At 43.4% G+C, this 72,089-nt stretch overlaps 1 protein-coding gene across 1 annotated transcript; it reads left to right on the top strand.

The window, feature by feature from the left end:
* The first annotated feature begins 40,256 nt into the window (after positions 1–40,256).
* On the top strand, positions 40,257–71,501 carry LOC102452509 (nutritionally-regulated adipose and cardiac enriched protein homolog). The gene is made up of 6 exons (XM_075926462.1): positions 40,257–40,570; positions 42,755–42,892; positions 53,024–53,124; positions 54,508–54,669; positions 58,318–58,441; positions 68,451–71,501. Exons 4-6 carry the CDS (start codon positions 54,652–54,654, stop codon positions 68,651–68,653), a joined length of 345 nt encoding a protein of 114 aa, XP_075782577.1. The 5' UTR covers positions 40,257–40,570; positions 42,755–42,892; positions 53,024–53,124; positions 54,508–54,651; the 3' UTR covers positions 68,654–71,501.
* The last annotated feature ends 588 nt before the right edge of the window (positions 71,502–72,089 follow it).

Raw genomic sequence — 72,089 nt, 5'->3', positions numbered from 1 at the left:
GGATGAAAATAAGAGGCAATTCTGACATTTCTACATTTCTTTTTTGCCCCAAAGTGACAAAAATTCAAAACACCAAATTTTTGCAAAATAAAAGATCAATAATATTTTCCCCTGAGTTTCACTAGGGCTGATTGAAAAATTTCAGTGGAATTGGACAACTATTTCTCCATGTCTGTGTCTAGACTGACAAGTTTTTCCAGAAAATCAGCCGCTTTTCTGGAAAAACTTGCCAGCTGTCTACACTGGCTGCTTGAATTTCCAGAAAAGCACTGACTTCCTACTGTAAGAAATCAGTGCTTCTTGCAGAAATACTATGCTGCTCCCGTTCAGCCAAAAGTCCTTTTGCGCAAAACTTTTGTGCAAAAGGGCCAGTGTAGACAACTCAGATTTGTTTTCTGCAAAAAAGCCCCGATCACGAGAATGGCGATCGGGGCTTTTTTATGGAAAAGCATGTCTAGATTGGCCACGGACGCTTTTCCGCAAAAAGTGCTTTTGCAGAAAAGCATCCTGCCAATCTAGACGCTCTTTTCCGAAAATGCTTTTAACGGAAAACTTTTCCGTTACAAGTATTTTCGGAAAATCATGCCAGTGTAGACGTAGCCCATATCTTTTCTACAAAACATAACCCATTTTTTCAGCCAGCTACAGGTTGAAGGGAACAAAATTTCAAAATTTTCCTATGAAGAAAGGACAAAATTGTAATGAATGTTTTCACAAAATGTTTTTTCTTCCAAACAGCTCTAATGTCCCTAAAGCAGTGGTTTTCAAACTATGGGTCATGACCCAGTACTGAAACATGTTATGTCAGGCACTGGGTCTCATAGCTGCAGGGTGATCAGGTGACCAGTGGGGGTGCTAAGGCAGGCTCCCCTCTTCTTCCTAAATGATAAGAGCTAGGACAATTAAATTCGTTATACAGCTTCCTCTTACCATGACTCAAAGCAAAATAAGGGGTTGGTTGTGCACAGCATATGTCTTTATATTCCAGCCTATCTCCTGCTCCCTCTTTTTGCCTTTATGAACCTGCGTTTCTATGCGCATTGATGTCTTATTTTTTCTCTCTTTTTGTATCACTTTCTGTCTGCCTCAGAGGAAATCATAATAGCTACAATATTTGTTCTTTTAAGGTGCTCTCCGTGATGCCAAGAAAGCGTATATTAATATGAAAAAAGGATTGCCATCGGCATGCTACCCTTGTGTAACCACTGGCCAACCAAAGTGCATATGTATTTCTATTTATGTGCCCTTGATAAATGCATCCAGTTTAGAATGGCTGAGATGAATGAGACAATAATTTTAAGGCAAGGCATCGGACATGTACAGTGTTTTGATTTACAATGCTATGTTAATAAATACTAGTGGCATGTTTTGTTTTTTGAGTTGCTGTATGAATCCCTCAGTAGCTCTTGGGCTCTTGCCTATGAAAGGTTGTGAATTCAGCCACTTTTGCTGAGTTACTAGATATAGGTATTACTGAGCTGGAAGGAAACTGCAGGAAAGTGCACTTCACCGTTCTGTGCTACAGATGTTACTTCTGTCATGTGATACAGGGATCTCTGACATTTCCCCTACCATTGTTAGCACACATATATCCAGAAAGTCACAAATACCTTCCTCTATTATTTCCAAGCATGTTAGTATAAAGCATCTCAGTAGCGCAACATTTCCATAGATTTTACACCTTTTTTATAGCATCTCACATACTTCTATATGCCTACAGAAGATCTCCCTGAGCTGGAGTGACCCTCCCATGCCAGCTGCACTGGTTCTAAGGCCAATTTCCAGGTCTACACTAGACCTGGAAAGTCGGCTTAAGGTACACAACTCCAGCTACAAAGAATAGATAGCTGGAGTTGGCTTACTTAAGCCGAGCTTAGCGCTGTCCCATTGCAGGAGGCTGACGGGAGCACATGCTCCTGTCCGATTCCGTTACTCTTCATGACTGCCAGGGGTACAGCTGCTGGCCAGAGCCATCCTCTGCATTCAATTTACAGGTCTATAATAGACCCACTAAATTGAATGCCAGAACGTCGATCTCCAGTGCGGCAAGTGAAGACATGCCCCAAGGATATCTGTCAATTACTTTCTAGGTGTGTAGTGTTATAAATATCCCAAGTGTTCTCATAAAGAAGAAGCCTGGTCTAAGTCAGTAAAAGGCTTTAGGAAGAGATCAATATGGTAAGATGCTCTCTTCCCCTGGGTAACAAACAGTACAGCACAGAGACAACATTCAGGTGTTTTTTCTTATGTCAATACTCAAGATTTGCTATGTTCCTTTGTCTACAAAGCTCACCCTGTCCCCTCTCTGTGCTTTCTGTTTACACACACCCACTACCTAATTAACACGCCACCATGCCACACACACAGTGAATTTATTCTGTGCTTTATTTCTTAATCCTCTGATCTGTTTTCATTATAGAATATCAAATATGAAGAGAGGGGAGTTGAACATGGATTAGTTTAATTATACCTCTTCCCACCAGGGCCGGCTTAAGACATAGATCTAGACCTATGCCTAATGCCCCCGATTGCAGAGTCCCATAGTGAGATCAGAAGCTCAGATTTCACTCCAAATAAATTTGTTTCTAGCCCCCATGCATGCATATAAAAGCTAGAAAATGTAAGTTGAATATAACTGATGCCTGCCTGAGTCTGCAGAGAACCTGAAACAATGGCTCCCAGAAGGCCACAATAACTGCCCCATTCATTTTAACTCTGAAACTTGATGACCTCCCAAAGAGGGAGCAGGGACACGAGGCAGATGATAGAACTATGATGGGCCAAGTGTAAATTCTGCCAACAGCTTGGAAGGCCTTATGCCACCTTGTTTCCCACTCCCTGGACCTAAACAGGCCTTCTTACTTCCCCTAATGTCTCACAAAATTCATCACAGGATCTCCATGGTTGCAGCTATTTCTGCTGGTCCAGCACCTCTCTTCAAAGCTCATATGCTTCAGGGCTTGCAGGTTATTCATATTCCCATCAACTTCACAGGACCTCTGACCAGGGAAAACCCCTGAATGAGCAAGATTTGACTTGAAGCTGCCAGTAACGCTTCCTTTATTATCCTTCCTCTCCCACCTCCTTATCTCTGGTCTCTCCCCTAAGAATAGAAGTCACTGAGTTGATTCCTAAGCATGACCTTCTCTGATTCCTTAACTTGTGTCTGGGCACACTTCAAGAAGCCGTTCACTGAGGGTCAGATGGTAAGAGAATTCCTTCAGGAAATGCTCCCTGATCATAGAATTTTTTTTTTCATTGAACTAGAGTGAGTGCTGAAGTGACCTACCTGATACCTGATAAAAGTAAAGAAGCTTAACAGGAGCAATAATTCTGCAAAGCACAGAAGTCACCATATAGCACACCAGTGCAGGAAAGGAGGTACAAAAGAGACAGAAAATACCTGCTTGTCTGTAGATCTCTGAGCATCTCCGCTGGGAGAAGGATATGTCTTTGCTGAACATCAATTCTCCAGCATGGTTCACTCTCTCTTTTCAACAAGCAACTGGACTTTTGGTTTCACCCACACAATATTGCCAACTCTCATGGTTTTGTCCTGAATCTTATACTCACTGTTCCACTGAAATCAATGGTGAAATTAATTGATTTCAGTGGGGCTAGGATTTCCCTCCTTAATGTTTTTCTTAAAGCTCTGGATCTTGGCTTCATGAAACTACATTAGAATGTCAGGTTTCATTTTAAATTTTAAAAAAATAAGTTTCTAGCCCTGAGAGGTGCGGAGAAAAGATGTAAAACATGACACAAGTGAACCCTAAAGATGCACAGAACAGAAGGCAAAGAAAAGGAATCTAAAAATATTTTAAAATAAATTTATGGTTTTCAGGTAGTCTCCCGCTTTTTGAAGAAGGGAGGGATGTCTGACTCATGATTTCTGAGTGCTTGGGATTGACAAGACTGTAATTCAGTGCATATTTCTGTATTCATTTACCATGAATTTGCCTGCAAATTGCATAGATAATGGACATGCCAGCACCATGTAAGGTTCTAAATTGCTGGTTGTGACCACATTTGCTTGATTTGGGCAGATAGACATGGTAATTGCTCTTATAAATCTCTTGCCAACTTTTTGTGTTAATAGAGGTAGGATCTTGGTCAACATACATATAAATATATATATAATCACACACACACACACACACACACACACACACACACACACACACACACACCTACAAGGAGAGGCTGAGGGATTTGGGTTTATTTAGTCTGCAGAAGAGAAGAGTGAGGGGGGATTTGATAGGAGCCTTCAACTTCCTGAAGGGAGGTTCCAAAGAGGATGGAGAAAGGCTGTTCAAAGTAGTGATAGATGGCAGAACAAGGAGCAATGGTCTCAAGTTACAGACCTGTCTAGGTTGGATATTAGGAAAAATTATTTCTCTAGGAGGGTGGGGAAGCATGGAATGGGTTACCTAGGGAGGTGGTAGAATCTCCATCTCTAGAGGTTTTTAAGTCTCAGCTTGACAAAGCCCTGGCTGGGATGATTTAGTTGGGATTGGTCCTGCTTTGTGCAGAGGGCTGGACTCGATGACCTCCTGAGGTCTCTTCCAGACCTAGGATTCTATGATTCTGAACTGTCATAGTTCCACTCAAGTGGGGTGCTTTTCTGAGTGCCAGTTTTCTACCAGGTCAGTGGTTCTCTGCTCAAAGACTGAGACTGGACCTCCGTCTCATGCCCAACAATAAAACCCTGGGCATGGACGGGCTGACTGTGGAGTTCTACCGCATGTTCTGGGACGTCCTTGGCCCAGACCTCATTACCATCTGGGCCAAGTCCTTGGAGAGTGGGGTCCTCCCTCTGCTGTGCAGGTGAGTGGTGCTCACCTTGCTACCAAAGAATGGGGACCTCCGCGACCTTCGGAACTGGCGTCCCGTCTCGCTCCTCAGCACGGACTACAAGGTTGTAGCAAAAGCCATCTCACTGGGACTGTGGTCCGTGCTGGCGGACGTGATCCATCCCGACCAGACCTACACCGTCCCAGGCCATAGCATCTGTGATAATCTATATTTGGTCCGGGATCTCTTGGAGCTCGGGTGTAGGGACGGCTTGTCATTTGCCCTCCTGTCCCTGGACAAGGAGAAAGCGTTTGACAGGATGGGCCACGGGTATCTCATGGGCACTCTGCAGGCTTTCAGCTTCGGGCCCCGTTTTGTGGGTTTTCTCCGGGTGCTGTATGCCCTCGCAGTATGTTTGGTCAGGCTCAACTGGGCCCTGACCGAGCCTGTCAGCTTCGGGCGGGGGGTACGTCAGGGGTGTCCGCTGTCGAGCCAGCTTTACGCTCTGGCAATTGAGCCCTTCCTCTGTCTCCTCGGTAGGAGGTTGACGGTTGGTGCTCAGAGAGCCAGAGCTGCGGCTGGTCCTGTCGGTGTACACCAATGACATGCTCCTCGTGGTCCAGGACCCGGGCAACCTGGCGCGGGTGGAGGCCTGCCAAGCTATCTACTCGGCGGCCTCCTCTGCCCGGGTCAACTGGGTCAAGAGCACTAGCCTGATGGTCAGGGACAGGTGGCGGGCCCTCCCACCCGTGCTTCAGGCCATAAAGTGGAGTGCAGGTCCGCTGCTCTATCAGGGCGTCTATTTATCTGCCATGCATCCTTCTCCACCGGAGAACTGGCAGGGTTTGGAGGCCAGGGTGTGTGAGTGGCTACAGCGATGGAAAAGGAGTGCTCCAGTGTCTCTCCCTCCGCGGGAGGACGCTGGTGCTAAATCAGCTGGTCCTGTCCATGCTCTGGCACCAGCTCAACACCCTGAGCCCGGTCCCAAAGGTCCTGGCACAGCTTTGGAGTTTTTTGTCCAGGACTGCACTGGGTCTCTGCAGGGGTTTTGTCTCTCCCCCTGGAGGAGGAGGGCCAGCACCTGTCTGCATGCACCTCCAGGCCCTGCAGAGACTCCTCTTTAGTGCAGGTAGTCCAGCATGGAACACTTGGGGGTGTGCCTTCCTCCGCCGCCTCCAAAGGCTCTGATATGACCGGCAGCTCTTTTTTATCCACCCAAGGGGCCTTCCGCGAGACCTCTCAGAGCTGCCAGAATTCTACCAGGAACTCCTCCAGACCTGGAAGCTGTTTTTGGCAACCAGGTCTGTTGTGGCCGCCGAGGGAGTAGACCTCCTCGCGGAGCCCCTGCTCCACAATCCAGTCTTGTGTGTGCAGGTGGTGGAGTCTCCCTCCGTGTGCCAGAGGTTGATCCTGCAGAAACAATCAAGGTCGGAGACCTCCTGTACTACAACAGGGGGGACTGGGTAGATCCCCGAGCACTCACTCAGCACATGGGGCTCTCCACCCCCCAAACTCCCCTGCGCCTACTCCAGGAGGTGAAGGCGGCTTAGCCTTAGCCTGCTCTCGAGTTCCTGCAGAGGGCCCTGCGAGAGGGTACGCCCCGCCTCTCCCTTCCTGCAAACCCTCCGTCTCTTGATATCGAGCCCCTGTTCTGCGGTCGTCCCCCCCCGGCCTCCTCATCCATGGATCCCTAGCCGACTGCAGGATTTGCAGCCAGTATGTTTTCGAACCACACCAAGAAAACACCTGTACACACTCACGCTCCACACCCTGCATTTCCCCACCCTCGGTATCGGGGTGGGACACAAGTGGCGGGACTATCTAAGACCCGTAGAGGGTAGGGAACCCTGATGGGCCAGTGTTTATTCCATCCTAGTTCCATGACCCATCGGGGATATTAGTTGGCGGCTCCTGCATGGAGCCGTAAGCACAGGCGTGCACTTGGCGTGGTTCACCCCTATCCCGGATACCTGCCCCTTCTGCAGCATGAGGGAGAACCTGGCACATGCATATTTGGAATGCGCCAGGTTGCAGCCCCTATTCCAGCTTCTCCAGAACCTCTTATTGAGGTTCTGGCTGCACTTTTCCCCTCACCTTTTCATTTATGCACACCCCATCAGTGGTCCCACAAAGTCGCAAGACCTCCTCATCAACCTCCTCCAGGCACTAGCGAAAGCTGCCATCTACAACACCAGGAGGAGGATGCTGGACAAGGGGGTTCTCTGCGACTGTGGGGCCTACTTCCGTTCATCCCTAGTGTCACGTATCCGGGCAGAGTTCCTTTGGGTGGCATCCACGGGCTCCATCAACAGCTTTGAGGAGCAGTGGGCAGTGTCCAGGGTTCTCTGCTCGGTGTCCCCATTCGGTTCCCTTGTTTTGACCCTGTGACCCGCACCTCATGACCGCGTTTGTACATTATTTGTCCCAAGAACTCAGTTGAGCCCCAGCTCCAGTTGTCCCTCCCGTAAGGCTGGAGGAGGGGTCCTGCTCTGCGCCGAGCTTGATCAGAGCTTGGGTCCTGGCTCTAAATCTTACATTTTGAAGGGAGTATGGACAAAAGCCCTTCTAATCTAAAAATGAAGCATTGTCCTCCTGGAATAAAGAGAATGAACTAAGTGCAGCATCTCTCTTCATTCTTCGTCTCTGTGGCTCAAAGAGCAGCTGCTGTCACCTGAAGGCAGCTTGCACTCTCAGCTTGCCCTTTAGTTTGCATGCACTTGTTCAGCCTTTGAGCTTTAATCTTTTGCTATTGATTTCCATCCTGGTAGCTGAAATATTGTTCTGTTCCCTGAGAAAGGCAATCGCCCAGACCACACTCTCACAAATAATACGTAGTTTGGAAAACAATGATTGAATTCCTATATTACTCTCGGAAGCAAAAACACTCTGCGCTGGCAACGAGATAATCCTTTACACAGATAAGATCACAGGAATGCATCAAAATGGCTTTTTTTTAATTCATACCCCCCACCTGAGTACTGCTGAGATTAAAATGTATTATCCTCTGCTAGGGGAGCTAATCAAGGCAACAAGCTCTGTGACTGGGAACTCAAACGATAATTCACATTCTGGAAATTGTAGATCCACCCTCAGATAAATCTCAGCAATAGTGCAGAGGAACTAGCGAAGCTTTACATGTATATTTAAGCTGCTTTCATGAGTATACAAATCTGCAGATAAATTGCCATAACATAGTTGATTGGCATATGTTTTATGACCCAGAGACGAGCTGTGTGAACATTACAATTTTTCCCCCACAAGGAATGTCACAGGAAAATTTTCACCAATTCATATTTTAGAACTCTTTTTAGATTTAGATTTTTTAAACATAAAAAAATGGGTGCAAAAGCAAGGACATTAATACCTGGGTGCCTAAACTTAGGCTCTTAAATCCACATATAGGCACCTAAATACACATGACCTGATTTTCAGTGTTGCTGAGCACCTACAGCTTAGTACTTCAGTGACCTGATCCCATACCCCAGCAAGAAAGGAGATACCTGCAGGTACTTGTGCTTGTGCCATAACACCCACGTGGATGAAGAGAGGGGGTGAAATCATAGCCCACTGAAGACAGTGGGAGTTTTGGCATTGATCTTAATGGGGTCTCGGTTCCACCACTTGTTTTAATGTGTGGTCATTATTGCAGCTGATCTGTGGAAGGCTGCACACAGACGCAGAACTGAAGATTAGCAAATCTTCAGTCTCTCAGATGTATTTGGAGCAGGGCTAGGCAGTAATTACTGATGGAGAGGCCATTCCAAGATTTTGGCAAGTGGTCAAGGGCTGCACTTTTCTATGGAGGGAGCATGGAGTCTGGGACGGAAGTTGGATACAGAAGGGAGCTTGGGGTAAGGGACTGGGGTGCAGGAGGAGGTAGGGGTCTGAGAGGGAATTTGGGTGAAGGTGGAGATTCACAGCACGCAAAGCTTCACCCTTTCGCCGGCGCAGAAAGGCAGAGGGAGCAGTCAGCTGCTCTGAGTCCTAGATCTGCTCCCTGACTGTGGGTCCCAGTGGGCCAGATTGAAAGGATTGATGGGTCGTATCCAGCCCCTGGGTTGTATCTTGACCACACCTCTGGTATAGAGTCAGGCTCTTTGACAGCAAACACAGAGATCTCATGTAAAGACAGTATAAAAGACACCAGGGCTGCAAGGCTACCGCATCTGGCAACCATCAACATAGAAAGGAATCAGGACTTGTTAAAGGACTTTGTCTTTGCCATCTTGTAATTGATCTCATGTGTTAGGAAGATGGTCCTGGTTTTAACCGAACAGAAGCAGATGGTGCTGTTGACATTGTAAAGGGCCCAGTATGCACCTCCCCTCCCCGATGAAAAATTGAGAGAAGGTAGGCAGAATCATAACTTCCCCTAAATCCCACCCCACTCCACCCTCTTGCTGCTAGGGAAAACACAGACATGCCACAAGTGTCCAGAACAGTCATGTAGGTGGGCCTTAAATGACTAGCAAGGAGTGTATGAATCCTTCTGTCCTCCTACTCCTCTGTAACTTATGCAAAACATCAAGAAGAACTAGATTGATATTCACAGTTTCTGATGCCATCTACCTATCCTATTTCCGGCCTTGCGGAATTCCTCTTCCCTTCTGGGTACCAGACCAAGACTCCCCTGTGGTTACTTGCTCTTCTGCATTTTTATTACAGATGTTTCTCATTCTTGATCAGATTTGTTACTTTTCCATGCCATTTACTGATTTTTCCATAACAATTACACAGTAGGAATGGCACTAAAAACTTTTTACAGGAGTATTATATCTTTTGTAACAGCAGTTCTCTTTTAGTAGCAACTCACTCATAGGGAAAAAGGACATTGACTGTGAAGTATTGTCACCCTACTTAAAAATCATAGGGTACTAAAAAACATAATTTTTAAAACAATTTTGTAACAGAAATATTTTTAATAAAAGCACTAAATACATCACATCAAAAGAAATATCAGGGATGACACAGGAAACAATACAACTTTTTCTCTCCCAAACTGTTTTTGTCTTATTTTTTATGCATCAAAAAAGTATTTCATTGTAACGGATTAATAATTTTATCATAAACAGAAGTTTTAAAAGATCAGTTTCATATGCCATGTGATTATTTCATGTCTTTTGCTACATTAGGAAGAAAGGGAATGCACCAATACAGGAAGAGCTGAGTGGATCAAGAGCTGGATGGGAACCAAACGCTAACTCAATTTTGGCATTGCATTCCCTCTGCTGTGCATAGGGCAAGACAAAGTCTGTGATTGTGAGCTAGGAAAAGAGCAAATGTGGGGCAAATCAGCCCAAAACCAGGCTTCCTGCCCCCTGGGGGTACATCTAGACTGCAAGCTTCTTTCAAAAGAGAGCATCCACACCTCGAAACTGGATTGAAAAAATGATCTGCTTTTTCAAAAGAGAGCATCCAGACTGCATGGACACGCTCTCGAAAGAAAGCCCTGATTGCTATTCACAGAATGTGCTTTTTTCGATTGCCTCTTCTTTTGAAAAATGTCCCTGTTCTGCATCCACACACATTTTTTCAAAAGAGCTCTTTCAAAAAAGGCGTTCTTCCTTGTAATTTGAGCTATACCAATGTCGAAAACCCCCCTGCGTTCTTTCGATGTAATTTCTAAAGAACGCGATTGCGGTGCGGACGCAGGTGACCTTTTTTTCGTAAAAAGGGCAGGTTTTTTTCGAAAAAACAATGTAGTATAGACGTAGGAGGAATATGTTCCACGGAAATCTCAGTGGTGCAGCAGGGAGGGTTTGGAGAAGGAAGGGGGATGTGGAGGAGCTAGCAATGCTGTATACATTTTTCCCCAGCCCCTGAGCCCACATGATTTATCATTGAAACGTACTGTTGAAAAGTCTGCGTAAGGTTTGTGCAAATCAGTGTCACGAGGTCTTCTCCTGGCAGTTGTTCTCAAAGCAGATATTGTCAAGGCAGCTCCTGCTGACAAAGATCTTGCCATTGGTCTCCCTGCACAAACCTCTTACCTCCAGCCAAACCACAGCGAGCCACAAAGATCAAAGCATATTCATTATGTAGGAGGCCGAAATCCTATCCATTTCCTTGTGTGGCCTCTCCTGTTCACTGGCCCAGCATGAGGCCGTTCAAGATAGAAGAATCCTGTCTTGTGATTTTTTACACAACTTTGGGAGACTGGATCTGAGGCTCATTTGTGTGCTCTGCAATTGTGAAGCAGTGTGTGTGCCCCGCAGACCAGACCCACTCAGATCAACCCCCAGGAAGAAGCTTTATTCTGTAAAGAACATAGAACAGGATTACAGTCCCGCAGCCTCCTCTCTGCTATGTGCTCCCAGCTCAGTCAGCGAGGCCCTGCGGGGTTAAAGGGGAGGAAGGGAGTATGTCTTGGCAGGAACCAGGGAGTTCTCCCAACATGCCACAGTTTGCAGTTCCCGGGGCTGCTGTTGAAGCACACTGGGTCTTGGGCCACACCTTGAAATGCAATTCCTGCCCTGCTATAGAGAACTCTTAGCTGAAATTCACAGACCTGGCATCCCACCAGCAGGCAGGACCACTCATGGGGGAGGAGGGGGCCAAAAGAGACAACTGCCCAGGTGCCTGGCAATTCTAACGGGCCTGGGGCTTCTGGCCACTGCCACTGCTACTGCAACAGACCTGCACACCGGACTCGGGGTGGCTCTTAGGGCTGAGGGAGGTACAGCGTGGTACACTCTGGGTGGCACTGAAGGCTGGCTGCTCCTAGCCCCACCCCTTCTGCCTGAGGCCCCGCCCCCTCTGGGAGCGCAGAGCCCACTTTGCTCAGGCACTCAGCATGTCTGTCCATTCCCCTGCCTGCAAGGAGACAAGCAGCATAAGGGTCAGGGCAGGGTAACTGGAAATGGAATTTGGTGGAGTTGGGGGAGAGTAGGGCTGGCTGGGCAGGGGGACTGGAAATCAGAGGGCTAGAGGTAGGAACAGAGATGATAGGGAAGGGAGACATGTCTCATGAGGAGCCAGTCTTTAATTACATGATCCCCCACTATTTTTGCCACAGGGCGCTTGCTTCATTCAGTGCACAGGATGGTCCTGCTTTGGGGAGGAATAGGACTGTGTACTAAAGGGAGATTTTGTCTCTAGACACACACACACATACACACACACACCTTGTCTACTGCAGGAGGTGGAAGGCATATAGTCACTAAGGCCATGTCTTCACTCTGGGAAAGACTGACGCTGCTGCAATCAATCTTCTGGAGGTCAATTTAGTGGCTCTAGTAAAGACCCACTAATTCAAACACAGACAGTGCTCCTGTCAGTAGGTGGTATTCCCACACCCATGTGGAGTAAGGGAAGTTGACGGGAATGTTTGCTCCCATCGGCATCCCTCTGTCTGGGCGGCGGGGAAACTCGAATCAAGGTACATTGACTCCAGCTATGTAATTAATATAGCTGAAGTTGTTTTCTTGATTCAGTATTCCCCTTTAGTGTATACCTGACCTAAGGGAACTACAGGAAGAGAAGGGATTGTCTCTTTCAATGTACAGGCAGAACTGGATTCTTGACTCACACACACACCACCTTAATTATTTTTTCTCAATTCTTTATGCAGCATTTTGGTCCTTTAAAAGGCAGAAAAGCCTAAAATGCTACTGAAATTTGTAATAGAAATGAAAATGGAAAGCTCCTGGTATATCAGTTCCATTCTGGCATCAATGGCAAATGGAAATAGAATGTGACATGGAAAAATCCTACATAAAAGAGCATTTTAATGCAGCCTATTGCAAACCAGAGTTCCACAAACTATGGTCTTACTTGTAAACTGTTCCATCAACAGGTGATAATATGATACAATTAACATGCTTCAGTTTGGTTACATCAACTATTTTTTTTATCAAGGCATAAAACTCATAAGATTTTAAGCTGGGAATTTACTAAATTTGTGACAACATAGTGTAGCATTATTTGCCTGGTGTCAAAACAAGTTTGCTGCATGATCATTATTAATCTGATCATTCTGTGTAACAACATAGCTTTCCCCCAGTATTAGGAAATACATTAATGCCCTGGCTACACTTAACCACTGCTTGTGTTGTAGAGCCTGATTCAAAGTCCACTGTAGCCAGTGTGAAATCTCACCCTGATGTCAATGGGTATTGCATAGGGTCCATAGTGAGGATGGAAGAGAGTGAAGAGCGCGGTTCTCTTTGAAACTGAGGTTCACCTCCCCAAAGGTATAAACACCTAACAGTATTTGGTCCTGCCTTGGGGGCAGGGGACTGGACTCGATGACCTCTCGAGGTCCCTTCCAATCCTAGTTTTCTATGATTCCTACTGATTTCAATGGAGTTATGCACCTACATGCCTTTGAGACCTGGGCCTGTGTGAACAATTTATCTACTATATATTTGAAAGAGTCTATATATCTATCCATTTGTCTGTCTGTTTGTTCAAGAACTCCTCCTAACCGGTCAGTGCTAGGACCACCTAATTCGTTATACAGCTTCCTCTTATCAAAACTTAAAGCAAGGTAAGGATTTGGTTGTGTCAGGAAAATGGGATGTGTCTAGAATGGGATTGCGTCTCAGAAAACCATACAGAAAAGAGAGAGAATCACCAGGCAGATGAAAGGGGCTGGCTGGGGGTGCACCCTTCCCCATCCAGGACTACCCCTGCCTCAAGCCTCCAATCCCCAGGTACCCTTTAGGAGCACCAGAAGGGGGGGCTGAGGCGCATACATACACACCCAATTTGTACGGGGACATTGCTGGCTGTTTCCCTTTGTTAGGGAGTGAGGGGAAAGTGCAGTTTGCTGCATTCCTCACGCTGGCTGCGGAGCCCAGAGGACAGATGGACCTGGATCTGGCCTAGCCCAGGGACATGCACCTCTGTTCCCAGCTCTACCTGCTGGAGCTGCAGCAGCCATGGAGAGGTACGTCTCACCAGGCCCAAGCTGCTGCAGTGAGAGAGGGCAGGGGTTGTCCTCTCTCCCCAGGGCAGCCTGCCTACTGAACCCCTCATCCCCAGCCCCACCCCAGAGCAATGATTTCAATGGAGCATGAGCATGTTTAATTTTATTTTCCAAAAAAAAAAAAATTACATTAAGGAGCCAAGCAACGCCAGGTAAATCTTCTAGTTAATAAATATAGGGCAGCAGCACAGTCAAGCAGACACAGTCCACAAACATTTTTTAGTCAAAAACCTATTCATACAGAAACATGTTGACCAGCCCTAGTTAATAAACACTGCTTCTTACGAAAATTCTACCAAACTAACCTAGAGTTGTAGGAAAAAGAGAAGATTAAATTTCTTAAAATGCTTCTAATTTGTCAGCTCAGTGCCTTTTATAAAAGACATGAAAATATCACCAATTTATACTGAGAAAGGGGTGTCACTGTGAGGATTTCTTTTAACACAAGATGTCAGGGTTCTGTACTAGCTGTGTTCTAGATTTAAGAGTTTACAAAGAAGAAACCATAAGCCACAGAGTTAGAAAACTGACTCCAGAGCCAGCCCAAAGCTTTGGGGCCACACAAAGCTTTGCCCCCAAAAAAACCCTTGAAGTTCATCACCTGCAGGATTCCCTGGACAGCCTCTTCTAACAAAGAACAGGCTCTAGATCAGGGTGGGGAACCTAATGACTGGGGATTGGGTTTGGCCCCCAGCTTGCTTGGATCCAGCCCCTAAGGCTCAGGGCTCTCCCCTCCTCCACTAATGCTCCAGCTCTATACCTCCCCCACAGTGCCTGCCATGGGGCTGGAGCATCAGTGCTAGCTTCCCACTGTGGGAGGAGCCCCAAGCCCTCAGGCCAGAATCAGGCAAGCCAGAGCCAGACCCAATCCTCTTCCCTGCCGGCTGGTGCAATAAAGTGCTGCCTGGAGGCTTTTCCCCACAAAATATATTAGTCTGCCCCCCCCCCCCCCCACAGGCTCTTCTGTGTGAGGGGAATGTGGGGAGTGTCTTTCTGCATCTCAGTCTGGGGCTAAGCCGTGAGGCAACCCAAAAAAGGTTCCCCCCCCCCCCCCCCCCGCCACGCTAAATGGAAATACATCCGGGGTCAGAGGGAAGGTGCTATGAGATAATGCCTTTGGAGAATGTGGGCGCAAAGGCCAGAGGAAGTAAACAGGGACTTCCCACCACCCACAACAGCTGTGTCGGGTGATAATGGGTATTCTGAAGGATGACACTATGCTTGTGGCTTTCAGGCATAAAATGCCAGTTTCACTTTCCTGTAATGCAATCTTCATATAATAGCAAAACCATGCAATTTCCACAGAGTGTGTGCTCTCTGGGCCTCATTCAGCACCGAGAGCAGTGAATGGATGTCCTTCCATAAACTGGGGTGGGCACCGGGTCATATTGTAAGCACCCAATCCTGCATGGCGCTGGGTGCCTCCAACTCTTGTGAATGTCAGTAGGAGCTGAGGACGCTGAGTACATTCCAAGACATAGGCCAAGCATGCAGTTGTTTTCTGGCTCTTTCATGTCTTCATGAGCCCAGAACCCACAGACATTATTTTTATTTATAGCTAGAGCTAGAAATACATTTCAGTTTGAGTTGCTGATTTAGGGAGTTTATTTTGCAGAGCGAAGACATTTTCATTTGTGTAACTACCATAAAGAGGGGGAGCGTGAGAGAGAAATGAAAATGCCATTGTTTCTATCCTGCTGATTTTTCAGTAAGAACATTTCTTTGACAGGTAAATGGCCATCTTCTGTGCATTGCAATGCATGTGTTTGTCCTCTCCTTTTACCTATACAACAGAAAACTAAAGACCCTTTTAGGGATTAAATGCAATGCCAGATCATACCATGTCTAAATATAAATATGTAAGCAGATGGTTATTTCTTAAGGAACATGATGTATGTTTTCAGGACATTACTGAAATACCCCCAGCAAAAACTATAATGATATAAAAATATAGGTGGTGGGTTTACAAGCCAATAGTCAATCACCATAGCCTTGAACAGCAGGTTAAAGTAAAACATGGCAGTAAATCTAGTCCTGGCTCTTTAACTGCTAGAACCAGAGGCATGGATCTAATGCCAAGAAATAAGACATTAATTTCCAAAGTTTATTCACGGATGTAGATAGATCTGAGAATAAGGTTGGGAATCTCTCTATATCAATTGCATCAGCAATACAGAAAGGTACTGAGCATGCTGGCTCTGATCCAGAATAGCATTTAAACACATGCTTAACTTTACATGCCTTTATTCCCTGCCTGAATGGGACACTAGGTCCTTCCAACATGCGTATGGTCAAGAATGGCCAGAGTCTTAGCTCATGCCCAAAGGCATAAGCCTGAACCTGTGCACCATATCATGGGGGAAGCACAGTGTGCCAAAAAGAGACTTGGCTCAATATAGTTCCTTGCAGAGTAACCATCCCAAGCAGTGGTCCCTGTGAGCTGGGAGCTTGTGCGGTGGCTTAGGAAAGATTCAAATGCCACCCAGCTGATTAGCAGAGTGCCCACAGCTAGGTGTCTTGTTTCTATTGGTGATGCACATTCACACATGACTCAGTGCACATAGAAAAAATTATTCTACATTTGAAGGAGAAAAATCCGCACATGGATTAAGAAAGATTAGAGGGAACGTTGATCCCAAGTGTTTTTAAGACAGCACACCACCACCTGCCCCTTGCATGGGGCACAGCCAATAGTTAGCACTTACTTCTCCAAGGGACTTCACAGGAAGAACAATGCCACAGAGCCACTTCTAGGGCTATGTCTACACAAGAGACCTTACAGTGGCAATGCTCTTCCAATGCAGCTGCACCACTGTAAGATCTCTTGTTCAGCTGCTCTGTGCCGAAGGGAGAGAGCCCTCCTGCTGACATAATTAAATCACCTCCATCAAGAAGCTCTCCCTCTGATACAGCAGCATCTGCACTACCACTTAAGCCAGCAAAACTTAACACTTCTTGGGGTGAGGTGCTTTTTCACACCCCCGCATGACAGAAGTTTCGCCAACATAAATGGTAGTTTACACAGGGCCTTAGTCACCTTCATTTTGGGGTGAAATCCTCTTGTAGTAGACACCCATGTGAACGCTCACTTCAGTACCCAGGGTTAAGAATTATAAAGGCATTACATGGGTCCTCTGCTCAGATGCCCACTCAGGACAGTACTTAGACAAAAAATGTTAGCTTGAAAAACCAATCCTGAAAATAAACACTAAAGCAGTGGTTCCCATCCTGTGGTCTGTGGACCCCTGGTGGTCCTTGATGGTAATGCAGGGGGTCCATGGAAAGTTTTAATTGTAAGTCTTGGGCCACCACTGTGGTCCTGATCTTTACTTTTCTTTTCCCTCCTCCCCCGCCCCTTACTTTTCTTTACTTTTCCTTTCCTCTCTTTTCTTTTCCTTTCCCTGATTTTCTTTTTCTTTCCTTATTTTTCTTTTCTTTTTTTTCTCCCCCAGTGAGGGGGGGGGGGCTGTGAAATTTTAATAGATTGAAAAGGGGTCCGTATGCTCGAAAAGGTTGGGAACCACTGCACTAAGAGCCAGACCTCTGGATCCCAAACTTGCTCCATTGAGGGCAGATTGTTCTGCCACTTACCTTTCTACCCAGGCAAAAATCACCTTCAGATGGTGTGACGGGGCAACCCCGCCCCGCACTCCAGCCCCAGTAAACCACCTGGCTCAGGGGGCAGAGAGGGCCGTGCCCATGCCACCCCACTGGGTATGCTCCCAGAAGGCCCCAGGTATAAAGGACTGCGGTCCTGTTCAGTTGGGGCGCAAAGCTGACGGAGCAGGAGCTAGGGCCCAACCTCCAGAGCTGCCGACCCATCAGCCAGAGAGGGGGTATCCAGGCCCACCGCCGCAAGGCCCAAACCGGGCTTGGCCCCAACGTCGGAGCCGCCAGCCAGCCGCACGGGACCCAGGCGCCAGACCTGCCACTGGGACCCCAGATGCTGAGTCTGAAGGTGCTACTACAGACATCTGGCTAACGCCAACAGGTGGGACCGCTGCCGACCAGGGGAAGGGGGTAGGAAGTGACCCAGGGCAGGGAGCTGGAAAGGCCCCGAAGGGCTCGGCGCGTTGTAGGAAGGGATCCCCGCCGAGCCAGTGGTGGGAGTCTCCCACCACTGATAGGGCCCTGGGTCGGGGCCCGGTGGAGAGGGAGGGCCCAGGCCCCCCTACCCCTCCTTCACCGACCCCCGGCGAGAAAGAATTCGCCTAAAGGACTAAGCCTCAGGGCCTGCATACTTTCAGACTAGGCCAGTGGGCCGTAATCCCCCGAATACAGGGGCAGCGTACTGGGAAACTAGACAAGAGAAGTCTGAACTATGCCCCGGATGTGGGCAGCCTGGCCCGAGGGAGGGGCGGCCCCCCGACAGATGGTTTTTAAAAAGTGCCCTCATGAAGTGATTAGAGTTGTCATAACTACACACATTTTGCTAAGAAGGAAGGAAATGCTTGAGCAGCCACTTATGCAGCCATAGATGTCAGAGTTAAACTGTAGTATACAGAAAATGGTGTGTTAAAAGAGAACAGAGTGACATTGTCAGACACAATTAGCTTTAAATTATGCCAAAGCAAGACACATGCTTAGAGGTGCATTGCTTTTGTTATTACTATTTATTTCATTGAGGCATCTAACTCCCCCCAACTAAGACTGGAGCCCCATCATAGTGGGCACTATACAAATACTTAAAATCCAACACTCCTCGCTCCAAGATTTTACATTTAAAAGAAAGATAAAGGGTGGGAGAAAGGAAAGATTATTAATCCCATGTTAACAATGTAGGCACAGGCAAATTAACTGATATGCCCAAGATCACACAGGAAATCAGTAGCAGAGTTGGGAACTGACCCCTTGTTTCCCAAGTCCCAGTTCAAAGACATACATACAAGATCAACTTCCTCTCCATACACAATATTTCATCTGCTTAACAGAGCATGTTATTTTTCCTTGTCTCCATATAGGAAACAGAAAAAATAATTCAACACTAAGGATGGTGTGTTGTGCCCATTAGCAATAAGAAATAATTGCAATGATAAGGCAAAGTGTTTAATAAATTACAGAACCAGCAGTGTAAATGAGTGCAGTTCTGTGGAAGTCAATTGCATGACATCTGTTTACACCAGCTGAGGATCTGGTGTGTATTGTGGTGATAAAGAAGAGTCACATTGATTGCCTTTTATCATCTGGTTTAATATAGGAACTAGACTGTGCTAAAATATTGGATTAAAAATGTAATGGTATCAATTATCCAATCCATTCCCAAGTTTTATAGGAACTAGACCCACTAGCAATCAATCCTTTCCAGCTATCTGCTCTCTAGCCATTAGGTTCACTCCTTTCAGTATATTCAGCTGTTAAGTAGTGTTCCCTCTAATTTTTCCCATGCATGTGCAGAATAAACTTTGTTAGGTGCACCAATATGGAGGATATGTGTGACACATCTCCTCCATATTGGTGCACCCAGCAACATTCATGTGACAAGATGGGGATGAAGTGTTTGGAGTGTGGGAGGGGGCTCAGGAATGGGGCAGAGGGTTGGAGTGAGGGGGGGGGATGAGAGCTGTGGCTGGGGTGCAGGCTTTTGGGGGTGGGGATGAGGGTTTTGGGGTGCAGGCTGCCAGGGGTCTATGGCAGGGAAAGAAGACTCCTCCAGCTCACTCTCCCTGCAACAGCACCTAGGTTGGGGTGTCTCTTTCAGGACTAGAGCTGGGGAAAGGGTGCCTCTTTCCTGGAGGGTGCCTCTCTGGTGCTGGAGGGCTGGGGCTGGGTGGGGCCAGTGGGGGAAGAGGCATTTCTCCCAATTGCGGCAGGGCTGGGGCTGGAGAACAAGCATCTTCCCCATGGTATTCCTGAGCACCTGTGCTGCACTTAACGGGCTGTGCTGCGCAGGCACACAACTGCACCTCTTACAGGGAACTGAGCTGCTAAATGAGATACATCAATCTTTGATCTCTTAGAACATAAGAACAGCTCTACTCGGTCCAGGGAGCCAACAGGTTTACTGGGCTCCTGGGCCAGATGGGGAGGGCCAGCTCCAGAAAGGGGAAGGGCCTGGGCTGGAAGGGATGGGGCTGGGACAGCAAGCCCCCAGAACCCACTGCCTCCCTTGCTGGCCCTCATCTCTGGCTGTAGCATGCGGGGCTCTGCAGCATGCTGTGTGGTGCTCCCATAAAAATTCTAAAAAGCCCAGGGCTTTGGCCACCACCACTGCCGTGGTATTGGCAGGGGGGAGCCTGGGCCCTTTAGAACTGGCAAGCCCCAAGACAGTTGTTCCTTTTGTGTGTCCCGTCCCCCCCCCATTGGCAGACCTGATGGGGTCAGACCAAAGGTTCATGTAGCCCAGTTTCCTGTCTTTTGACAATGGCCCCCATGCCAGCTGCGCCAGTGGGAATGAACGGGCAGGTAATCTTCAAGTGAACACCCCTCCCTCTTAATGTTTTGCCGTGTTTTCTCTACCTTAACATTTTTTTAGTTCTTGCATTGCAGGTGAACAGCATTAAGGTTTTCTGGATTCCTCAGGCCTTGATTTCTATAAAGAAGTCTAAAATGTTTAAATTCAGGTTTTTCCAACCAAGAGTCTTTGTTCATTTGTTCGTGTTGGCATTGCCCCTGATACAGGGAAGTGTCCCTATTCAGGACAGCACTCAAGCACATACTCAAAGTTATATGTTTGTGTAAGCACTGTCCTGGACAGAGACAGACTTTAACATGTACATTCCTAAATTCGATCTTAGTGATGGGGAAAAGTTAATGTTCTGGTAACTTTGGAGGCTCTGTTCATTCCCAGAGCAACTATAGAAAAGGTACTCGCATTGCAAGCGTCCCCAAGTTATGTCACTGATGGATCTCCCTCTTGTCCTGAGAACAAGCTTGCACAAATGTAGTCAGTGGGAGGAGAGTCAGGCCATTAGAAGGACCCCATATTCATATTACCCTGAATTAACTTTATAATTTCATAGATATTTTCCTAACCCCCCATAGCTTAATGTATTATTCACTAAGGGTATGTCTACACTACCCTCCTATTTCGAAATAGGAGGGTAATGTAGTTATACCGCAATTGCAAATGAAGCCCGGGATTTGAATTTCCCAGGCTTCATTTGCATAAGCCGGGCGCCGCCATTTCTAAATCCCGGCTGGTTCGAACCCCGTGCCGCGCGGCTACACGCGGCACGAACTAGGTAGTTCGAACTAGGCTTCCTAGTTCGAACTACCGTTACTCCTTGTGGTTCATGGTACATCACAGACAAGTGATTATCTAATAGCTTTAGTGCTGAATCTGACCTACATATTTTTTGGTCTGATTATCTGCTTTCATGTGGCCATTTTGCTCTGCAGTGCTGGTGGATTCTGGGGAAAAAGCTGGCTTAGCCTTCCACGGGAGCATTCCTCAATGGAGAATGTGTGGCTAGGGAAAAAGAGGCATGACCAGACTTCTTTGTGTTCTGGCTGTTCCCAGCTATGATATCATCCCCACGAGACTGCTAGCAGCTACAGCTAGAGCACGTTAGAGTGATGTTCGGCTTGCTCTAAATGTTCTGGGGACCAGCCTGCTACCCCGTCTGCCTCTGATTAAGGGAGACACAAAGGCATGTTTTTGTACCTATACTTCTGAGCTATACCCTAGTAAAAGATTGAGGCCTTCATGTATAATTAGCATTAGCAAGTTACTGCTTGTGCTTTAGTATAATTAGCATTAGCAAGTTACTGCATGTGCTTTAGTAAGGTTAATTTTTAAGTTACCGGTAATCATTTTCTGCTAGATTTTATTAAACTTTCTTATATAATAGTCCTTTTCTGCAGGTGGCAACTGTACCTGCATTAAAAGCACTGAAAATACCTCTTCCCTTGTAGCAGGGTTTAATGTTTATGGTAGATATGAGTGGAAATCTTTACAAATATGCATCAGTATATTTACTTAAGCCAAATGTGCACACAAAAAAGACTGGGTTTTTTCAGTAGTGTCCCATGGAAAATAATGTAGACCTGCACCTCAGCTTACAGACCAACTCCTGACTGTGGAAATATGTAAAGAATTGCAATAGCAACCAGTCACCAGGGAGGGGAGTTGAGGCCATTCTGAAGTACTTTCATGCAGGCTTCCAATCACTTTCTGACAAGGTCAGCTCTTTTATTTGTTTGTCCAGTTTCCTTTACAAGAACAAATTACTTGCTGCGTACAGAGAGACAGACTCCTGCACACACATTCAAGTAGTGTCTTAGCCATAGCTACTGAGCAATAGCAAAAGTTTTCTCCTGCATGGGCATAGGGTTATGGTTCTCTTTCTTAGCACAGCAAATGTACTAAATGAGGTGTTCTCACACACTTTCCATAGCATGCACCACTTTCTTAACAGAGACACCGTCTTACTGCTTACCCATCATAGAGTACCATCCCTCTAGAAGCTACAACAACTTCCTCCAGGGAAAAGCAATGTTAGGAAAGCATTTGATATACTTTTAATTCAAATTGGCACCTGGAAAATAGGAGAAACCAACATCAAGGGTACATCTAGACTGCACTCTAAAATTGAAATAAGATACACAATTTGCGCTATGCAAATTGTGTATCTCATTTTGATTTTATGTCAAAATAGGCTATTTCAAAATTTGGCGTGTCTACACGGCACCAAATTTTGAAATAAAGCACTCTTTCGAGACATCCCTTATTCCTCGTGGAACAAGGTCTACAGGGAGGCCGAAACAGAGCGTCCGTTATTTTGAAAATTATTTCAAAATAGCAGATGCTTTTCTTGGATGTGGGATGCCAGAGGTATCCCAAAATGGCCTTGCAATCTAGATGTACACCAAGTGACCAGAAAGTTCCCCAGTCCAGGGATTACTAGTGACTCAACGACTACTACTAGATGAATATCAAATGCAAACTTAAACCTAGAGCCTCCCACTTGTAACATTGATATACATGATCCCAAAGCCTTGCAAACCTGTTTTCCCCATTTTACACACGAGAATTGAGGCACACAGAGGTGAAGTGATTTGTCCCAGGTCACATAGGTCGTTAGTGGCAGAGCAGGGACACCCAGGTTCAAGTCCCTGCTCTGCCACTATCTTCCTAAATGCTTTTGTGGGCAAAATAGTATCTATAATGCCATGAGCTTTCATGAGCAAAACCCACTTCCTCAGACAAGCGATGTGTCTCATCTGAGGAAGTGGGTTTTGCCTGTGAAAAGTACTAGATATATTAGTACACTATATATATATTCAATTTTATGTCGAAATAGGCTATTTCGAAATTTGGCACGTCTACACAGCACCAAATTTTAAAATAAAGCACTCTTTTGAGATCCCCTATTCCTCGTGGAACGAGATTTACAAGGAGGCTGAAATAGAGTGTCTGTCATTTCGAAAATTATTTCGAAATAGCCGACGTGTTCCTTGGATGCAGGGTATTATATACATATATATATATATATATATAAAATGTTAGTCTCTAAGGTGCTGCAGGACTACTTTTTGTCACTGGTCACAGCCTTCCTCTCTCATCAAAATTAAATTGGAAAATATCTAATACATTGCAGTCTTTGTCTTCTCTACTACGTGAACATAAATTGTAAGGCACTATTTTGCAAGAGAAAAGGCAAGTCCATCAGGACCAGATTCCACTCTCCTTCCCAATGCTGGGTAACACCACGTCTTATCTATCAGCACATTTGTATAGTCTCATGTCTGTAATATCAGAACAGCCCTCAAATCTTTCGCGGGCGTATTCTCACACCACCCCTGTGAGGTTGGACAATGCTATTAGCCCACCAGAGAACAAAGGGACAGAGAGACTAAGTAACTGGCCCAAGATTACATATGAAAACTGTGGCAGAACCTTTAATTGACCCCCTCCCCTATCCCAATTTTCAAGCCATTGCTTTCACCACTCTCCCTATCTTAAGCAGAAATCAAGGGCAGTAGAATCTGGCCCTCTGGGATTCCAATTAGAATGGTTCTTATTCCCAGCAACTGGTTCCAGTTGAAATGGGCAAGCCTTCTGGAAACATAATGCCCATAGGGATTATTACCAATTACCACCATTATTTTACAAGGCCTGTTCTTCCTTTTTGTAGGATCATCCAGTCATCAGTGCCAAGCTCCACTGCGGAATTTGCAAACCTGAAGAAATACAAACCTACTCCGAGGAGGTTGTTTTTAAACAGTCAGCACAAAGGTTGAACTGAGAGGGGCTGGGTGAGAAGTAAGATGATACAGTGGAAACAAGAGTGAGTGATGTGTGCTTGGAGCCTCCTGGGTGGCCCAGGCTATAATTCTGTCATTATCAGGGTGATTTCCCAGCCCCTGGTAGAGTTCACCACCCTCTCGGGATGCTGCTAAATTATCCCTGTGATAAATGATTCTTTGGAGCTCATCAAGGGTCCAGCCTGCCTCCCACTACACTTCACGGGATCAAACCCAAGGGCACGATCAGAAGTGCAAATTACTTTGCCTGAGCAATGGACTAGTGTTTTCAAAGAATTTCCCAGCAAGGATCCACTTGTAATTCCCTACAAAAACCTCACCCCATCTCCTTACCTCACACTACACTTGTTGAACTTAGTGCTAGATCAGTGCCCTTAACATTCAGTGCCCTTTTCTAGCCACTGAAGTCAAGGCGGGAGCATCATTACTTCTATCTTTAGGTATTTACAGGAACCTTGCTGCTGTAACATCTCATCACCTCATAATCATTTATGTATTTATCCTCATATCTCCCCTGTGAGAAAGGGCTATGCCCTTATGCCCATTTTACAGATGCATACTGAGGCATACATAGACAAGTGACTTGCCTAAGATTATAAAGTATCTGGCACAGCAGGGAACTGAATCTGAATCTTCCTTTCTCAACTCTAGCAATCCCCAGATGCAGAATAGTTTCTTGCAGCCATGAGCAACCAGTATAAATTATTTTCCCAAACCTTGGTCCAATCCGAGGTTTAGGATATGACTCTGCCTTTTCCTCTGATACTCCTCTCAAGACTTTTGCTGGACACAGCTCAGAAGGGATAGAGAAATTAGCCCTTAATGTACATTCCTTATGGAAAGCCTAAAATCTGACAGAATGCATGAAATAATAGTAGGTGCTAATATTTTTCCTTGATATCTGGGACCAAATTCTCAGCTGGTGAAAATTCACATCAGTTGAGAATCTGTCTTGAATATCATAATATGATTTGGGCTTCTTGATTGATCTATATTGTTTAAGATGATTAAATGTGAAGAGCAGATATAATTAATGGGCCAATTTGTTATATGAATATTCTTCCTTTAAGCAGAGGGATGACATTTTCCTCTTAATGCTTGAGTGACTTTGTTAGAGTAGATAAGAAGACTTGGCTTTTGTCTTTGCATTAATTTATCTTACTAGCTTGAAAAAATGATTTAAAAAAATAGAATCAATTTCCAAGTCAGTTACCAAATATTCTCTGCATCGGTTCTTAGAAGGGTTTAGAATCGGCTACAGGAAAACATGTTGTGGAAGTCGGTTGTTAAAATACAAGCAGCACCTCACTGAAAAAAGATAGTCTTAAAGAGGCATATCAAACATAAAGCTTTTCCACAGCATGAGGATACAAACAGCAAAGTTCTGGCTAAATATTCTGGGCTTATAGCTGATCACTACTGTTTACATAAGACATCAGAAACTCCACCAGTTGTTCAATTTATCACCACCAACTCCAATTAACTGTGTGTATGAATTCTGGATTATTACAAAACTCTGTATGGTTAATGCAATAAATCTTCATTAACGTTGCAGGTAGCAGCGACCACTGGTAGAATCATTACTAATTGACCCTCTTTTCAAATCCTCATAATCCTGCACTGGAGAGATATACATAATTAGGCTCATTAAAAATGAACATTGATTGAAAGGCCCATTGGGATCCCTAAAAAGCCTGTGCAGTACAGAAGATTTGCTGTGTTCCTGCTCTATAGAACATCTGCCAGGTGTTTGCTGCTGCAAGTGTGGCCCTTGGAAGGAATCACCATATTGGATAGAGCAGGCTCCAGGTATTGCAGTTGGGGGAGAATTGTTAGAGAAAGGGGAACAGCCAGCACTAAGCTATGGATAAAGCCATGGCACAGTTGGGTGTGGTTTTTCCTCAGGCTATGTCTACACTACGAGTTTTCTAGGCAAAAAAATATGCTAATGAGGGACTCATTTGCATGAGCCGCAATCTCATTTGCATATTTTCTGCTGACCCGTTTTTGCGCAAAAACAAGCAGTGTGGACGTTTTCTTTTTCTGCAAAAACCCCCTTTTCCACAAGATCCTTATGCCCCGAAAAAGGAGGTTTACTGATCTTGCAGGAAAAGGGGTTTTTGCGCAAAAAGAAAATGTCCACACTGCTTGTTTTTGCGCAAAAACGGGTCGGCAGAAAATATGCAAATGAGATTGCGCCTCATGCAAATGAGTCCCTCATTAGCATACTTTTTGCCGAGAAAACTCGTAGTGTAGACATAGCCTCAGTGAAAAACGATGTGGTCCATTTCTATATATTCATTCTACTTTATGGCTAAGGATGCAAATGAAAGTGAGACTGGTGGTTTACTGAGAGATACCATTTGCCCAGCTCACAGAAAACACCTCCCCAAAATCCCCAGTCTCTGCTCAGGGAAGGTCAAGGACTAAAAGAGCCAGGTACATCTGGTCAGAAATGAAATGAGCAGGCAGAGCATTGTGGCAAAGTGTACAGAGTAGTAGATACACTCGGAGGGTCATACATTCAGCTGTATGGACTATACCGGGAGCTTACTTTGTAAATGAGCTTGATGTGAGATAGATGGATGGAGAATTAAAGGCCTGTGGGACTGTGATTGACCCTTCTGGATTTCAGGCCTTTTTCTCCACTGGGTCACGTTTTGTGAAGTCAGCAGCAGCTGTGCAAAATTGGACCAAGCCAGTTGTACATTACACAGGGACCAATGACTGTACGGCAGCCAGGAATCAGACTCTCAGACTTTCCAGTTATCTTCAGCTGTGAATGAGGGTCAGATGCCTTTCTGGAAAATATGTTTTAATCAAACAGAAATACACAGTACAAGGGTAACCGGGTGAAATGTTATAGCCTGTGTTACCCAGGAGTTCATACTGGCTGATGTAATGATCCTGTCTAGCCCTAAAATCGATGCATCTATAAATATATGAATGTCTCCCACCCCCACAGAAAGCAAATAATTTTTATTGGTTCAGTCCACAATTCGAATGCCTTTTAGCTAATGCCTGGAGGGATGCCAGGAACACAGAGACATTTTTCTGTGTAAGTGAGCTCATGCAACTTGTCACTGTAAAGTTTCCCTTCCTTCTAGTTCAGAAATCATGTTAGTATCTTTGCGATTGCCTTGTATGCACTGGGGCTGACAGCCATTGCAGGCCCTGGGACAAGGGAGGCCAGCTCCGTGCCCCGGAAGGGGCAGTACTTCAGGCAGAAGGGTCAGCGCTGAGGGCAGTCAGCTCCTAGTACCGCCCAAATCATGGTGCGTTCCCCTCAGCTTCTGTGCTACAGTGGCAATTTAAAGGGGCTCCAGGTTACTTCAACAGCAGCAGCAGCTGGGAGCGCTGGATCCCTTGAAATCTCCAGGCCTCAGTGCAACTGTTGATGGGCCTGCTTGCATGGGATCATGTATTCATAATTAAAATCCAGAGCTAAACTGAACAATCATGTATCCAAAACAAAATCCAAAATTACATGCAGAACTGCATCATTTTTGTCTAATGCCTGTTTTACTTATCTTGCAGAACATCGCAGGTGAGAGAGTGCACTGCAATGATCCTCCCACACTGCCTACCACACAGTTATCTCTTCCTGGTTATTGTTTCACCTAACTGCACTAGGTAAAGGAACAGAGATGGTCCCTATTCAGGTTTATATCCCTTTCTGTTCTACTTGATAACATGATGGTTTCCAAACCGGGACAATAATTCTCTAGAAGCTCCCTTCAAGTTTTACTGCAGTTTGAATTCCCTGAGGAAAGTGCACTGTCAGGAAGATTAAGCATGTGGAGCTATTGAATTGTCTGCAAAACAGCATCAGAGGAGCAAGTTTGTCAAAATCACACTAACAAAGAAGTCTCTCTCAAGACTCTTTTGATACTCAGCTTGGGCAACCATATAACGTGGCGTTCCCCACACTACAAAGAGAATATTCTCTTGTGGTGCTGAGAACACCACCTGGTGTTGAATGTGCCGCTGGTTGCAGCATTGTGAAACTTTCGGGAAATCATAGGCAGCCTGTCCCATATCTAAAGGCTTTGTGAAGGGAGGGGCACAACAACTGTTTTTGGCTAGAAAATGCCAAATTGTCAAAATTGAGACTTTTTTGCAGGAAAGACTCTGTTTCAGCAGAACTTCCTCAGGTCCAGGATGGAATTTCTGGTTAAAACCAGAGGTGGAGTGGTCAGGGCACTCTCTCTGAGTGTGGGAGATCTGCATTGCTATTCCCAGCGATTTGGAACAGAGACTTTTACTCACATTTCTCACGGGAGTGTCCTAACCACTGGGCTATTGGCTGTTCTGAGGCACATGGGCTCTCAATGCAAAAACAACTTTGAAAAGCCTCATGGTGGTCTCACATTTCCAAAATCTAAACAAATATCAACAGAGGGAAGAAACATTTCTCACTTTGCGCGTGAGTGAGGGGGTTCATGTAACTAGTAACACAGAGCCAAACACTCCTTAGGAGCCATCCTACATCCAAAGTGCCATTTGCATTGCTAATGTCATACCGTCATCTAACAGCTCACTGTGCCATCGCTGTGCCTGCTGGGGGGTTTACCAGTGCTGAAGAAATTCCCAGAAAGAAAGATATGTCCAATTTCCTCTTCCATGTCTCTGTAAAAGAATAAGACCATAAGAACCTTCATATTGGATCAGACCAAAAAGGACCATCTAGCCCAGTATCCTGTCTTCCAACAGTGGCCAATGCCAGGTGCCCCAGGGGGAATTAACAGAACAGTTAATCATCAAGGCTGTGTCTACACTGGCCAGATAACCCGTAATAGCTATGGAAATGAGAGAAGTCAGAATAGGGAAATGCGCGGGGGATTTAAATATCCCCGCGGGATTTAAATAAACATGGCCGCCGCTTTTTTCCGGCTTGGGGAAAAGCCGGAAAAGAGCGTCCAGACTGGCACGATCCTCCGGAATAAAGCTCTATTCCGGAAGATCTCTTATTCCTCTTGCAAGTAGGAATAAGAGATCCTCCGGAATAGGGCTTTATTCCGGAGGATCGCGCCAGTCTGGACGCTCTTTTCCGGCTTTTCCCCAAGCTGGAAAAAAGCGGCGGCCATGTTTATTTAAATCCCGCGGGGATATTTAAATCCGCCGCGCATTTCCCTATTCTGACTTCTCTCATTTCCATAGCTATTACGGGTTATGTGGCCAGTGTAGACACAGCCCAAGTGATCTATCCCGTCACCCATTCCTAGTTTCTGGCAAGCGGAGGCTAGGGACCCCATCCCTGCCCATCCTGGCTAACAGCCATTGATGGACCTATCTTCCATGAACTTATGAAGCTCTTTCTTAAATCCTGTTATAGTCTTGCCTTTAATAATATCATCTGGCAAAGAGTTCTACAGTCTGACTGTGCATTGTGAGAAGAAATACTTTCTCTTTTTTTTGTGTGAAACTTTCGTTTCATTTGATGAGCCCCCCCCCCCTCCTGTTTTTGTGTTCTGAGGAGTAAATAACACTTCCTTACTTACTTTTTCCATACCAATCTTGGTTTTATAGACCTCTATCGTATTCCCCACCCCCCTTAGTCCTCTCTTTTCCAAGCTAAAAAGTCCCGGTCTTAGTAACTTCTCATATGGAAGCTGTTCCATGCCCCTAATTATGTGTGTTGCTCTTTTCCATTTCCAGTATATCTTTTTTAAGATGGGATGACCAGATCTGCTTACAGTCTTCAAGATATGGGCATACAATGAACTTATATAGAAGCTATATGCTATTTTCATATTATTATCTATACCTTTCCTAATGATTATCAACATTCTGTTTTCTTTTTCAGCTACAGTTGCACATTGACTGGATCAGATTATTAGACCAAGATCCAGCCCTTGGGTTTTTAGGCAATTTCCTAAGTTTGCCTCTGTTTTCACCGCACATCTGTCATGACACATGGTTTACTGTTTATTGTCAGGGTCCGTATGGAGGCAGGCTGACTCAATGGTCAAACTCCGGTTAGAGTCAGGGCTGGGAGTCACACCTGGCTCACAGCTGGAGTTAGAGGTAGAACCCACACCAAGGGTCAATAGTTAGAAGTCCAGGCAAAGGTTAAGCCACAGTTTGTGCCAAACCCTGGAGTCAAGAACAGGGGTCAGAATGAGGGAGCAGGAACAATGTGAGGGAGCAGGAACAAAGAGTGGTAATAAGGCATGAACTTGGTCTTAGAGGTATAATCAGCAGCTCACCTTGCAACTAGCTGCTAACACATGGGGCGTGGCAGAAACAGGAGACGTCATGGTAGAAGGTGATGACCAATCAGCAGTTGATTGCTAGTCACCTGATCCTGCAGAGTCAATGAGCATGACCTCTGTTTGCTGGCATCTGCTCCCTTGGCTCAGTAGTGTGGTGGTACAGCAAGAAAGCCTCCTGCTCAACAATTCTCCGGCCTTGGTTTGAGATGTGTGGTGCCTGCTGATGAGGTAGCACTCCACCTTGCTACCACATGGGTTCCCCCTGCACGCAAAAGCATTTAATGGGAATTTTGAAATAAAAGGCATGAAAATGAAACGTAAATGAGGGACAAGTGCTTTTGTAGCATAGCCATTTGCATTTAGGCATGATTTATTTGTGTGTCGATTTATAGACGTAAGAATAGTGACAGCCACCGTGTTATATGTGCCGTATCACGAGTCATATTGTGCTGATTGCCTGCTGTTTCATGTTTATTAATTGAGAAAACCATGGGCAAATTGCTACTGGAGCTGCAATTCGCTGACACAGTCAGTGGTGGCTGCTGCACCAATAGCATACAAAGAAGCTGAAATATAGTTTAAGTCTTGTGTGTGGAGGGTTGATTATAAGGTTTGTTTCTTAATTATTTAACTTCTAAATTCTCCTTTACCGAGCAACAGAAAATGGAGAGATCTTCCATTGCAGTAGCCTACTCTGGAATGAAAGGGTTGATGAGAACATTTTTGGAGCACTGAGAAATGTTTAAATGTCAAGGCCCCCCTCTTCCCCGCAACAGCCCATCATAAATAAAGAACTGGCAGAGGGAACATATCCTGATCCTTGTCATGTTTTTATGGACACAGAGGTCAAATATGAAACAACGTATCAAACAAGCAATAAACTTAACTTTGCATGAGCCTCTGGAAAGGACCATGAAATATCCATGATCATTAGCATGAGACATACTAGCGTGAGTATTGCCAGTGGCATCAGGCTATTTATGCCACAGGAAATTATGAAATGTCAGACATTCTGAATTTTGACGAGCGCTAGCCCTGGAGGTTAAGAAAGAAAAGAATTCTGAACCAAAGACTTTGGGGAATGAAAATTCCTATTGAAACAGTTACTAGAATTTCTTCTTCAAAAATGGACACAAAAAGTTCACCAACACCCCAAAAAATAAAAAGAAATAAAGAAAAACCTAATCTTTCAGGCTATGTCTACACTGCACAGTTATTTCGGAATACGCTATTTTGGAATAGTTATTCTGAAATAGTTTATTTCAAAATAGCACATTTATACTGCAGGGGCATCTCAAAATTAGTCTGAGGCAGGCTTCCCTAATGTAGATGTGCTATCTCAATTTAAAGCCCCAGGAGGCACTAGGGAGGAATTACTTTGAACGGCCCTGGTGAGGGGCTATTTCAAAATAGCAGCAGTGGATCATCTACACACACCTTATTTTGAAATAGCTATTTCAGAATAGGCATTATTCTTCATAGTATGAGGTTTACAGAAGTTGGAATAAGCCATCTATTATTTTGAAATTATTTTGAAATGATGGAATTGCTGTGTAGATACAGGCAGTCCCCGGGTTACATGGATCCGACTTACATCGGATCCCTACTTTCAAATGGGGTGAGGCAACCCCGCACTAGCTGCTCCCCCCCAGCAGACCAGGGAGACGCGAAGCTAGCGCATCCCCCCCCCCCCCCAGCAGACCAGGGAGACGCGGAGTGGCTTTTCTCAGCAGCCACCTCAGCTTGAGAATAAAGGACTGAGAGAAGTGAGGTGTGGGAGAATAAAACTGAGCTCTGGAGAAATGTTTGGCTAGAGTTTCCCCTACAATATGTACCAGTTCCGACTAACATACAAATTCAACTTAAGAACAAACCTACAGTCCCTATCTTGTACATAACCCGGGGACTGCCTGTACTCACACAGTTATTTCTGAATAACAGCCGATAATCCGAAATAACTTTGCTGGTAGACACACCATGACTGTTTTGTTTGTTTGTAAGTTTTGTGTCTCCTCTCATTCTCCCTGCTATACACTCCTGCAATCAGATAAGAACATAAGAATTGCCATGCCGAATCAAACCCAGTGTCCATCTTGTCCTCCATCATGTGTCTGACATCGGCCAGTACCAGATGCTTTGGAGAAAACTGCGAGAACACTAAAATAGGAGGTTGCAGAATAATTTTCCTCCATACTTCAGGTCACATCCAAGTAACAGTTAAAAACTGGTCAAAATCAAATGCCATGGACCGTGGGTGCTATAGTTTCAAACTTCTCTTTTCCATGGCCGCTACGTTAAGGTTGACTGTGTTAAGGATCCTTAATAGTAGCAGGTCCTAGGAATTAAATATATGACAAGCTTCTTGAGGCAAAAATTATGTTTTAACTTGTGTGTGCACAGCGCCAAGCCCTTCATAGAAACCAATAAACAATAGTATTGTACATTCCATCTGAACATCCCTTTTTCTTCAGACTACAATAACAGCACTGAAAACAATGATCATTCAGAGGAGGGTGAGGATTAATATTATTTTTATTTAATATCTATTTGTTCTTATTTCTATGGTGCTAGATGGACGTGTGGGTGCTTTACAGGCATGCAAAAGACCAGCCCTTCCCCCTCCTATCAGAATATTCCAAAGATCTAGTTCCTGAATAGCTGTTCCCTTTAAGTGTTTATTGCTAATAGATGTGCAGTAATCAAAAAAGGGGAAGGGGAACTGAACCATATTAAGGTGAAAATTATGCCTGAAACAAAAAGGATCTGTGTCGATATAAAATAAGAACAAATATAAAAGCCCATTTTGGGCCAGTTTCTCATCTCTTATATCCTATGATCAATCAGGAATAACTTCGGTGTGGTCATCAGAATGTCATCAATGTGAGATCAGAATCAGACCCTTCACACACATAATTGTGTGCAGGACAAGAGTCATCTGTAGGTTCCAGTGGCTTTTACTGCTCCAAGGGTGCAAAGCAGCCATAGGCCCAGTGTAACTGATCAGTTGAGCGGGATTTATAGCTACTTTGCACTGGTGATGTGGAGTAAAGCAGCTGGAGCATACTGGTTCCTTTTGGTATTACAGAAACCTGGTGGGATGGGACGCATGATTGGAATGTTGGTATGGAAGGGTACAGCTTGCTCAGGAAGGACAGACAGGGAAAAAAGGGAGGAGGGGTTGCCTTGTATATTAAAAATGTACACACTTGGACTGAAGTGGAGATGAACGTAGGAGATAGCTGTGTAGAGAGTCTCTGGGTTAAGCTAAAAGGGGTAAAAAACGAGGGTGATATCATGCTAGGAGTCTACTACAGGCCACCTAGCCAGGTGGAAGAGGTGGATGAGGCCTTTTTTAAACAATTAACAAAACTATCCAAAGCCCAAGATTTGGTGGTGATGGGGGACTTCAACTATCCAGACATATGTTGGGAAACTAACACAGCGAGGCACAGGCTATCCAATAACTTTCTGGACTGCATTGGAGACAACTTTCTGTTTCAGAAGGTTGAAAAAGCTACCAGAGGAGAAGCTGTTCTGGATTTGGTTTTAACAAATAGGGAGGAACTAGTTGAGAACTTGAAAGTGGAAGACAGTATAGGGGACAGTGATCACGAAATAATAGAGTTCATGATCTTAAGGAAAGGTAGAAGGGAGACCAGCACAATTGAGGTAATGGATTTCAGGAAGGCAGATTTTGATAAGCTCAGAGAACTTGTAGGTAAGGTCCCATGGGAAGCAAGACTGAAGGGAAAAACAACTGAGGAGAGTTGGAAGTATTTCAAAGGGACGTTGTTAAGGGCCCAAAAGCAAACAATTCCACTGTGTAGGAAAGATAGAAAATATGGCAAAAGACCAGCTTGGCTTAACAAGGAGATCTTGCATGATCTCAAAATAAAAAAGGAGTCATATAAAAAATGGAAACTAGGACAACTAACAAAGGATGAATATAGGCAAGCAACACAGGAATGCAGGGGCAAGATTAGAAAGGCAAAGGCACAAAATGAGATCAAACTAGCTACAGGCATAAAGGGAAACAAGAAGACCTTTTATAAATACATTAAAAGCAAGAGGAAGACCAAGGACAGGGTAGGCCCACTGCTTAGTGAGGAGGGAGAAGCAGTAACAGGGAACTTGGAAATGGCGGAGATGCTCAATGACTTCTTTGTTTCGGTCTTCACCGAGAAGTCTGGAGGTGTGCCTAACGTAGTGAATACAAGCAGAGAGAGGGTAAGTTTAGAAGATAGGATACACAAAGAACAAGTTAAAAATCACTTAGGAAAGTTAGATGTCAGCAAGTCACCAGGTCCTGATGAAATGCATCCCAGAATACTCAAGGAGCTGATAGAGGAGGTATCTGAGCCTTTAGCTATGATCTTTGAAAAATCATGGCAGACAGGGGAGATTCCAGAAGACTGGAAAAGGGCAAATATTGTGCCCATCTATAAAAAGGGGAATAAGAACAACCCAGGAAACTACAGACCGGTCAGTTTAACGTCTGTCCCAGGGAAGATAATGGAGCAGGTAATTAAGGAAATCCTATGCAAACACTTGGAAGGTAATAAAGTGATAGGGAATAGCCAGCATGGGTTTGTGAAGAACAAGTCATGCCAAACTAATCTGATAGCTTTCTTTGATAAGATAACGAGCCTTGTGGATAAGGGAGAAGCGGTGGATGTTATATACCTAGACTTTAGTAAGGCATTTGATACGGTCTCGCATGATATTCTTATTGATAAACTAGGCAAATATAACTTAGATAGGGCCACGATAAGGTGGGTGCATAATTGGCTGGATAACCGTAGTCAGAAAGTTGTTGTTAACGGTTCTAAATCCTGCTGGAAAGGGATAACAAGTGGAGTTCCTCAAGGGTCTGTTTTGGGACCCGTACTGTTCAATATCTTCATCAACGATGTAGATATTGGGATAGAGAGTACGCTTATTAAGTTTGCAGATGATACCAAACTGGGTGGGGTTGCAACTTCTTTGGAGGATAGGGACATAATTCAAAATGACCTTAGCAAGTTAGAGAAATGGTCAGAGGTAAACAGGATGAAGTTTAATAAAGAGAAATGCAAAGTGCTCCACTTAGGAAGGAACAATCAGTTCCATACATACAAGATGGGAAGCGACTGTCTAGGAAGGAGCATAGCGAAAAGGGATCTAGGGGTCATAGTGGACCACAAGTTGAATATGAGTCAACAGTGTGATGCTGTTGCAAAAAAAGCAAATATGATTCTAGGTTGTATCAACAGGTGTGTTGTAAGCAAAACTCGTGAAGTCATTCTGCCGCTCTACTCTGCACTAGTTAGGCCTCAGCTGGAGTACTGTGTCCAGTTCTGGGTGCCACATTTCAAGAAAGATGTGGAGAAATTGGAAAGGGTACAGAGAAGAGCGACAAGAATGATTAAAGGTTTAGAGAACATGACCTATGAAGCCAGGCTTCATGAACTGGGCTTCTTTAGTTTGGAAAAAAGAAGATTAAGGGGGGACATGATAGCGGTTTTCAAATATCTAAAAGGGTGTCACAAGGAGGAAGGAGAAAATTTGTTCCTCTTGGTTTCTGAGGACAGGACAAGGAGTAATGGGCTTAAAGTGCAGCAGGGGAGGTTTAGATTGGACATTAGGAAAAAATTCCTAACTGTCAGGGTGGTCAAATATTGGAATAAATTGCCAAGGGAGGTGGTGGAATCTCCCTCTCTGGAGATATTTAAGAACAGGTTAGATAGACATCTGTCAGGGATGGTGTAGACGGAGCTTGATCCTGCCTTGAGGGTGGGGGGCTGGACTCGATGACCTCTCGAGGTCCCTTCCAGTCCTATTATTCTATGATTCTATGATTCTATAAGTCCCCAAACAAATAGGAGAGATGATACCTTTATAGGGAATGAGCCGTATTTTAATTCCAAAGCTGATGGTGAAAAGACTCAGCAACCCATCACAACTAAAAACAAAAGGGCAAAATAATGAAATAAACTACCCTCCATCCAAGGCAGTGGGGAGTTGGGTATTATTAGCTGATAATGTGCCTGCCCCAATTGTGAAACACATAATATAAAGCGTAGTCTGCATTTTTTCCATGGGGATGGAAAATGCATTGATTAGAGGAAACCAGACACACCTGCAGTTATCAAGTTTATTTAAATAAAGAAAACTGATACAGTGAACATGTTTCCCAGAAAGCAAAGTACACTGCATTGATAGTTAGGTAATCCCCAAACCCTGGCTTAGACTGATCATGCTATTTGAGTATTGTTATAAACGTAAGCAAGAGTCTGTTGTGTTTTAAATTGCCATCCATTGCCAACCCCTTGTTTTATTTTATTCTCACTCTCAGCAGACATATTTATTCACAATTTGCTGGCAGCTCTGTTGTTCCTCCTGCACTCTGTGGGAATCATTAGAAAGCATCTTCTGTAGCCAGGTTATTCTGTGTATGCTCCAGGCAGTCAGCCTCTAGTGAACCTCGGTCAGAGATATCAAGAGTGGGTCACTACTGATCTACAAAGCCTGGACATGTTTTAGAAACCACTGTGAAATGTTGTATTCCATATGGGCATGGAACCCTACTCTGAACTGGAAAAGACCCAGGGTAATGAGCTTATGTTTTCCCTCTGAACTCATCTTCAGCCTGAGAGATCCTGGCAGTCTTGACCCATCTATCTGGGTTAATCCAGATAATGGTTAAAATGTGCATTGATTAACATGCATTTGGGGGCTGGATGTTGTTTGTCACAGGCCAATGTAATAGGAGTAAAATATACATAACACAGAAGCAATAATTAGGGCCAAGAAATGTTCTGAAGAGAGATATTCTAATCTCCTGATTAGAGACATTTTTCTTCCCTATTCTTCTGCCACAATAACACCTATTAACTACATAAAATAATGAAATTGTCAGCAAATGGATCGTTAAGAACATAGGGCCAAATCACACTTGATAGTAATTGATGCAACGCCCTAGAAACCAAAAGAGCTACACCCGCTGAGAATTTGGTCCACAGTCCAATAGCTCCATATAACAATGATGTGTAACCACTAGTGACATATTGTGGCTCTTGGGGGCACCACATTTGGCTCTGTAGGAGCTGATGAGCTTGGATGAAGCAAAAGTCACTCACCTGGTTTCGGGAAGAAAGATAGGAGCTCTAATTGTAGAGGGACTTCTCATGCTTCATGGTACATTTGTGAAGGCATGAGGATAACACTGAACAAATGGACTGAGGATGCCAACACAATATATCATGGCATCCAAGAGAGGGAGAGAGGGAGAATCCACCTTTCTGTCCCATCATCCAGAAAAAGGTGGGGAGAAAATGGAGAAAAGAGAAACACCTTTTCAAACTCCTTTCTGACATCAGGGGCAGGAGCTACGTATTGGAGAGTCACAAAATAATGCTAATAATGCTGTGACATGGCAAAATTATATTTATGGCAGTAACCACCATCGCTAGTGCTGGAAGAACACCCTGCAATGAGATGTCAATGGGAATAACTCATAGTATGTGGCAGAATGGGGATCCCAATAGGGACACAGATTTTACTCAAAATCTCTCTCTCTGTCTCTCTCTTTCTCTCACCCACTGAGTTTGGAACATGAGCTGACAGTATATCCAGATGAAGACTTTAGCATGCAGGACATTTCTGAAATGAATTATTACCTCAGGTGCCTTGAGCAAAAAGCATCTCTTGGGATGTGTGACAAGACATAATAGCTGGAAACAAAAGAAGTCCCCTCCATGGCAGATTTAGTCTCTTAAATTTACTGATAATGCACTCTCCCCCCATAAATCAGAAGTTCGTTTTACCCACTTGGCAATTGATTCTTATCCATGACTAAATACAAGACACTGCTGGAAAATGTGTAAGCTTTGACGCACACAGAAGAAAACCTACAGTATGAGAAAAATTGGAAAGGGTGAAACAAATTATTTTATACTCAACACAAACTCGTTGATGAAAGGCTGAAAAATACAAAGATGCGAGTCTATATTCAACCCTGGAGTAGAATGCACAACTCACTTTGAAGTTAATGAGCCTGGGTCTGATTTTGTTGACACTGATGTAAATCCAGAATAGTTCCAATGACGCCAATGGATTTTTACAAATGCCTATGTAAGTTCAGAATCTGACATCAGCACTGTCATCGTCATTACTGCTACTACATCCCGGGTCTCAGGATGAGGACTGTATAAACAAAGGTGAGCACCTCTGCTCCAGAGAACTTACCTTCCAGATGTCAGACAAACTGTGACAGGAGAACACAGGAGACCGGAGTAGGGTAAGAGAACAAGCTCCAAATAATACAGAGTTGAGCAGCAAAACAGTATACTGAGCTCTCTGCTTGCCTAACTATTATGGGTGTCTTGTGCGTGTTTCACAAGCAATTAGTTTTACCCAGAGATTCTTCTGTCCCCAGAGAGTACTATAAAATCACTGCCTTTGCAAGTACTCTTTTAAAAATTCTGCTCTGCTTTCCCTCCTTGCTCCAAATGCTTTGAGCGATAGGACCTTTCTTGAAGTAAGGATGACAAATCTAATCTGACAAAATTTCTGTTGAAGAACTGTCAGTTTCATGCAAGGCAAAATTGCAACATATTTTACTTACTTTCATTAAACTGCTTTTTATATTTTTCATAGTCTTTTAAGTATAATCAATTCAGATGGCTGCAGATTCATTGCTAATCTGATTTTTGCCAATTAATGGAAAGTAACATTATTTGATTTTCTAACCTTCTGAGTAACTAATCACTTTACAAAGAAGAAAACCTGCCTCAAGCAACAACTGGTAAAATCTGACCGGTAAGGGGATTTTCTAACAAAAGTGGGGATCATTTCTTCCCTCTAGGCCTCAGTCTATATTCGGCTACACCAGCATAAATCAGGAGTTATGCCATTGAAGCCAAGGTTGGTTTTGTTTTTTTCCATACAAGAAATAAATGGTGGATCTGGCAAAACAAACCACTCTAAAACAAATAAAATGTCTTGAATATTTTGGTGAATATCTTGTTTTGGTTTATATTTGTTGAAATGTCATAGTTCAAAATTTGTCAACCAGTTTTATGATATAACAGATGGCCCAGGTATTGAGTGAAATCTATGATTTAGCAGAAACTATGTGAAAAATGCTTTGGTAAAATTTTGGTGTTTCACCTGAGATTTACTTTGTGGTTTTAGGTTCCTTTAAATGAAACTCATAGATCGCCAATCTCCAGTACATTTGAGACAGCTTTAAATTAGTCCAGACACTCAAAGTTGACTTAAAATATGGTTTAGTCAGCCACTTCCAGAATCCCAGATCATGTGGGAATCCTTGGTTGGTAGACAAGGAGTGTAGAGGCTCTTATTGATCTATGCTTCCAGCAGAGTCTGGGTTGGGGTACAGATGGGAGAGGACAGTGGGATGTGGCCAGGGTTTTCTTATGCCTAGTGATCCCTGGCTGCTGAAAAAGGCCCCTTGGGCCTTAAACAACCAACAAAAATTAGAGCAACCCTCCTGGCTGCTCTATTTGATGCTGGTGATATCTTTACCCTCCCCTGACCACTGAGCTATTCCATAGTTGATGATCTGGCTAGAAATTCACATTAATCATAATTGAATAAAGCATTGGCATAAGAGCCAGGTTTTACATGTCTCCCCGAGTGATATGGTTTGCTTTGTCCAGCTATTCTCGTAGTCAGTCATGGAACCATGCCAGGGCTGAGCCCTACTAATTCAAGGATGATGGAATGTCAGAATAAATGAAAATGCTCTTTTCCCCTTCCACCACTTTGGCAGCTGAATTTGAACACTGCCTGCATCCTAGAGGCATGTGGTAACTGAAGGAGCTACAGGAGGGAGGTATATGCATCAGGCACGAGCTATAGACCAGGGGCACACCGCCAGAATGAAAAATGTCAGTTTTCTTCTCTCCCCACTGAGCAGTTGTTTTGTTTCTGAGAAGAGCTGGTGTGCATGACAGATTAGGAGAGTTGCAAAGCAGACAGGTCAGTACTGTAGTGAGGGTCATTGCTATTTCTATTACTGAGAGATGCTATAATTATAGCATTGGAAATGTTGGATGCTGCCAAATTCAATTCAGGAATAAATAAGTCCTCCCATGGCACAGGGGCTGTTGAACTAGAGTGAAGATATTTTTATCAGCTGAGGACTAAAGCCTGGGAGGAAGGAAAAAGCAACTTGAAGGTTTTAGTACAGTCTGGCCATTTTGAACGTATATAATTAGACTCCTTAAAAAGCCAAGCGAGCCCTGTGTTTATTGCATTGGCTCTGCCTTTTTTAGTTTTCTGGCACTGCTGTTTTCCACTTGATCTTCAGACAATTGACAGGACTGTTAAACATCCTTCACCAGTATAAACAGAGGAGAAAGCTCTGGGGCTCATTTGCGTGCAGTGCCTCTGACGGGTGTTGCAGTGCAGGAGGGCTCAGGCAAGTACATGACTTTATATATGCTCTGATCTACCTCTCTGGTACCTTCTCTCTGCTTTGCTACCCCTGACTGCAAATTGGATCACAGGTGCTCTCTGTGTGCTTGAGGATTTAGTGTAACGTGTTCCTCAGTTTTAAGCTTTGATCAGGCATAATATTCTCTCCCCAGACAGCATTCAGCTACATAGTATGTAAAACTTTCATTTACCTTGCAAGGGCTAGGTGTATTTGCCAGAGGTGAGGAGAAGTGGTCAGGAGACATGGGCATCTTACCCTGCTCTGCTGCTGATTTGCTGTGTGGCCTTGGGAAGTCACTTTCCACCCCAGTGCCTCTGTCTTGCTTCTGTAACATGGAAGGAGCAGCTTGTAGCAGGCATGGCATGGAGCTTTAGATGAAGGTGGACAAATAGATTAAAAATATTAATGGTTGTTCATAATCATTAATTGTTATTGTTAACTCTGCTTTCATGAGTCATCTTCTGAGAGAATTCTTTTGCCTCCTGTTCCCTCATAATATCTGCTAGCACTCCCATTCTCCAGTCCTTCTTCACTGAAATCTCTCTGATTGCTTCAGGCATTCTATAGCCACCATGGGAACACGTATATGTTTACCTGCTTTGGCAGCCTCACCGCCTGCCTGTCCTATTTAGAAGTTCATGTTGAATATTTCACCTTATCATTCCTTTTTTTCCAAGCCTTCTACAGCTCTCAGTGTTTAAATACTTGCTGATGTCTTCTTCTTATGGCCAGCTGCAGCTCGCACCAATGCCCAATGCCAACAGAAGCCCAATGTCTTCATAATCATTTCACTTGCAGTTGTCATGGCGTAATCAGCATCTGTCCTTTCAGAATGTCCATTTTCTGGTGGCTGGGAAACTGTGTAGTTTCCCTACCTGGCTGTAAACCCAGACACGAGACAGAAGGCTGGAAGTTAGGACATTCTGTGAGCATGAAACTACACAAAGGTTTTGCCAGCTATGCCTGCGCTTTACTACATTGTATATTGCTAACCAAGGATCTGGATCACAATTAAAACAGTTTCTTTTTCAAATTCTCCAGAGCAGAAAGAAATCAAACAATGCTGTCTCTCCATTTATAACAGCAGAATTGCAACAAGGGAGCATCATGGCCCACTTGCTGAACTGCTGTTACTCAACTGCGATTCATTCTGGTCACCAAAACTCAGCTGCTTGGGGCAAGATTCTCAGTTGATATAAATTGGCACTGGTCCCTTTCCTTGTATCCAAGATTGGCTTTATCACATCAGATCACTTTCAGCCCAAGTGGAAGGCTTTGTCTACACTTACAAGTTGAATGCGCAGCTGCAGCAGAGCTCTCGACAGAAAGTCTGACCACGGCATGAGCGCTGAAAAAGAGCTCTCCCAGGGCTCGGTGTAAACCATCTCCATGAGGGGAGTAGCTGAGACAGTGCTGAGAGTGCTGGTGCTTTACAGCGCTGTAACTTGCTGGGCTTGGGAGGGGTGTTTTTTCACACCCCTGAGCCAGAAAGTTACAGCACTGTAAAGTGCCAGTGACTCCTAGGAAGTCAATAAACATTGCCCCAGGGAGGAAGTTGGCCCATTTTCTCTTTCTTTATATCAAATGGTTTATTCAAACTGCAGACGTTCTGGCACTGGCCTATACACAAATGGTGCACTAAAATCATATTTTCACTTCCCAGTGGCAAATAAGCTAGCTATATTGCTTTATTTCTAGTCTATTCTACATATTATTAAACATATTGACTGCAGTTTCTGGCTTTTAAACTGAGAAGGAAAAGAATCATTTTTTATTACCTTATTACCCTTTTATTTAATCAAGTAATAAAACTACTCAACTGTATGGTGAAATCTAGATTAAAATTTGCCTTTACTTCTTGAAATCACATGGATAAATGCTCCAGCAGTTAACAATGTTGGATATGCAGCATGTGTTTTGCTCTGCTCTCAGATTCTGTTAGGTGGCACATAGATTTCTGCCTTGCAACATTTCAGGAGGTATTTTGAAAGATTTCAGGGTCTTCCAATTATGGCTTCGCTTTTCTCACACAGCAGTTAAAGTCCCTTCCTTTCATTTCAATGGAAACTAGTGTTTTAGCCCTTGCCCATGCAGCTGAATGCTCATCTCTGGATCTTATTTCCAGTCCTCATAAGGCCTGGGTTTGATGACCTAGTCTGATTACAGGATCTTTGACAGCTTTAAAGGAATTTGCACAAAGGAAGGAGACAGCTGCTGTTCTGATGAAGGATTTTTCTGAGCAGGCCTCCCAAACTAGACACGCCACTATGAGCTGCTGCCTACACTTTTCATCATGAGCAACAGGTATGTCTAAACAGATTCTGTGTTCTTGCCTGCATGGGCCTTTGCAATGAATATTTTTCTCTTACAGCAGCTTAACCTGAAAGAGTAAAATGCTGTCTCTTCTTAGCTTATTATTCAGCGTGCAATATTCAGTCTTCTATTAACACTGATGGCCATATCGCCAGCTGGCGTCAATCAGCAGAGCCCCTTTTAGTTTATAGATTCTCCAGGGAAGTGACTCTCCACATCTGTCTTTATACAGCACCTTACGCTATCGAGCCTCAAGCTTTTATCAGGGCCGATGGACACAAACATATTATTGTTTTCCTTGTAAATAAAAACTGTTATGGGGATTTATTAATCTGTCTGAAATAATGTACAAAATCCGTCCTTTACATCACAGCAGTGATGTTAGCAATAGCGTTAACAGTATTTCAGACCCACAGTCAGTTGCCTGTCATGATCACAGTGCCATTTCCAGATACAATAACTATTCTCTGTTTGCCTGTAAGCAGAGCCCCCCACCTCCAATTGCTACTCTTACTCAAATACTAATATTTTGGAATAAAAGGTGTCAGTGAGGACTCAGACATTACTATTAAAATGAATTTGGAAGATGTACTTGGTATAATTTCTGGTGTAACTACAGCAGAGGCTTTGGTAGTAGAGGATTTATTTACATGTGGGCTTTTCTCTCGTTTGTCTTCTAATACATAGTTATTTCTTTCCCAGTCAGGCAGGAGGATATACTCCTAGGGTCATACACTCAGCTATGGTGAGCTTGTGCTAGGGGCAGTTGAGAGATGGAAGGAAACTTGGCCCTCAAGTAACCTTCCTCTCCACTGATCTTGGGACCCATTAGAGGTCAGGATGATCTCTTGTATAACTAAGAGCAACCAAAGGGCTGCTCTATAGTGTCCCAGTTTGAGCAGTTCCTTTTGCTGGCTGAGGATTGGCCAAACTGTCATACGCTACTCTAGCTCCACCCCTTTCTAGTCCTGCCCTGTCCTACTCCTTCTACAATGCCTTCCTACCCCAACTCCTGGCTAAAAGAAGCATGTGGATTAAACCCAGCTGTGCCCCTTTTACTGGGAAAACCCTTATCAGCATTTTTTGGCCTCATTTAAAGTCGCTATGCACCACCAGTCCAGCCACAAAAGTGTGATATCAGAGACCAGGAGCTTGCCCCCCTAGTGCCAATAGGGTCTGGTCATCCTTTTTCAGGACAAGCTGTGTATATGATACAGTCAGAAACAAGTGTTAGGACGAATGAATGCTACTCCTTTTTTATGCATCAGTAAGGAACACTAGGGCCCCAAAGACCTTTGAGCATCTTGCCTTTCACTGATCTGGTAATTGCTCAGTCCGGTCCTCCCTTCAACCACTGTTGTTGCCCCATACTAGCCCCTGTCTTCCCAGTGTCTGAAGAGCTGATACAGTGTTGGATCTGGAAGCCCTGTTCTTACTAATCATTAATTTCACTGACCCACCAGCCTGGTAAAGATCTCTTGCTCCACCCCACCTAAGGGAGACATCTAACACTCAGGGGAGACTTGCCTACCACAAGAACCAAAAGTGGGATCATTCCCCAATTGACCACCTACCCTACAACCAGCATGGATCCGCCTCATAACTCAGCACCCCACAGTCAGAGACAGTCGGACAACTTGCTTGCCCTTATCACTGCCAGCAGAGTCTGTAGACAGGTCACTTGCCACCAGTACTGCTGCTGTGAGAAACACCTGTCAAGTTGGGCCATCACCCAGGAGAGCCTCAATGATGGGGAGGGGAAAATAGGATAAGTGGAGAGATACTAGGCTTGGAGGTGGGATACATGTCCAGCTAGAGGGTAAGGTGGATTTGGCAGGGAAAGAGTCTGCAATTCATAGATTTAGGGAGGAAAGAAGAGAGTTTGATACTGCTAGATATGTCAAGTGTTGGGGGGAAAGGGTATCTCATCCAGGGAATGTCCTATTTATTGCTGATTATCCTGTTTAATGCTGGCAGCTCTTCAGTGATAATAATCATGGGAGAGGAGAGGAGCAAGGACAACTACTTTTGGGAGACTCCATAGTACAGCAAATGAAACAGCAGCAACACCATGTAGCTCCTTGGTACAAGAGTGCACCACAAGCAAGATTTCAGCATTGCAATCAGTCAGTTTCCATCGCATTGCATAAGATTTCAAAGAAAAGAAAATGAGGGACCATGCCCCTTGTCTGGAAAGTAACTTTCCATCAATATTTTGGAATGGATCATTTATTATCCCCTTTATTTGGCACTGATAAGGCAGCATCTGGGGTATTGTGTACAATTCTGGGGATCTCATTACAGAAAGGATGTGGATGCATTGGAGAAAGTCCAGGAAAAGGCAACAAAAATGATTAGAGAGCTGGAGCACATGACCTACAAGGAGAGGCTGAGGGATTTGGGCTTATTAAGTCTGCAGAAGAGAAGAGTGAGGGGGGATTTGATAGCAACTTTCAATTATCTGAAGGGGGGGTTCCAAAGAGGATGGAGAGAGACTGTTCTCAGTGGTGACAAATGACAGAATGGTCTCAAATGAGCAATGGTCTCAAGTTGCAGTGGGGGAGGTGTGAGTTGGATATTAGGAAAAACTATTTCACTAGGAGGGTGGTGAAGCGCTGGAAGGGGTTACCTAGGGAGGTGGTAAAATCTCCATCCCTAGAGGTTTTTAAGTCCCAGCTTAACAAAGCCCTGGCTGGGATGATTTAGGTAGGTGTGGTCCTGCTTGGTCCTTGATGACCTCCTGAAGTCTCTTCCAACCCTATGAGTCTATGAAAATGTGTTGCATGACTCTTCAGGTGTTCACTTAAATTAAGAGAGTCAAATTCTGCTCCCACACCCTCACAACTTTCCACTGACTTCTATAGAATTGCCTGAGTGTAACCAAGAAAAAAAGCATTTGGCCCTACCCGTGTGTGCAAATCAGTTGACTGCCAAATTAAGCAGATTGAATCAGTCACCTCCACTAACATAGCAGGGACCCAGTCCTGTCAGTGTTCCACACGCACAACTCCTGCTTCAGTCAACTATAGCCAGGCCTGCGGAGCCCTCGCAGAATTGGACCCTCAGTTCACATAGTTAATTCGATCTCTTGAACATATAGCCCAAAAGGGTTTCTCGGTAGAAATTTATCTCGGTCAAACACAAGGCAAGTCTCTTGGAAATCAGTCACGCAGCCTCCTGCAGGAACAGCTCTATGCTTTGGAACAGCAGGTGTCTGTCAGGGAAGTTAACATGACTTCTTATCACTGAAAAGCGATGTTTTATTTCCCAGCATTGATGTTAGCCATGTGGCTGATTGATAAAGTAGCATAAGAAAAGGAGTTGAGTCAGGGAATACATGCTTTAACTTTCCAGTGGTAGTGACTGTGTAGGTGGGATCAAAACACCACAGATATTAGAGAGGCCCAGATTCACTGTGCTGGCAAAGCTGTGCTCGGCACAGGACCAGGGTGGGGTAGAAAAAGTGGTTTGCATCACCTTTACAGCTCCTGGATTTGGGAAGCTCTGTTGGGTTTCTTGGGCCCTCAGTGTACATTAGAGCAGCACAAACAATACTCTAGGTTGTTGGGTTTTTATCTGACTGCCCACTATTCCAACAGCAGTGAGCAGGTGGAACACAGTAGTGTGCCAGCCTCACCTCATTCCTCTTAGAAATGCCCCCTGCATTGAGGGGTATGACTGAGGGTGATAGGCTGAAACGACACCACTGACAGATTTCCCCTTTCCAAGGCATTCCCAGAGTCCACTGGTTGGCAACTTTCTGACCAAACAGAACACCCCCTGGACTGCCTCTTCTCTGAGGCCTTGCCCTGCTCACTGCATCCCCCCCTCCCTCAGTCACTCACTCTTCCCCAGGACCACCAATGGGGAGGCAAAGAGGGCAACTGCCCTGGGGCCTGGCAATTCGAAACAGTCCAGGGCTCCCAGCTGCCACTACTGGGCCTTTTAAAGTGCTGCTGGAGAACACCGCCTGGTGGTGGGTGGAGGAGCAGCATGATCCGGGCAGCACTGAGAAGTGGCTGCCCCCATCTCCGCCCCTAGCGCACAAGGTCCCACCTTTCCAGGAGCAAGGACCTGTGGGCCCCGCAGTTTACCCTGGGGCCTGATGAGTCTGTTGACTCCAAGTTTTCCCCACCCTCACTCATGCATTTCCACTGGGCTAGGCTGAAGCCCTCAAGCTTTGGTGACTTTCAGTGTGGCTCACCTTCTTTGGCCCTCTGCCCAGGGTGGTGAGGCTCACGCATTGTCCACCTTCCTGGGGCCATGTGGTAATTTTGTTGTCAGAAGTTGGTCATAGTGCAATGAAATTTTGAGAGACCTTGTTATAGATTGTTAACGGGCCCCTTGCTCTTATGACGTTACATGTATTTCACTCATTACAACTTTTCTCAAACATCAGTCCCTCTAATGACATAATCACCATCTTGCTCTTCTCTAGTCTCTCTTCTATGAGGCACTCAAACCTGAATGCCACCTTTCAGCATAAGGGCCATAGAGCATCAACTCAGCCCATACTGTAAAGTCTTTGGCTATATAGCTGAAAACTCCATGTGCCTTTTTTATTTCCATATCACTTTGCAAAATTCATGTCAATTGACAGTCTTCTGTCACTCATAGAATAAATTTAGGCAACAATGGTTTCCAGGTTTCTCAAATCCCTCTAGGGCCTGATCCAGTACCCTTGGAAGTTAATGGGAGCCCTTTGATTTCCCCAGGATTAGGCTCAAGGCAAATCTTTGTTTCAAATTATTTCCTGCAAATATATTAGTGTGCATTTTAATTAAACTGAATCTCATTTGGGAAATTAGTTTTATAAAACAAAGAATAAAAAGTACTCAACTTGAACTCTATTAAAATAATGTACACCATCCATTCTATTGTATATTAACAGGAGTGTCATATTTAAGGCCAGGGAAGTAGTTGCCCTACTCTGCTTGGTGCTGGTGGGTATGTCTACACTACCCCGCTAGTTCGAACTAGCGGGGTAATGTAGGCATACCGCACTTGCTAATGAAGCCCGGGATTCACGAGGAGTAACGGTAGTTCGGAATAGGCACCCTAGTCCGAACTACCTAGTTCGAGCCCCGTGTAGCCGCGCTACACGGGGTTCGAAGCAGCGGGGATTTAAAAATGGCGGCTCCCCGCTTATGCTAATGAAGCCCGGGAAATTCAAATCCCGGGCTTCATTAGCAAGTGCGGTATGCCTACATTACCCTCCTAGTTCGAACTAGGAGGGTAGTGTAGACATACCCGGTGAGACCTCAGCTGGACTGCTGTGTCCAGTTGTGGGTGCCATGCTTAACGAAAGGTGTGGACAAATTATTGAGAATCCTGATGAGAGCGAGCAACAAGCCCTGTACTGTGCAGAAAGGTTAGAAAAACTGGGCATGTTTAGTCCTGAGAAAGGAAGACTAACTAAGGGGGGGACCCAATAATAGTCGTCAAATATAGCAAGGGTCGTTTATAAAGAGGACAGTGCTCAGTGAAGGTAGGGCAAGAAGTAACTGGCTTAATCTGCAGCAAGGGAGATTTAGGTTAGATATTAGGATAATAAATAAGGTTAGATAAACTCTGGAATAGGCTTCCAAGGGAGGTTGTGGAATTTCCATCACTGAAGGTTTTTACCAAAAGATTAGACCATCTCAAGGATGGTCTAGGTTTCCTTGGTTCCACAAAGGGGTTGGATTTGATGACCTCAAGTCCCTTCCAGCCCTACATTTCTGTAAGTATATTTGTGCTTTGCAAGGTTTTTCTTTTCCTGCTTTTTGTCTCCTCTTATTTTATTTCCAGTCAGCTATCTGCCCACTGCATGTTAGATCATTCTGTTTAGTACGATTGCTGATAGCACTACTGCAGTTAACAACATTCCAGGGTTTTTTAAAGGGAGAATGCCTTAGCACTAAAACTACCCCTGAAGTATGCCATCCAAGAGTGAAACTGAAAGGTCACCCTGAATGCCTTCTCCAGCCAGGTTTAGCCAGGCCTGTTCAGAGGTCCAGAGAGGCTCAGGCCACATCAAGCTTTTGAGGCCTCCAGCCATAATAAAAATAAAAAATGATGCCACTGGTCCAGCACCAGCCACTAGCCGTGGTTTATTTATATAATCAGCTGATTTGAGAGGACATATTCATCATGGTCTAATCTTGTGCCATCAGAACCGATATATTTTTATTAATATTTATGAACAGTTTTAACGTTTTAATATGACAAAATCTATATCGGTTACCATAAAAATATGTCTTTCCCCAAATCACATCTCTTACTTGCTTAAATTTGCAGCTTTAAGCTGAGAGAATGTGTCACATTTTGATCCGACAGGGATGCACATTATAACAAGTCATGAAACTTACCAAATGCCAAAAAATTACCGTGTCTAAATTTGAGCCCTCCCTTCCCCAAGCTTGAGATCCAGGCCAAGTAGCTCCCTGTTCTCACACACTCCTCCTCCTCCTATCCCCCCAACTGGCCCTGGTTTTAGCTCTGTTCAGCTACAACATTCAGATCAGTAAGAATGACCGACGTGGAAGCAAAGGGCAGAGAGCAGCTATTAGCATTTGGTTACTTGGTAACTCTCATGTAATCACTACATACTTTACATTTTAGATCCCAGTGGTGGGATAAATAGAATGGCTGGGAAAACATCAAGTGAAATAAATCGAATGGTTTATGGGACATTTTTATCTCAAAATGAACTGTAGGTCACAAATGCGAGCTTGATTGTGATTCCAAGAGTTTAATTATTAAATAGATGTGCCAAAAAATGGTGACTAAGAAAGTTTGTTTCAATGGCACAGCTATTCTAATATATATGTGCAGTATATCATCTTGAACACTCAGTTTTACTGTCTACCCAAAGAAGCATGAATTAGTGGAGTTACACTGTGGATGAATTTGACCCAGGTGCTTCTTTTAAGTAAAATTATTTTTGCCAGATCCTACAGAGGCATGTCTCGGTAGGCAGTATTGCCTAATGGTAGATAAATTACCATCCTAACAGCTATGATTCGGGGTAGCATCATCTGCTTGTGGATTGGGTAGGGAAGCTATCAGAGTTGGCCAGCTGCAAGCAGCTTCATTATTAGGCTCAATCTAAGTGGCATGGAGTGCTGGCAACTTCCTGGCAGGAGGCTGCTGCACCTGACTGCCTTCATCTGTGGTCAGCCCAGTCTGAGATCTGAGCCGTTTAAATGCTGCCTCCATTGGGACCATACCCAGCAGAAGCAATGATGGTGACCTCTTGGGCCCAGAACAGTAATTTAACCCTTCCCTCCCCTGTATGGAGTTGGTAATACCCCATCGCAGGGCAAATTCTCAATTCTGATCTGAAGTATAGGTGTCGAGGGTAGGGCACCTAATCCTGTTGCATATTCTTCCCAGAGTTTGCTTCCTGAAGAGTTCCATTCAGGACCTGCAGGACATGATTATAAATTAGCACTGTGAATCAAGCAGGAAAGTTTTGCTTTAGAACTGCCCAGCATATATTCAACCAGAGCCAGTGTTCTTAAAGCATACTTCTTCATAAAGCAACTTCTATTGTGTTGTATCAGATCTATCACCACATTTGATATTACAAATAACATTTGCAAATAGCAGTTCATATACTGCCCTCTGTGCATAGGTGAATTCCCACTGACATTGAAGGCAGTTGCAGATACAAAGGACAGTCCATAGCTCTGTATCATGAATGAAAACTTACACCGTAGATTAGTGATATGAAGAATGAAAAATGTATGGCTCCCAAGCATAAGTATGACTGACCCTCATGGAAAGAAATAGGATTATTGTAGGTTGCTGCATGTTTCTTTGCTTTCTATTTTCCTGTGAACAATTGGTCTCATTAGACAATGGATTTGTAGGTATCAACAGAAGTAAGAAATACATGCTTTGAAATAAATGAAAGTTGAGCTCTTTCTGTGTAACTGGCTTCACACTAAGGCTCTGTCTACACTGGCAACTTTTGCTGGCAGAGAGTATGCAAATGGAGCGCTGATTAGCATTTTCTCATAATCCATTTGCATACTCTATTCGAGCCGTTTTTGCACAAAAACAAGCAGTGTGGACGTTTCCTTTTTGCACAAAAAACACTTTTTGCACAAGATCCTTATCCCTCTCTGGGAGAGGCATAAGGATCTTGTGCAAAAAGCGGGTTTTGCACAAAAAGGAAACATCCACACTGCTTGGTTTTGCGCAAAAACCCTTTGCGCAAAACCAGCTCAAATAGATTATGCAAATGAAGTGTGACAAAATGATAATCAGTGCTTCATTTGCATACTGTCTGCTGGGAAAAGCTGGCAGTGTAGACATAGCCTAAGATTTCACACTAAGTTTTAAATATTATCAAACCATTGGTAGTTGCATGGCGTCCAGTACACTTTTTCTTTAAAAAAATCCAAGAAAGTACTTGCATGCTGAAGCATCCACCTAAAGAAACACTAATCTTTACCCTGTTTGTTAAGAGGAGATGCACAAAAATTCCCCTTATGAGTGATTTTCACACGGACATGATTTTTGCAGGACTTCCCTGCTGATAGATATTACAAGTAAGAGCTAGTTTTGTATTCCATTCTGTGGATGTCCTGCTGCAAGGGTATCTTTCAGCAGTGAATTTGTTCCTCCAGAGGCAAAAAAGGGACAGTGTTCCTTTCAGTGTTAATTATGTGCTCTGGGGCAATTAATATTTTTGATGTATTACATGATGGTGGAAAATCACACTTGACCATCACAAAAACTCATCTTGCTGCCTACAGGTGCATGGGTAAATTATTTATGGCGTGTACACAGAATCACTAAAGGTGGAATACTGAAAGAAGGATCAGTTGACACTTTGGCAGTGGGAGGAGATATGGAAGACTCCGTTCTAATTAATCGCCTTTCTGTTCTGTTATACCGATCTGTAGCTTCCAGTTACAACTGCACCTCTCTCGCTGTATGCTATTACGTGATTTTGTTTTCAGATTGTTCAAGATAAAGTTACTTCATTATTAATATATATGCACTGTGCATGTACATAAATATTGTATATGTACGTGTGTGTAAACCTATTGGAAGTGTTAATAGTTAAGATAAACTAAGTCCATTATCGCAATGTGTGACTATTTCTATGACCCTATTTGCAATAAAACCAGATTCAATGATATGAGAAAATTGCTAGGTTTCGAAATAATTGAACCAGGCCAGATGAATCCCCACTAAGGCATCATTTACAAAGTACTTTGCTTGTCTAAAATATTTATTCCTGCTGGAGGAAATGGAAAAAGAGTTCATACCGTTACACTGCTATCCTCTGAGCATAAAATTGTTTTATTGTGTTATGTTTATTTCCTAGACATCTTCCATTGGGATATGGCTGGAAAGTACTGTATGTGCAGTCAGTCCTTTTGTGCAGACTGTTCATGTTATTCACTGGGAAGTCAATCACGAGGGTGGTTTTTTTTTTCCTTTTTTTTCTGCTGAGCAGACACTTAAACTCCCTTTTCTTTTAAAGACACATATTTGCATACACAATGCAAGCCATTAAAAGTCAGCATTTCCCAACACAGTGCTGTCAGTGAGGCCATAGTTTTCCCCTTGGTTTAAGACAGGAAATAGCCACACTAGCTTGTGAAGGATATGTTGGCAACTGTTGTCCTTAATCATTAAAACTACGCTATACAAATTGTCCTAAGTCCTCAACCATTGGCTAACACCATTTTTGTTTTATTTTAATAACATGGTTAGTTTTTGACTCTTGAATACTTGCAACAAAGTGTTTGCAGCATTCTACAGATCTAGAAGTATCCATTGTTTAAATCTGAATAATGAATATGTTTGCAAAAATCACTCTCTGGACAATGGAGAATTAGTGAAGCCAAAAAGAGGTGAAATTCTTCAGACAAATTATTCAGTAGACACTATTTGTCCAGCTTTACTTCTGACATATATTGAGTGAAATGAGATCAATGCCTTGATAGGAAATAATAGGGTGATGAGGTTGAAGACAACACTCTAGACCTTTGCAAAGTACTCCATCCCAGTCTAATAACACTCACTTCTTCTCTCAACAGCACCTTAAAATTTCACCACTGTTATTTTCATGAAATCCTTCACATTAAACTCTGATTCCTAATGCATATGCAATTTTAGGTGACTAATCTACAATCAAAAGTACTTAGCAGGAATGGATCAGTCGCTGTTATGAAGTTTGAACATATAGCATTTTTTCACTCTGGAATGTGAGGGCTCAGGTAACTACTGCTTATTCATACATTAACAACTATTGCTGTCAACTTTATAAGCATTTGAAGGTGAACAGTTAAGAATGGTAGTTTTAAATGATCCTTTTTTAGAACTGACTGGCAATTTTGCAGTCACACTCATTTTTGATAAGCAATGGCTTTTCAAGGGAATTGTTTTATTGTTGCCAGTAAAATCTCTTTTTTGTTAAAATTCTGGAGGTGGGGTGACAAACTGGTTGGAGCTTTTTTTATTTTTGGTAACATTATGACTTCCCCCCCCCCCCCAACCTAAAACTGTCAGTTTTCATTTACTGAAAGCCAAAAGATGCTTTTCCTTTTTTACGACAATTCCCTCCCTCCTCCCCACCCCCAAAAATTCAAAAAGTGTGTAAACAATGAAAACAGTTTTATTTTCATTGATTTTTTTAATGAGGAAAGAAATCATTACCCAGAGTTCTAATGTGTAAGGCTAGATTGTGGCTTGAACTTTGTAGCTGCGCAAAAGTCTAAGCAAGAGTAAAATAGCCCTTCTTACTTCTACGTGGGTTACATTAGTATAGAGTGGGAGGCAATAATTTTTGAATTTGGTAAGTGGTGAAAGACCGCACTTTTCCATTATATTAATGGAGGAAGTGCAGAGTCTAGGGTGGAGGTTGGGTGCAGAAGGGAGCTCAGAGCGGGGGATTGTGGCATAGGAAGGAGTGTGGGGTCTGGGAGTGAGCTGGGGTTAAGGAGGGGGTGGTGACATGGGGCATGATCCTCACAGCCAGCCGCTTTGAGTGGTGTGCAGGGGGCACAGCAGGAAGAGGGTCTGCCCAAAGCACCTGCTGGACCACAGAAAGGTGGCAGGACAGGTCTGGGGTGGGCCAGATCAGGCCCAGGGCTGTATTTTACCACCCCTCTCCCCCTCATAGTACAGGAATATAGAGGTAACAGAAGATACTTCCCTTCTTATTACCACCCTGGGGAAGGCAGCTGGGGAATGGGTAGGTATTTGGCTGTACCCCTGTACTTACTGGCCAGAGTAGCTTAGTTGGCCTACGAGTGCTGGTGTAGACCAGCAACAAATTGCTTCCACTTTGGGGCAAGGAGGAAGTGGGGAAGCAATTGTGACTTAATACTTCTGCAGCTTATGCACCTCTCCTTGCTCAGGGTTATATGTCAAGTTAAAGCCTAGGCATGTGGCTTCCTGCTGATTTGGGCATCTGTTAAAATTTCGTGCAAAAATCGTAAGAACTGGGTCCTCAGATGTGCTGAGGGGAGCTCCTGAGTAACTTCATCTCCCAGGGAAGTCATTAATAATTGAGGCCCTTTCAACCAGGAGGCCTTCAACGACCTGCCTGCATTGTGTCTTTTATGAACACTTTTCAGAAAGAAATTTCCCTCCTACAGGATGTGTTGACACAGCGCGATTCAGGACTTTCAGACACAGTGAAATCCTTGCAGGAAGCATCAGCGTGTGGATTGCCAGAGAGTTTTAGGAAACCTGCAGCTGTCAGCCCACAGCAGCATGAGGAAGAGTCTTCCATCTCTCCAATGTACAGGAAAGAGAAGGTAAGGAGACTATCTGGGCTACTTCAAACAGTTCTATTTATATTCCGTTGTCAGTAGGGAATCGCAGCTCATCAGAAACAAGGTGCCTTCGTCACCTGAATGCTGCTTCTCTGTCTGCAAGTGAAAAGCAAGTTTCATGATACATTGTCATGCCTTTAGCCCATGGTTTGTAGTTCTATAAATGGCAGCGTCTAGGTTGGTGTACACCAGCCGGCTGTAACTTCAGTGAGAACCATGAACACCAGCCCTATCCCCAGCGTAGATTTCTTCTCTGGCGTGTCGGCTCACTCGTGCTCTCCAGGGCATTGGATGGAAAGAGACAAAGTCTAAGTCCATTTCCCTCCCTGGCCTGCCCTCTCCCCAGCTGTAATGTACAGGAGGGAGAGCAGCAGCTCCTTAGAAGCTACTCTTACTCTCCCAGCTGGTGGGATGAATAACTAAGGGGCAACATACGCCCCATTCTCCCCTGCTGAGTTGCATTGACACACCAGTGTAACAGAGCGCAGAACTACGCCCACTCATCCCACTCAGCAATGAATTTGCTCCATGTCTAAGGCACTGCTTTGTGTGGTTTCACTAAGCCCTTTTGCGGCCTAGGTAGGCATGTCATGGTGGATAAATAGCCCCAGGGAAACCAAACAGTCAGCTCTACTTGTGCTATTTGTGCAGTAAAACAATAAAATACCATCTTTCTATGATCAGTACTGGGAGATTTGTTGGAAAAATGTGTATTTCATAATGACTGGACTTCACTCTTGACAAAGAGCGGTTGAAGCTCCTCTGAGAGTAAATCACGTTTTTTTCCAGCTAAAATTCTATCAATGATTTTATTATAATCTCCGTAGAAAATTCTAATGTTAAAATCCTACTCTATTACTACAATAATGGCTCTAATTTGTGAAACATGTAAAGTGAGGCCATAACTGTACTGGAGAGAGAGAGATGTGATCCCACTACAGCTATATCATTTCCTGGTGACGTTCACCCACATATCATCAACAGATGCAAGATTAAGATCTGTGCTATTTGCAAGAGTTTGAGATTGGGAATGATTTCTAAAAAGAAAGCGCAAAATGATGATAGACTTGCAAAAATCATTATGAAAAGCACAGCTTCATTTACATACACGCATGTAGCGACATTTGTCTTGATCTACTCCATGTAACTCCTTTCACCTTAGCAGAAAAGCTCCAATTTTCAGTTGCCCACCCAATAATATCAATAAGAAGTATTGTTAGCTATGCCCCTATTTATCTTAAATTGACCGATTCCCTACTCCAGCCACTTTTCCTGCAAGTCTATTCACTTTTCTGGTGTTTCTCTTGAAGAACACACCATCAAACAGACAGGCAGTGAGTTTAAAACTGATCTATCTGTCAGTGAAACTCATTACTATGATATATCTCTGAGGCCATTTGCTCAGCAAGGCTCAAGAGAAAGGACTGAACATTTATATGGTCAACAAAAACGTACAGAGTTAGAATAGAAAAGATTGTGGGGGAAAGCTCAATTTTGGAAATTATATATGAACCTTCATGCTTCAGGATTTAAGCCAATCTGACAAATGAAGGGTAGGAAGAACACTATTGGAGCAACGTATCTAGAGGTGATATGGATTCTCTATCTTTTGAAGTCTTTAAATCAGATCTTGTTGCTTTTCTGAAAGAGAGGCTGTAACTCAAACAGAAGTTATGGACCTTATGAAGGAATTGCTAGGTTAGGTTCTATGGCCTGTGTTTTACAAGAGGAGACCATAATAATTTTCCAGTCTGACTACCTGCACGCCATGCTTGTTCCTTCTGGTCTTCAAGTTTATGAAGCTATGAGATACCCCCTATGTGAAGGTTATTCCTACAGCTGGATTTCTTCCATCTTCCTCAGAAGCATCCTGTAGCGGCCACTGTCTCAGTCGGGCTATTAAACAAGATGGACAACTAGTATGATCCTTATGAGTGGGGTAGCTGTGTTAGTCTGTATCTGAAAAAACAAAGAGGGGTCCTTTGGCACCATAAAGACCAGGTGGGTCTTTGCTCATGAATGCTTATGCCCAAATAAATGTTAATCTTTAAGAGGATTCCTCATAGTTTTAGTCTGATCTGATGTGGTGAATCCTATGGCTCTAGGACAAGGATCTTCTCTAGGTAACATATCTACATTTTATCTTTAGCCCTTTCCAATCATGACCCCTCATTTTACTAGTCCCTCCCCATAATGTGAACAGGACTTTTCCCAATATCCTGGAACAGAGTTGGGCAATAGGGCTGAAAGGAACATAATATGGAGGGTCCGAAATGATGAAACAGGAAAGAGAGGCTAGACCAGAAAAAACAGCACCAACCAACATTATTGTTATAATTTATTATTTTTATTTGTGTTACCATAGACCCTAAGGCCTTGTCTATACTGGACCAGGCAGGTTGGCTACACCATCCAGCTACGCAAAATGCATAGCTGGAGTCAGCCGACCTTAAGCCAAGCCATGGCAGCATCCACACAGAGGGAGGCAACAGGAGCAAACATTGCCAACAGCTTCTCTTACTCCTTGCAGAAGGAGGAGTACTGGATGCCAGCAGGGACTACCCTCAGCGTTCGAGTTACAGTTCTATACTAGACCTGCTAAATTGAATGCTAGAAGATCAACCTCCACAGCGTTGATCTTCTGGTAAGTATAGACGTGCCCTATGAGCCATAGGCCTAGGCCTAGGCCTAGGCACTCCATTGTGCTAGGCACTCTCTTCACTGTGCATTGTAGGTTGTCAAGGGAGGAAGGATGGACACTTGTGATGATCATGCTCCAAAATAATAATGAAGCAGGGAAAACCCACAGATAGGCCTAGTCAAAATATAGAGCAATAGATCTGCTTTGCCCGCTTTTGCTGGACATGTATGTGCAGTGGACTCTTCTGAACTCATCTGATTGGGACTCATTTATACACTTTCACCATACCATGATAAAGTGAATTTTTAAGAGAAAACTGGGATTGGATTGGATTGGATTATCGTATCCACAATAATTTGATTCTATGATCTAAGATTGAATGTTGTTTTTAAACTAGGATGAGAGAGACAATATAAGGAGATCTAATTTTAAATAGGGCAACTCATATACTTGTCATATACATTGCATTCAAACATGAGACTATTGTGTCATATCAGTTGCTCAAATAATATGTACTCATGCATCATGGAACTGCTTAGCTTGAAAGAATAGTTTGAAAGACACCCTTATAATTGGATGCATACATTTCAAATCATGTCTGTGGTTTTCTATCCTTTTAGGACTATGTACCATTTAAAATAAAATTGTTCTTTCAGATTACAGGGGAAAAAATAAATTAAGGCAGTCTGTTCCAGAAATAGCAATTCTTGCATTTTTATGTTTTAACAAAGTTCTATGCTGTTATTTTTTCTGGTGATGACAAGTAATACTGAACTCCAGATCTACAACTAAGACAGGAAGCACAGTGTTACTTCTCTGTAAATACTGCAGTGATCTAACCATAAACAATGTCACAAAAAGTATGTTTCACATCATGTCTTTTGGAGACATCGTACAAATATTGTATAACCAGAGAAAGTTCAAAGCTTCATTCAAAGGCATTACTCCAGTTTGTGCAGTAGCATTTTGTGCTTTGATCAATTTTCTAGACGAATTGTTGTAAATGTCCTCCTTCGATACTGAGAAAAAGACCGCCCAGGAAACAAGCTGTTGGTGAAAAGCGAAAAGCAGAGAGAAGGGTTCGATTTCATGAGCCAGAAATCACTGGATATGGTATGTTTAAGATATTAAAACTATTTATACTATCCCAAGAGTGTCATTCTCTTTTCAGTGTTTATTGTCCTCCCAATCCTTCCACATCCCCTTCCTCACCTTATCTACGTATCAGGACAGTCTCTTGGGGCACAGTTCTTCAGCTCAGTATTCAGCATATGGGACTGTGAGATCCATCACTCTGTCTTCTCTAGGATCAAAATAGGCCTTAGCATAGATTAGAACAATCACAGAGCAATAGATTAGAACAATTACAACAAGTCTCTTTGACTTCCCGGAACAGTCCTTTAAAAGCAGCATTCAAACCACTCGTGATTGACAGCGCAGTAGATTCTGGTCTGGTCATAACCCTTTTTACACCATCCCATTCCAGAACAGCCCCTCTGTGGACCAGGGACAGAGATGGTTTCCCGTTAGGACAGATTCACATGCTGTTTATGTCACGCTGAAGCAAAAGGGACTTAGCCCAGGCAGAGGAACAGCTTCCTTGTCTCTTTATGCGCATTAGGTACAATAGTGACTTTGTACAACTAACAATGAAATAAGAGGTGTTTCATCATTCTAACTTCAATGCGCTACACTAGTAAAAAAATTGCATTGTACTATAGGAAGTTAGAGGATTCGTTGGGAATCAAGCAGAACAAAAAAATTGCATTTGTATGAATTGTATTTAAATGGCTTTGGTGGCAAGCATTCTGCATTATCACTTTGTTAACAGTGAACAATGCAATATGAGGAAGGTGGTGTAGATACTGAACAGGCAGCAAAACCTCTTAGTCTGTCCAAGACCTCTATGTTTTGGGGGTTTTATTGCTGTTTCTTATGCTGTATACAAGCCTATGAATGCAAGGTTGGGCCCGATCCAATAACAGTTGACTTCAGTGGGTTTTGGTCAAGTTCATGTTATCTTTGGGGCTTTCAAGTCATTCAGAATTTGGCACTTGAAAGTATCCAGTAAGTTGCCTCTAAGTTCTGTGGCTGTCCACATGAGTGCATAATACCACAAGTCTGAGAATACATTATTTTTCCCCATCTCACTCCTAGCATTCAGGTCCATATCAACAGTAACCGCAATAATCTCTCTCCAGAGCACGTTGAACTTTGTAGAATAGAATTATAAGAGGTCTGGATTCTCCTCTCATCGAGAACCATTAAATTATAGGTTAAAAGTTAGAAGGGACCAGAAGTGTCACACCATCGAACTCCTTGCCAAAATGTAGGATTAATTATGTCTTAAGACACATAGTTATCCAGCCTCCTTTTGGAAACATCCGGTGAAGGAACTTTCCAAAGCTCCCGTGGCCACCTGTTGCATTGTTCTACTGTTCTTACAGTTAGGAAGTTTTTTCCTGAGATTTAATCTACGTCTGCTAGGCTGTCATTTGAACCAGTTGCCTCTTGTCCTGCCCTCTGTGGCAAGAGAAAACTTTTCTCCATTTTTATGGCAACACGTCACATATTTGTAGACCATTATCATGCCTGCCCTCCATAGATCTTTTCCAAACTAAGCATACCCAGTTCCTCCTTCAGTCAAATGGTTTGCATGCCATCCCTTTGATCATCCTTGTTGTTTGCTTCTGGATCATTTCCATTTTTTCTCTCCTTTCTACACATTGGTGACCAAAACTGTACAGTTTCCTCCAGCTGAAGTCTAACCAGTGCTGAGTAGAATGGCACTGTCACCTCCCATAACTTGCATGCTATGCCTCTATTAATATAACCTAAAATTGTATTTACTTTTTTTGCAATATCATCTCATTGCTAATACATGTTGAGATTGGGACACCTCACAACTCCCAGAAGGGCTGCTGTCAAGTCAGTTTTTCCCCCATTCTATATTTGGTTTTCCTTTCCTAAGGGTGCACAGCAGGGCTTAACTCGAAATAAGCTACACTAATTGAGCTATGTCAATTGCGTAGCTTATTTCAAAATAGCTTATTTCGAAATTGGAAGAGTCTACACAGCACTTATTTCAAAATAGAACACTCTTCCTCCAACTTCCCTTACTCCTTGTATAATGAGGGCTACAGGAGTCGGAGTAAGAAGTCCTCCAGCTTGAAAGTATTTTGACACTATTTTGAAATAACTGCCTGCTGTTTAGATGCGGACTAAGTTATTTCAAAATAACACTAGTTATTTCAAAATAATGTTGCTGCATAGAAGTGCCCTAAGATCTCTTCCGCAAAAAGCTTCTTGCACAAGAAGCCTGTAGTGCAGACATAGCCTATGTTAGCCCCTTTCCAGTCTTCTAAGACCTCCTCTGTCATCCATGAATTTGCAAATATTATTGCCTACACTGGTTTCCATTGAATCCTAGAAATATAGGACTAGAAGGAACTTCAATAGGTTAGCTAGTCCACCCCTACTTCCCCACCCTGCCCATTCTGAGGCATGATTTAGTATACCTAGACCAGGCATGTCCAAAGTCCGGCCCGCGGGCCAATTGCGGCCCGTGTTCCGGTTTAATACGGCCCCACAGGTAATTTGGCAATATCTATCTTTTATGGCCCCCAACTAATCCATATGTATTGAGATGAATACATTGTAAAATCTCAGTTAATGTCAGTTGGTCTAAATCAGTTATAAATATATTTGGACACAACATGTATACTTGGTGTTATGTTCCTGTTCATATTTTTTGAACTTAAAAGTTGACAGACAACCTTTATTACCAATAATATGTAATGTACTTTACAATGTTCCTGACATATATTTCAGCTTCTTGGATTTTTTTTTCATCTGGCCTTCAGATATGAAAGGCAGAGTGATTTAATACCTGTTTAGATTTGTCATCCATGTGACGAAATGAAAAGTATGCTGTTTGCAATAAACTTTGCATAAAATAGTTAATTTGCATTTAATTTTAATGGTTCAAAGAATGTCAGGCAAAATGGTCGGCCCTCACGCATGTTCACTTCATCAAATCTGGCCCTTTTTGAAAAAAGTTTGGACATCCCTGACCTAGACCATCCCTGACAGGTGTTTGTTTATTCTGTTCTTAAAAAACTTCTGCATTGGGATTCCAAAACCTCCTAGGTTAGGTGTTCCAGGGCTTAACTATCCTTATTGTCAGAAAGTTTTCCCTAATATCTAACCTAAAGCTCCCTTGTTGCAAGCTCCTGATTCACACTAAAGGGTGAGAGGAGAATCAGACCCATGTTTTTTTAAGACATGAAAAATTCCCCTGTCTTTCACTTCAAGAGCCATATCTATGTTTCTTTATTGCAAACAACCTGTGATGAAGACTCCCTTGCTGTTTGTCAATACATTGCTATTAATACAATTCAATTAGAGGCTGGTAAAAATGAGCTTGTTAGCACCACTAACATTTTTCCAGGCTCTGAATTTTCATGTTGGATTGTCCTTGCCACTGCAAGCAGGCAGTGTTTTAGGACATAGTTAGATGGGGAATCCATGTTATAATAGTGTTTGTCTTTTAAACTTAACTTCCTACGTCCTGCCTGCTGGGCTGTCTCATGCTCATGCTGGAAATGATACAGCAGTTGCGTTCCTTCTTGGTGACAGTTACAAAACCTTTTATCCCCATCACAACAGCAGCCATGTCCCGATCTTACTTTCTTAGCCCATCACTGGCTTGTTCCATTGCAAGTGTGAAAATGTAGCAGCATTTCAGGAAGCAGTTTTTAGGCAGAAACTTTCATTTCATGAGCCGGAAGATCCAGATTCTCTTCTGGCGTGAATGGGTCATTGAAGTCATAAGGGTCTTGTCAATTCACACCAACTGAGGATTGGCCCAGTACCTTTAACTGTGTAAATGGACCATTTCAGAAAACCACAGCCAGGCCTACCAGCAGGCTTGCCTATTTCACTCTGCTACCCTGAGGAGGCCTTAGTTAGCATGCAAGAACGTTTTCATTCTATTTGCTAGACATTTCCTGCTGGGACTACGGAGTTGGTACGTTGAAGTTTTACAGTATAACTGTGGGCCATTCATGGCACTAGCCTGAGATTGCCTACCTGCTGCTGAGATTAATTGCGCAGCAATACTCCATGAATAGGAATTGTTTCATGCTGTCAGTGGTTTTTGTGTGCATGAAGCACAATATGTGATCAGTTCTGCTCCAGTATTTTAAACCAACAGAAAGTAAGACAAGTAGTGGAAACAAGAATTCAGTCCCTGGAGCAATGTTTAATTTAAACATAATTAATACATTTTATGGTAATAAAATGGGTCCAGGTTTTACATTGAGATAGGAAGAGTTTCCCCTCTCCCCCCTAAGCTAAGCAGTAGTTCTCTCAGCTGACTTCTACCTGTGGTGAATATGTAGTTCATTAGCACAGTGGTGATATAGAGGACATAATTAAAATAATCTGTTTTCTCTTTTTGTGTGTGTGTAAGAATACTTGAGGCAAGGCCAAAGTCGCAGAACACACCAGCAAATCTGTGTGCAAGTGCTATTGACTATATTACAGGGAGATCTAAAGGACCCCAACCAAGACTAGGACCTCTTTTGCCAGGTGGTGTACACATAAATGGTTAGAGATGGCGTGTGCTCTGAAGAGACCACAATCTAAACAGTCAAGTTAGAAAAAAGGGCGGAGAAACAAAGTATTATTATGCCCATTTTACAGATTAGGACCCGAGACACAGATGTGTTGCATGAAGGCCTCAGCTGATCGAAATCTAAATCAGCTAAGCTGATTATGAGTGATTTGCCCCTGCTCACACAGGACATCCATGTAAACTGCAGAAATTGAACCCTGAGCTCTTAAGAGCCAGCCTTATGCCTCTATCACAGACCGGCAGCACCTTTATTATTCAAGACCCCCTGATTGGAGTTGAGCATGCTATTTATAACAAACAGTATAGCTAGTAGGGTTGGTGGAACTATGAGGAAGATGGAAGTTCCATTTCACAAAGGATTTTGCAACTTGTCTTGATGACAAATTGCAGTAAAAAGTGAAAATTACATATTCATCCATGATGGAAAACTCCAGGAAAAAAAATCATTCTGCATTGTTCAAAATGTTGTGTTTTAACAAACTCAGAATGTCTAGTTTTCAAATTCCACTTTGAATAAATTTTCTGTTGTATTAGAGTAGATAATAATACAAAAAATGGAAACATTTCATTCCAAAAAGAACTTTTTTTTTTCATTTTTAACAACAAAATTGTCTGGAAAAAAAGTATGCAGTTTCACAAAACCTTTTGATTTCAACTGAACTGCATATTCTGATGGAGTACCTTTCCCTCGACATTTCACCAACCAGTTCAAGAATTTAGCTCTTTTTTTTTCTGTTTCCAAATTAGATATGAGCTGACTGATTTTTAAAACAAATAATTTATTTGCAATTGTGCAAACATAATTAAGCCTGAAGATTGATTTTAATTATCAGAAGTAACTTCTCCTGTATCTCTGTACTGTTTATTTATTCATGGCACCTGACTGTTGATTTCAGGGTATGGCTACACTTAAGGTGGGGGGTATTTATGCCTACCTGTAGGAGATATACCAGCATTAGCGCTGATCATGCTAGCATGCTACCAATAAGAGTATCACCCCAATGGTGTGAGCAGCAGGAAGAGGTTACTGTCCTGAATACATAACTAACGTCTTAGATAAGACATAGCCTCTCCCAGTACACGTCCTTGCAACCACAGTATGCTGTTTTTAGCACACTAGTTCAATCACTGGGGTGTGCCCCCTTGAGCTGGGAATTACTCCCCCAAATCCAAGTACAGACAGACCCTCACTTACATGTAATTTGTTTTGCTCCCTCACTGACACTTTATAAGCAAGGAGTGAGCATTTCCAACATGCATGGGGCCTAATGAACATCTACATTTACATCTGAAGTGTGAATCCCTTGTAAACCTCACAGACAGCAACATTTGTGTGATTGATACACCCTTTGCAAGAACTTCACAGGAGAGGGAAGAAAACAGGCCCTTATCAAAAGGTGATTCTCAATTCACAAAATCAGTTCCCAAATCATTTTCACTGCTACAAGACTAACTGTGACCTTTTTATTGAAGTCTGTCACACAGCTAAGAACGAGGAATCAGGTGATTCGAGAGACAAATGGCACATTGGAAATATCGAACATCAAATAGTTTCACTGGAAAGAGCTGGAGAGAGCAAGCCGCAGGTTAAAATATGTCCACATAAACCTTTTGTAGAATAATTCCAAGTAACAGACAAATTAATAAAAATCGAAGCCTAGTCACAGATAATCTGCAAGCAGAAAGAAGGGCTACATTCAAATGCAGAAATTATTTGCTGCAAATAATTCACCCAACTCTATTATAGAACATCGATTTGGCTTCTGGTGAGCTTTCAAATGATTGGCTATTAACATTCTACCTTCTCCCCACACACTTTTTGATACATTATTATGTGCTTGTTGCTTGATTTTATGACTTTTACCTTCCTTTATGTATATCTGTATGACAGCTTAATTGACTGCTGCGTATTCCAGGGCTGGTAATAGAAGCTAATTTAAATACGCTACAGCTAATGTCGGTCCTTTACCCATAACAATACACACCATATTTTTATCTTCTTATTGATTATGTGCATATGCCAGGCAAATAGTTGCACACTATTGTTTTTTATTCAGGCATGAATTTGGTTTTCAAGAGCGAATTTAATACTGAGAGTGCTTTATCAGAGTGACTGCGCAGTGACCATGCAGCCCAACAGAACAGCCATTGTGCTCTCCGAAATAATTTACACATGCTGTTAAGGATAAAAGATTTTTTTTCCAAACACAAGCCTGAGAATTAGGAGAGTGGAATCTATACCACAGGCTTCCTGTGCAGCTAGCTTGCCACAGCCCTTACTAGGCTGGCCAAGGTAAGGACATAGAGTCCGGCACAGCTGTTGTTGTGGCAGGATATGGGGTGTGGATGCAGAGGCCAAGGTTGGGGGGGGCACCTTCCGTAGTGGAGGGACACCTTCCGTAGTGAAGGGTTAGGTTCTAGGTTGCAGGGATATGGCCTGGCCCCGACTTCTGTCCTTAGAGTGCTGTAAACTCGAACTAAACCTCATTTACTTGCTACATATAAGCTTTTGTTGCTTCAGTGCAGAGAAAAAAGACAGGACTTACTCCCTTACTCTGGCTTACTCCCTTGCTCAGACTATAACTCCAGGTACACAGTATGATCTGCATCCACTGCACTGACCATGCGTCAGCAGAGAGAACATATAAATCCTTCCCAGATTGTTGTGGTGCTTAAAATCTTAGAACCAGAGGGCTAGAAGGGACTGCAAGGATCATAATCTATCCTCCCTACCAAGATGCAGGATTCGTGTCTGAGGCCATGTCTTCCCTAGATAGAAAATCGATGCTGCTGTGACTGATCTTCCAGAGTTTGGTTTAGCGAGTCTAGTTAAGACTCGCTAAATCAAACTCAGAGGGTGCCCCCACCAGCTGCCTGGTCTCCTGCTTGTACCAGGAGTAAGGGAAACCAATAGGAGCCTTTGTTCCCATTGGCCTCCCACTGTGGTAAAAGCAAGGAAATGTGACTCCGGCTGTTTAATTAATGAAGCTGGAGTTGCATATCTTACTTCAACTTTCCCTAGGAGTATAGACCTGGCTTAAGCCACCCCAGACAGAGGGTTATCCAGCCTCTTTTGAAATCTGAAGCTTTCATGACTTCCCTAGCTAATTTGTTCCATTTTCCTACTATTTTTAGGCAGTTTTTCCTGAGATTTAATCTAAAACAACTATGTCATACTTTGAACCCATTGTCTCTTGTCCTATATTCTGTGGCAAGAGAGAACAATTTTTCTCCATCTTTTTGTATGGTAGCCTATTCCTCTAGTCAGGATAAGGAGTGAGAGCACAGTGAAAAATTTTTACACAGGTCCCCTAAGCAAGGAGAAACATTGTACACCTCCAGCTATCTTCAGAAGGCAGGGAACTCTACACACTTAATGCCATATCCTAGACATTAGATTAGTGGTGCAAATTTGTTGTAATGTCAGCTTAACAGGCTACTGGAGAATTCCTACTTGTTTGATGTATCTTCCAGTGAGATAGGGATGTTATGTCCCCTCTCACTTATTAACCCTCAATAATTGGAAGGAAGAAGATTATGTCCAATGACTCCCAACTGGTTAGATGGTAGGGAATTATGCCCCTCATTAGCCTTTGACCGGTCATCATAGTGGTGATACAATGCACCATGGAAAAGTTATGGGTGGGAGTTAAACTTCATTGAAATTGGTGGGTGTACTAGGCACCTGTCACTCAGAATAAGAATACAAAACAATTGAGCCCCTGTATGAAAACAGATAGCTGGAACAACAGGAGCACCCAGAAGACAAGCAAATAGCAAGGCTTGAGTAGAAGTTGAACTATGGGAACAAGGGAGTTTGCCTTGGAGCTGATATAGCAAATGCAAATGCTGGAGCTGTGACTGGTGAATTATGTGCCTGTTAGATAGAAACACCACATACCAAAAAGAGACACAGACAGATACAGACAGAGACTGGCTATGTCAAGACTGCAGTGCTTTTCCGGGATACCAGTGCTTATCCCGGAAAAGCAACACCGCATCAAAGGAATGCATCCGCTTTTCTGAAAAAAAATTCGAAAAAGCGGACACGCTCTTTCGCCATCCCTGTAAACCTCATTCTATGAGGCAGAAGGGATGTGTTGAAAGAGGACTTTTTTCTGAAATTTGGCACCGTGTTGATGTGCCAAATTTCAGAAAAGCCTCTTTCGATAGTAAATCGGAAAAAGATACACAATTTGCGTTTCTTTTTCCAACTTAACATTGCAGTGGAGACCAAAACAGAGACAGACTTAGGCTAGGTCTACACACTACACCTTTTTCCGATTCTTTTTTCGGAAGAGGCTTTTCAAAATTTGCCCCATCAACACGGGGCCAAATTTTGGAACACACTCCTCTTTCCGAAGATCCCTTCTTCCACGTAGAATGAGGAAGATGGGGCTTCTGAAAGAGCGCATTTGCTCTTCCACAAAAAAAGCAAAAGAGCAAACACGTTCCCTGGACGTGGCGGAGTTTTCTCTGGTATCCCGGAAATGCCCCGCAGTCTAGATGTACCCAGAGAGACACCTACAACAAAGAGTTAACAGAAAGGTTCATTGAAGGTGCAATCTCATATCTAAATCTCTGAAGAAGTGGGTTGTGCCCACGAAAGCTCATTATATCATGTACATGTTTTGTTAATCTTTAAGGTGCTACTAGACTATCCGTTGTAAGTTTTTCCTGTTACAGAATAACTTGCCTACCCCTCTGAAGCTATTTGCCCTGGTTATTCCTGACCAACCCCTTTCAGAATGTTGCAATGGCATTGCCTGACTTTAATAGACATCAGCATGTAAAATGTAGCCCAACTATTTCTGCACATGAAGTACGTCAGACACATAGTGATCTGAAATTCCTTGGGTTATTTTTACAAGCAAGGAGAAATGTTTACAATATATTCCTTTTTACGAATAAACCTAGTGGACATTCCAGTGAGATTAGCAATTTTAACACTGAGAGGCAGACTGGCCCTGCAAAAGCATTGTAAACTGTGCTGCTCGGTCAATAGATCCTCATTTCATTCTTATTTTAATTAACAGGACCAGTCCTAAGTTCATGTTACAGAGGAAAGGCAAGTTCTCCACTTCCTCTCTCTTTGTAGAACATTTGTGAGCATTAAATAATTAGTCATGATTGTTTAATATTCTATAGTATTTAGCCTAATGTTTTACTTAAATGTATAAAAAATAATTGCTGGGAGGAAATTTGAGAACATGCATTAACTATGGTAATCCTGTTCTTATTGTATATAATTAAACCCTTGTAATGCTCCATTAGACTACATCTTTTATATTCAGTAGCCTCTGTAGGGAGGTGTGACTCACTACCATTTAATAGATGCATATAGAAGCACTCACAATAAGAACACAGCTTAATCTGCTGTTACCAGAAAACCAGGACAAAGGCAGCAGTAGGAGTCAAATTTGGAGCTATTTCAGACAACACTAAAATAAAGCTTGTTTCTTTTCTCTCCCCAACCTCTCCCAGCAGAAGATGGGCCATCAGCTGGATTGCCTTTGCTCCTGTGGATTTCACTTTGTTTAGTGCTGATCCTGGCTGTGAGTCTGTACTACAGCTGCATGCTGCAGAATTTCAAAGTCCTGGAAGAATTTCAATCCCAACTCGTTATCGTCTTTCTTCAGATCAGACACGTTGCTGTGAAATGCTGGACTTGGTTTATGAGGCAATAACAGTGTTCTCTGCTGCCACCCGTGTGGGACTGTGCATGGCCCAAGACAAAGATCTTAGCCGATAACATTTACATGGATATTGCAGCACAAGGTCCAAAGCCTGCTCAAACCGAACAGCGGAGAATGTGCCAGCCATCTCTTTGAAGACTAATAGCACTGACCCTATTGTACACTTATCTTTTTCTGTCACCACTCATTTCCCATTTCTTTTATTATTATTGTGTATATAACACTAACAGTTAGAGGGTGCAACCAAAATCAGGACCTTATTGTCCTTGGCAATATAAAAATACCTGGTAAGAGATGCTCCCTGCCTCAAAGAGCTAATAAATTGAAGAAACAAGAAAAAGCAAAGGAACACAAAGATTAATTAATTCAATCAAGGTCATGTAGGTAGGTAGTAGCAGGAATTGAACCAGGTCAATCAAGTCTCAGATCAGTACTTTAACCACAAGACCATCATTCCCCTCCAGCCGTGCTACTGTAGCGTGTGCAAGCATTACTCCGTGTGTTCGCAGGCTATGCCATGCTGTACTTTAAATATATGTGAAATGATTGTGAGTACCAACTGTGGCAACTGGCCTTCTCATTTCCCCTCAAGCTTTCTCCTATGTGGATAAAAGATAGTTCTTGGAAATGTTTCACCACATTCCCAGGCATGAAAGAGAGCATGCAAACTCATTTAAACAGGCTCTAGTTATTTGCCTAATATCACACATAACAGAATTGAATCCCAGGTTAATTATCAAGTGAGTAGTTTAATCCTATACATTTTATTCAGTCTGTAAACCTCATGAGCTAAGTTTATATAGTTTGTGACATCAGCAAACTGCTTCAATTTACTTATAGCTTGTATTCAATCAGGGGGCCATGTATTCATTCCATGCATGCTCTAATACAGTTTAAGACTTTGCACAGTGCTACAATTGACTGTTTCTGAAGATAAAACTCTATTATCTTGGGGGCTCCTCATTCATACCTCATAGTAACGGTATTTCTGAACAAAATCATCTTAATGATACTGCAATAAATGCCGAATGCCTCTTCTGTGTGTCCAGGTGGAGCCCAATGTGTCTATCCAAGTGTGTTCCAGAGAAGGTCAACAACTTCATCTAGCCTGTGAGCAATAACTTTTTAGACTTTATCTTCTCCATAGACAAAAATATTAACATCATTTTCTGCCTGGCCTCCTTTTCAGGTAAAATTAAAGAAAACATTTTGACAATGTGCCTACTGTATTCAGAAAGGTACAGACTACCTGAGAGTGTGCAACACCAGGAAAAAAAATTTGACCATGGAAGACCATGCTTGCAAAATCACAACCTAAAGTCCCCTGTTGTGACAACCAACAAAGAACCAGGCATATTATTGCTGATCAATAAAGAATATTCCATATAGCACAGGGTGGGGACATGGCACATCACCTTCCAGGCAACAAAGTAGGCAAACAATTAAATAGGAACAGTAAGAAGCAAGTTTCTCATAAGGAATGTATGCCTCCTCTCAGTTAAAAATGGAAACAAACAAACTACAGCATTCAGACTCAAAGACAGAAATCAGTGACTTCAGCAGCTAATCTGATGCTCATCATAGGCTGTCACATGTCCACAGGCAATTGCATCAGACAAGCTGCTAGTTTGGAGTCAAAGGATGCACAAATCGGCATATTTATCCCTGTAACTTTTTACACAGATTGTGTGGTTCAAGAGAATAAGCAGTTCCAGCGCCTTTCTCCCCAATTTCTTTTTTTTTAAGTAACACGGTGAGAGGCAACTTTCATATGAGTGACTCATTACAACATTTCATGAGAAAGGTTAGAAAATGGTATATTAGTGATATCAGCAGGTAATTTAATAACTTTTAACCCTTCCCTACATCTACATAGAAGTGTCCCCATCTCTTATTATCCCACCTTTTCTATAGCTGAGCTATAATTTCTGGAACAGACACGTTGAAAACGGGCTCGTGTTGAAAGGGCGGTTTGTTCAGCAAGAGAAATGGTGTGGTACTGCAGGTAATACATACAGCAACTGGAGATGTAGCTTATATCACCCAGATATGCTAATGTAATGCTTTAGGCTAACCCAGAAAACAAATCAAAGAGGTAAGAAGATAAAATGGCAGCTCCAGAATAAGGATTGGAAAGGATTGGATAGGCATGAAATCCACATTTAGCAAGCTATTTATTCACAGAGCAGCCACCTTTAAAACTAAACTGGTCTAAAAAATTTGATGTCAATTATACAAAACAAACCATATCAGTCTCAAGCAAATTGTATTATGTATGCATTTTAGGCCTTTTAAATTATAAAGGTTAACCCCACTCCTTTGAAGGCTGTGGTATTATTCTCATTTTATAGAATAAACTAAGTCTCAGGTAAATCTAATGACCTGCCCAAGACAGCAAGCCAACAACAGAGCCAGGAATCTCTGAACCCACAACTCCTGTCTCCCAGATCTCTTGCCCCAAATCTCCTGCAATCACTGAACCTCTGAAATTTGGACTGGTCATAACTTGTGCACCCAAATGTTCATGCTTAACCACCACACCAAACTTCCCTTCTGCTGTTTTCTCCTCACATATAAGCTTATGCACAATCCATCCATTCACTCAGACATTCTCGCTCACACACATTGACTCACCCCTCTTTCTCAACATGCACTCAATTGTTTATTCTTCTTACTATTCTTTGTTCGCTACCAGATGTATTCACAAGATTGTTAACTGGACCAGAATCTTCACTGCGAGCGTTAGATGGATTATTGTCAAAAGGTGAAGAATACCACCTTGATAAGACATAAAATCAGAAAAGATAAGATGATGCCAGGCAGTCACAGGACAAAGGACATTGTGAGTTGCATTCTTCTTGAGGATTGTAACAAAATATGTCATTTATCAGAAATTGTCAAAACCTTTAATACTAATTGTGAGCATTTGCTGAGATTGCAGGAAGTCAGCAATGCAACCAATAGACCATTATGGTTCTTGAGGAAAAGAAAGGGTTCCTATTTGTCTTCTCAGAACCAGGGTATGTCTACACTACCCTCCTAGTTCGAACTAGGAGGGTAATGTATGCATACCGCACTTGCTAATGAAGCCCGGGATTTGAATTTCCCGGGCTTCATTAGCATAAGCGGGGAGCCGCCATTTTTAAATCCCCGCTGCTTCGAACCCCGTGTAGCGCGGCTACACGGGGCTCGAACTAGGTAGTTCGGACTAGGGTGCCTATTCCGAACTACCGTTACTCCTCGTTTCACGGTAGTTCGGAATAGGACCCTAGTCCGAACTACCTAGTTCGAGCCCCGTGTAGCCGCGCTACACGGGGTTCGAAGCAGCGGGGATTTAAAAATGGCGGCTCCCCGCTTATGCTAATGAAGCCCGGGAAATTCAAATCCCGGGCTTCATTAGCAAGTGCGGTATGCATACATTACCCCG

The sequence above is a fragment of the Pelodiscus sinensis genome, chromosome 4 (genome assembly GCF_049634645.1).
Source record: "Pelodiscus sinensis isolate JC-2024 chromosome 4, ASM4963464v1, whole genome shotgun sequence".
NCBI classification, from domain to species: Eukaryota; Metazoa; Chordata; order Testudines; family Trionychidae; genus Pelodiscus; species Pelodiscus sinensis.
Note: the sequence above shows the minus strand (reverse complement) of the source record. Positions and strands in the feature narration are given on the sequence as shown.

What these genes read in the sequence shown, in the direction of transcription:
- LOC102452509 (XM_075926462.1), top strand. An exon ending in GCCAGAAATCACTGGATATG is followed by an intron (nt 58,442 to 68,450) that starts GTATGTTTAAGA and finishes AACCTCTCCCAG; the next exon opens with CAGAAGATGGGCCATCAGCT.